A 72089-nucleotide genomic window follows, 5' to 3' on the forward strand; every position below is an offset into this window, starting at 1 on the left:
TGTTGTGTTTTGTGCTTAGTTGTGTGAAGACTTTTCAGTTCTGTGCGTTACGGAGTATAGCACAGAACGTATGTCTAAACATAACGCACCGCACAAAACAGGTATATGTGCGGTTCGTTCATGCGTGTGGTTGTCACGTGAGTGATGGTCACTCAGGTGGACATAGGCGGGAATTTGCACGGGGTGTTCATTGTTTGGTCAGTTCTACGCTAGACTTCGATCAGTAAACTTTTACTTTTTTAAATTCGAACCGCATTAGAAGTAAATTGGCTCAAATGACATGTTATGTTTGTGTTACATAATGTTTAGTTACATGTTAATATTGGTTGTTTTCAGGTACAGTTTTCCAGAGTTATTTTACATTGAGCTTCTGATGAATTTTTATCTCTGGTTTTTACCCTGGCCATGAAAACGCCAATTAAGGACACAATACTAGAAGTGATGTATACACATTATAGTTATAATTTGTTATATAATTTATAGTTCGAAAATTGTCCTGTCAAGGTTGTATTACGATTGTACTTGATTGCTTTATGATAAGAACATGTAATATTCGTGGATGTGTGTTGTCAATAAACTGATCGCAAGCCTTGCCCAATGCATTTCGATGTGTTTTGTGCTTAGTTGTGTGAAGACTAGACGTTTGTGTAAGTGAAACACTTTGGCCTGCCTTTTAAATGCTATTTATAATACGCAAACAAATAATGTCCAATTATTTGACTAAAATTTTAACGTAACATATTTCGAAGACAAGACCATCGTACGTAATGATATATGCTACTATGACAACGACTTCTCATTAATCATCAAATATTTGTAATTAAAGGTACTTGTTCACTTAATTTCGTGATTAATAAATACAACATTATGTCATTAAATCTATAAACTCCAGGCTTTTAATGTTTGGGGTAGTCAAAAATAGCAATTTTATAAAGGGTAAAAAGTTGATTATAAAAATGCAATTTTTGATGGATTTTTCACCCGAATTCTTTGTGTGCAAAATCTATTGTATTAACCATTTAAAAGTCAATTTCTAAGTTCAGTTCATTACGTTATATGAGATATGACCGCGTTTTTCAAAAGAACTCTTATAACACGTTTGCCAATGGTCATTATTTAATTCTTTTATTTGTATTCGTTATTCATTTATTTCAATTGTTTTGTATATCGTTGGAATTGTTATGATTTGTGGTACCCGAAATCGAAAACTAAAACAAAAAATTGTCATTTCAGAGGATCTTCTTTTTTTTTGTTAAATTTAAATTATTCATGAAAAAGTTAATTAATAACGACCAGACAGGTTTCATTAAAGAGATATATTCATAGGGGGGAAATACAAGGGTAATTTACGACATTATGCACTATACTGAAACAAATGCGATTCCGAGATCACATCTCCTAATTGACGTTGAAAAAGCGATCCATTCTTTGTCATTGTCCCTTGTTCAAACATGGTACAGATTTTATATAAAGATTTAAATCAGCTATTTTTCAGTGTGATTACTCATTGGAAGAGGCTGAAGAAAAGGAGATCCATTCTAATGTTATATTTTCATCTTCTGAGCTGAAGTTTTGTCGCTTGTATTGAGAGATAACAAGAATATAAAAGGTGTAACCATTAATGGAACTAAATATAAACTGCCCCAGATTGCAGACGACACTACACTTTTATAAGATGGTACTGAACAATCCTAAAATGAAACTCTTATTGTTAAACAGGATTTTACAAATATTTCAGGTCGTTATGTAAATTTTGATACAACCTACGTTGTATGGAATGTAAAGCACAAATATAGTTGTTATACCATAAAAACGAATGGAAACTTAATTCGTATCAACAAAGCTAATTCAATTTAATTATCATAAAAACTTTGTCAAAATGGAAAATATTCTGAAAAATTGGAAAGATTGTAATTGTAAAACACGTATAATGTCATTATTCAATAATTTGTTCATAGTATTGCCTTACAAACCTGCTACCATTTTAAACACAATCAAGTCCTATATTCTTAGTTTTATTTGGTGCGTGCATAGTAAAATAAAGATTTCGACAATAGTAAATTAGTTTAGTGAAGGAGGTTAAACAATGATCAATCTGGATGCATTTATTCCAGCATTGAAACTAACAGGGTTACCAAAAATTCAATCTGTTAGAGTTTTAATAAATCTTAAATATTTTCATACCCTTTTTGGGAGGATGTTTTAAACAGCTTTTTACTTTATTGTGGTAATTTTGAAGTAATTTAGAAGTAAACACAGAATTGAATATCGTTAATTATCCACTTTAATGATAATCAATATATATTGATAGGAAATAAAAGGTTTTTCTTTATGGAATGGTTCCTTACTGGAAATCATAGAATAGGTGATCAATGAAAAAATGGAAGATTTATCTCTTTTGATGAATTAAATAGAATTTTTTAAGAAACATTTCATTCATTATACAGGGGCGAAGAGCAAGATATTAATTTGTGAAACAATATTGTACATTTTGCCCTACCCAACAAAAAATCAGACCCTTTCCTACCCAATTATTACAGAACCTTGAAAAAAGAACCTGGTGCGAAACGAATGTACATCATAAAAAATAAAAATAATGAACAACCAGTAGTAAAAGCAAAATGTTGTACTCAACTCGATACTATAATTAATGCAAAAGAATTGAATCGCTTATTGGAGCTACCATTTTTAATAAACAATGATGTAACGGTTCAGTGGTTTCAATGAAGTTTAATTCACAGGATACGTGGAAAACATAGTGTTTTGAATAAAATGTTAATTACTGATGATCCATCATGTTCATTTAGCAAACGAAATGAAAAAAGTTAGAACATTTATTCTGGGAATGTAAAATATCTAAAGAAATTATTAATGAAATATTACCCGAACAATCTTTTCCTTTCATTAACATGTCAAAACATCTCCTGGGAAATTCAATTAAGTCTGCTTAATTTAAGCCATAAAAACAGTTATTTTGTTTATTAAGCTATACGTATCTTATATACGTGTGAAATGAATATATGAATTCCAAGAATAACAGAAGCAAAGAAATATATGAAGTATGAATATGATAACTTTAGAAAAATATCAATTAAAAAAAATCTAGAATCCTTTGACAGTAAATGGGAATTGTTTGTCTCACAAACTTAACATTAAAATTTGATGATTGATTTAGTTTTAATTCTTTTTTCAAATACTATTTAAAGCGTACTGTTACTCAAATTCATTTACTATGAGATACATGTGTTATAAATTATAACTAAACGCACCTATTTTTGTTTCTCTAAGCCTTTTTGATATGTTATTACAATATAAACATATTTGTTGTATATTCATACTAGAAGGTGTCTTTTTGTATTTTTCTTTTTGTATTTCATATAGTTTTTTTCAACACAATACTACACGTATTTGTAAAGTTTACGAGAAACTTCACTAACGTATATGCTTTGTCTGTGTAGATATGTTGGATGCATTACATGTTTTGTTTTGTCTTTTATTTTCGTCTGATTGCAAAACATTGTTGTTGTAATTCTTGTTGTATGTATAGTTGTCTGCAATCATGACATACATGACAAAATGAAGATCTTCAAACAAGTTTTTGACCAAATTCTTGATGACAAAACTCAATCTTGGGTATTCTAACTTTATTTGATTATTTGAAACAGAACAAATCGATTGATAACCAATTCACAAGTGATAACCGTATGTTACTTGTGTCCGGGATACATATGAGCATTCATCACACTTCCGATCAAAAGTTTTATACAGAGGAAAACGAGTGTTGGAGAAAGTTGTGATGTTTATTGTTATAAAAAACACTGACGGCGCGGAAAATATGTTTGTATTAGAGGTAACAATTCCGAAAACGCTGATGTGTAAAGATAACTTTGGTATCCCCAGTTTATGTCATGACCTAACCTTGCTGTTATTTCTTCCAAAGAGTCAAACGAATCGATATGTAATCTTCATCTTAGCTATTAATTCAAGTATTACCAACGTGGATCTTGATCATAATAAGTTATTTATAAATTGTCATTATAGTTTAACACTAATAAAATCAAACAATTTAAAAATACGTTGCAAACAGTGAAATTCTATATTCAATACCGGAATAATGACACTTTGTTTTGAGATAAATCAATTAAATCAAATACAAATTTAAAACGGTTGATGCACTTCCAGGCAAAACTACGTGAATTCGTATGCAGTAAGAAATGAAAATATCTATTTCGTCGATTTAAATTCGTTTTCATGATAAAGACATTTTCGTTAAAGATCTCAGTACACACTCACGTTCACTTTGAACTAGTAAATTATCGATATGTGTACGTAAACATATACTAAGGGGAAACAAAAACAAGTTGTTAGTTTCCTCTATTATTGCCCACAAATATGTGCGCATTTCGACCAAACTCTTCTGTTCGTTTTTGTTTTTATCAGCACCTCTTACCCAAATTTTCGAAAATGATATTAATTAACTTTTGATTTGTTTAAAATAAATATAATATGTAGTAAATTCAATTCTTCGGAAAGGTTCAATAAATATCTATGAACAAATCTTATACATTTTAAAATGATATATTTTATATCACCTTCATTGTCAGATAACGATACATTCATATTAAAATCCGTAAATAAACAGAGCAAAATGTTTGTTGACAAATGAAATTGTATAAATGATGCGAACTGATGCGAATGATATTTGCCTATACGAAGATCAGCGATAAGTGTATTAGAACACCGCTCATAGACAAACTGACGCATGCTTGACCAATCATAACGGCTACTTGGCTGTGCTATTAAATTGTATCCAATAGATGAACCACTATTGGTAGGGATCATGCTGCATATTTGAAAGTGTTTTTTTTTTGCTTGTGACATAGTGTCGGAAGCTTATAGTGTACGTTTCTTTACCAACTAGTATAGTATACTTCGTATATTTATTTGGTGCTTATTTATTTGAGCATACAAAATTGGACAGCGCAGTCAGCTATTGTAGCAAAGCGAAATAATTTGACTACCGGAATCGGAATGGAATCGTTAAATTGGACAAGCATGACAAACGATACAAACCAAATTGCTCAGGACAAGATTCCAGAGGCGCCGTTGCGGACGTTGACCCCAGATGGGTTTGTACATGGTCTAATAGCTTTCATCGCCCTAGCTATGCTTCTCGGACTGCCGGGAAATGTCCTAGTCGTTCTTGTGCATAGGCGAATTAAAACGCCGACAGCGACTGACTGGGTGGTTTTCTACCTAGCATCCTGTGACATCTGCTCGTTGGTAGTGTGCGGGCCGTCGTATATTCTTCAAATGACAAAACTATGGAATAATTTCATGCCATCATTTCTCTGCAGTTTTCACTTCACGATTCTACACACATGCTTTATAGCCTCGACTTGTCTGATCACTGTTGTCGCCGTCGTCCGTCGATCCGTAATGAACACCAACCGGGAACCAATATCAGCAAGGACATCTAAATTAATCGGAACCATTGTGATTTTTGTTTCAATCGGCCTCGGGTCGCCTTCATTTATTCTTACAAAGAACACACCGTCTGGATTTTGTTACTATGACAATCAAAAAGCTCAGTTACAAACAATTGTCTATGGTGTGTACCTGCTAATTATACTGATATCCAACGCGATAACGTGCGCATGTTATGTAAGCATCATCCCGAAACTCCGGAATGCGGCTCGTGTTGCCCCAACGGACTCGGACATCATAAACACCGCTTTCGTTAGAATTCGACGGGCTGCAATCAAAGCTACAATATGTTTGGCACTGGTGTCCGTGGTGTTTTTCTTCTCTACAGCGGCTCCTCTGACAGTGGTTACAGTTTTAAACGCTTCAAACCACAACGTCGGCGTCGTTGTGAACACCTTGACTTTTTTCTTCTCTCGCCTGTATTTCATGAACACCTTTGCCAATCCTCTTATTTATTTCTGGATTAACAATGGCTTTAGGCAGCGTGTCCGCAGTATGTTCCACAGAAACAGAGTAACATAACTACAATCATTGCAAATGAGCGCATTTTCTATTTAGGATTGACAATAATCAAGAGGATTAACACACATTCGCTTCGAATGTAGGTAAAAAAAACATTTATGTACTCGAATTATATAAATATATTTTATGTTATTGATCACAAGCATTTAAGCATAAAACACATGAGCGTCGTTCTGTGAAAAAGTGGTTTAATGCATGTGCGTAAAGTGTCGTCTCAGTTTATCATCTGCAGTCCACACAGGCTAATCAAGGACGACACTTTCCGCTTTTATTGAATTTGCGTTCAAAAGAAAACTTTTTTGACGGAAACCCCTTTTAGGCGGAAAATGTCGTCACTAAATTATATGACTGCCAAAATCCTGCAATCAAAATTAAAAGCTATCTAAGTAAGATAGTAGCTGAATCGTTTAGCTGATCTCACTTTTCGTAGTGGAGTGCTGATACAGAACCACAGTCACAGATTTATAGCAACTCTGAATTCTTTGTAAATACGTGGATAGTTATATGCTGGTGTAAAATGCACATTCACATTCTTGCAACGGATAGGGTTCACATTATCGAATGTTTAATCTCCAAACGTGTTAGAAACTTATCCCATTTATGTAATTAACTTACTAAAATATGTAAAACAAAATGTAGTACAAACGGAACTTCATACTTGGTATTAATATCTATACGAACGATAGGTTCGTTCTTGTCATTTATTGGTAAGTTCTATCAGTGATCGGAACATATGTGAACCTTTGTTATAATAATAATAGGATAAGTTCAGACCTAATTTATTCGTTGATAAATGATTATCATGATCTCTGATTAGCTGTTCACACAATCTCATAGAGCATACATTCCATTTTCCTGTAGACGATTGATGACAGCGAGGTGCAGTTGGAAAAAAAGCTCTTTTATAAGTTGTTAACCTGTTGAAGTATGCGTTAGTAAAGTTGTTGTTGGTTCCCAGTCGTTTTTATAATTCCCTTCCTAATATACTTATCTCTTCATTTTTAACTAGGTTATAATGTCTGTGCCATCACGCCATAAATGGAACCGTATAATTTGGTAAAGTTAAGACATACTTTTTTATCTGATAATATATTTGAAATAATCGCTATTTCGACATTCTCTAACTTAAAAAAAAACCGTAAATGTTCAATGTCCATAACATGTTATATTTAAATACCCTCTAAAATTAACACAAGCCACAGAAGTCAATTTCGACTAAGATCCAAATTACACAGTTTTTGATACAGCATTGTCAGTCTGCACTCCATAAATTTACGGATAAAAACGGGAATAATCCACTCATTATCATAGAAGTAAGCCATGAAGCAGTTGTAAAGCTTTACTAAAATATGCTCATCAATTTAATTATTTACGAACACGTTTTTTGCTTGTGTAATTTTTTTTTCCATTTTGGTTGGCTATAATTGCGGCTAAAATGTCTTCAAAACGATGTACGTTTCCCTTTTTGCGATTCTGTTTTTCAGTGCGAACGGTGCGATGAAAACTTGGTCGTTGGGATTCCATGCTTTATGCAGATAAAAGAATAACCTGTTCTTTGATTTCATGATTTTCTTTGAAGATTGCTTTATGCCTGTTTAATAAAATAGGCGCTTCTTTAGATGGAGATAAATATTGAAATGATTTATTTAAAAAAAAACGAACAAACGATCACAAAAACGCAAAATAACGTACTTGAACGCTCATCACTTAGCATTTTTAGTTTAAAATGGTTGCAGAAAATACCGAACTAAATACATATCATTGAAATAATAACAAAGCTAACAAGAGCGAATATAAAATTAACTCGTCTCATTGTAATCTCAAATAATATACCATAAAAGAGTTTATTTTATGCTGTGCTATATAGAGAAATATCAGTGAAATAAAACTGGTATTTCTCTGTTTAAAACAGTGAAAAATAACAGTGAAAAATATTGATATTTTTCACTGTTTTTCTGTGAAATGACGTCATTTTTCGACGAAATGACGTCATAAATCCAGCGATATTATCCAGTTAAACTCTTTTACAATATGAATAAGCGGTGAAAAAAGCATAACATAAAAAGAAAATGTGTTGGATTCGATGGAATATCGATTTTAATTCACTTGTGATCATAAAAAATATCTTCAAATTAGTAAAATGTTCCTAGCTTTAGAATATGGCATCTTATAATTTTGTGTGTTTTCTAGCCGCAGGAATTTCTGCTGGTTCGATGGCTGCGGTAGTGGATATTAGTCACTGGGAGGTCTCTGTATTGATCCCTTAAGTGGGAGCGTTCTTTAGATCACCCTTAAGAAACTTAGTACTGGTCCTACCCAGGAAACAGTTCGTTTCAGCAAATGTCTCAATTCAACTTAAGGTTGATTTTAGCATACACAGATTTGAAATAATCAAAATAATGTGATATGTCAAATCAATTTTGATTGACAGGATTAAAAAAAAATTATCAATGTATAATTATGTGCAACAGAAAGACAGCATACTTGTTTTGCAATTTAAAATAGTTCATAAATACAGGTATTTTGCAGGGTTCTATTTTTTTTCGCAAACTATTGTCGAATAGTTTAAATTTTGTCGCCACTAAAAAACTAGCCATTTTGTAGCAATTCATAAATCACAGTCTAAACTGCATACACTTAGTTTGTAGCTGTATAGTTACAATTTGAATGCAAATAAACATAATGTTATATCATCCATATTTTTTATTTAAACATTCATATCACAGAAACAATAAAACATAGATTATCAGTAATCATATGAGCTTATTTATATGTCAGTCATCGTCTTTCTTGGCTAAGACTCTAGCAGAAGCATATACATGATGTTAGTATATATATATATTCAGTACATATATAGAACGGTATGTGTTATTGTGTGGAGATACAAAAAAAAGCGCATAAAACATTTATCATGGAACAAGTAACAACCAATTTTTTTAATTTTTTTTTGCTTTTTTTTTTATTCAATATAATAAATACAATGTATACATGTATATGATCTTACAACAAAGTGATTGTACAAAGCAATACTGTTCAGACATGTTATACAAGATACGCTAATATATATACTTTTTTTAGTTTCCTTAAGATTAAAAAAATAATAATAATAAAACTGGGTTAATATGTTTTTTCTTTGGTTGTTTGTGATAGGTGTTGTTTTTTTTTAAAGGAGAAAAGAAAAAAACAATAGAAGAATAGTTATGAAAAATGATGAGTTGTAAAAAGTGGGAAGAAAGCATAATGGACTTGTGTGTTTTGTTGTATATTCACAATGATCTTATAAGATTGAAAAAAAAAATACAAAATATTTTAGAAAGATAAACTTACATTAGAGTCAAAATGTATATAGGTGGACAAACATGATGAGAATTTAATCCGATTCCATTTTTGTTCAAAGATTTGTAATGTGTCAATACTGAGGGCTATTTCTTTCTCAATCTGGATTTTTAATTTAAGACTATGGACAAAACAATTAAAATTTGGTACTTGTTTTTTGTATTTCATGTTAAAGATAAAATATTTCATCAATATAAGAATAAAATTCACAATATTATTACAGTCTATTGATTTCAATGAGTAAATTCCGAAACTTACATTTAAGAAAGATAGTTTAACGTTTATTTGCTGTTGTTCAATAAAAGATACTAATTGATTCCAAATAGGCTGGATGTGTTTGCACTCCCAACAAAGATGTTCTATAGTTTCGATGTTTTCACCGCATAAGTCACACAGATTTGAGTTAGATAATTTGCATTTAAAGAAATATTTATTTGTAGCTATAATTCTATGGATGTATTTATATTGAAAATTTCTCAGTGTGCTTTCAATAGTTGCTTTATATGGCATGGTAAATATGTGTTTCCAATTAAGTTCATGTTCTTCGAAAAGGACTTGCCATTTATTTTGGGTTCTGGGGTTTTCTGTAGGGTTTTTAATTTGTAGTGTGTAAAATATTTTATTTGTTTTGTTTTTTCTTCCAAGTATGTTTTCTACGAATGTTGTTTGAGTACATGGTGTATTATTTGTATTGATTTCAGATTTAATATGTATGGGTATGCTTTTGATAAGTGTGTAGTACTTCAGAAAATTATTTGACGGTATTCCGTATATGTAGCATATATCATCAAAAGAGTAGAAATCCTTAATTCTTTAGTCATATAATTGGTCGACATATTTAATGCTTCGTTCAAACCAATCTTTATAGAAAAAACGTCTTATTGTTTGAAGTTATGTCTTTATTGTTCCATAAAATAGTTTTACTGCTGGTTTTGGTTTCTAGGATATGAGTGACATCACTCCATGCTGATAGAACATCACACAGAAATATGTTTTCGTTTGCAATTTCATGTAAGATATTATTGCTGATGTTACATTCAAAGAGTAAGGAGTCACCATATTTTTTTAGGATTTTCTGATAGAATAATTTCCATTTACTCGTATTGTTATTATCTAGGTATCTTTTTACCCAGCTTCATTTGATTGCATTCAAGAATGAGTCAATGTTCGTAAATTGGATACCTCCATTTTCTACAGATTGAATTAACTGAGTCCGTTGTATTTTATCAGGCTTACCGTCCAATATGAAATTAAATATTGCTGATTTTATATCGTTAATAACATCATTTGGTGGATTTGGGAGAACTGTTAATACAAAAATTAATTTAGGAAGTGCAAATGTTTTCAATACTGTGTTTTTTCCGATTAGTGTAAGTTTACGGTGATGCCATGATTTTAAGCAGTTTTTAAAATTCTGTAATTTAGGTAATATGTTTTTAAGAACTTTATCCTTTTCATTATTTGTGAAAGTAATTCCTAACGTTGTGGCTTCATCGGATGTCCAATAAAATTTCATTTCTTTTTTTTATTGGACTTTACTTTGTTTTAAATTACCTACTCGTAGCACAGTACATTTACTTTTGTTTAGTTTAAGACCCGATGTCATTCCGTAAAGGGTTAGCGCCTCTATTAGGTTATGGAAAGAATCGTAATTGTCGTTTAAAAAATAAGTTGCATCGTCAGCAAATAGGGACTGTTTGATTTCTTCGTCAGGTTCTAATGATATGCCTTTTATGTGTTTATTTGATTTGATGTGATGTGATAGCTACTCAATGCAAATAATAAATAGCGATGATGAGAGTAGACATCCTTGTCGAACCCCTCGTTCGATGTTAAAACTGCTTGAAAAGAAGCCATTGTTAATGATTATACTGTTAATATCGGTATAGAAGAGTTTGACCCATTGAATGAGACTTTCTCCAAAGTTCATATTTTCTAAGCAAGAGAACATAAATGAATGATCAAGCGAATCGAATGCCTTTTCAAAGTCTGCAAAGACTATTAGACCAGGATTATTTGAATTGTTGAAATAGTTTATGCATTCTTGGATAAGACGAACGTTTTCATCAATGTAACGTCCTTTTATGAAACCAGATTGAGATTTTGAAATGATTGATGATAATTTTTTTATATTCTGTTTGCTATACTTTTAGTTGCAATTTTATAATCATTGTTTAGTAAACTAATTGGGCGCCAGTTCGATAAGGATTCTAAGTTTTTTCCAGGTTTTGGAATGAGTGATATTATACCTTGTTTTTGAAGCGTAGTTAAGTTTTCATTATTTTATGAATAATTAAGTGAATTAATTGTGTTTTGATATCATTCCATAATATTTTATAAAACTCAATGGTGATGCCATCAGATCCTGGACTTTTGTTATTTTGCATTTCTTTTAGTGCTTATCCACATTCATATTCATTTAGTAATCCGTCACACAATAGTTTTTCTTCTTGATTTAAAGCGTGATGTGTATTTTTAAAAAGGGTGTTATTTTCAACCTTTTTTCGTTTATAGAGGGTTTCGAAAAATAAACGTTGTTCTTCTAGTATTTGAGTTCTGTTTGTAATATCTTTGCCATTGAGTACTAATTTGTGTACAGTTTTTTGTTCACTTCTACGTTTCTCAATGTTTGCGAAGTATTTTGTATTTTTTTCATTGTGTTCAACATGCTGTGCACGCGCTCTTAGTATTATTCCATTGAGATGTGTATGATAGATTCCATCTAATATTTGTTTTTTTAATGTTATTTCATTTTCAATTTCGGTGGTATTATTTGTGTTTGTTTGATGCAATTGTTTTTCAAGTGTTTCAATGGTTTTGATGGTGTCAGTTTCAAGTTTGTGTGTTTCTTTTTGTTTAAATGATGTGTATCTAATTGTTGCGTTACGTATATTTCCTTTAATTACTTCCCATAAGGTGTTTGGGTTTGCATCTTTATTATTTTGAACTGTATTTAATATTTCCTGTTTTATTTGTGCTTGATATTGTGTATCTAATAAGATGCTGTTATTAATTTTAAAGTATCCTGGGCCTCTTTCAGGTTGTATTTTGTGTAGTTTAAGTTCAACTAGAGAGTGGTCAGTCATAAATCCTGGTTTTATGTTACATGTGTCAATAATTTTGCAAAGTGACTCGGATATTAAAAAATAGTCTAATCTACAGAAAATTGTTGGTTTTGTGTTTGAGTGCCAGGTATACTTGCTCTCGTTTGGATATACTGTACGCCAGATGTCTATCATATTGTAGTTTTCAATTATGTTATTTAACATGTTTCTATTTTTAGGATGAGTATTAAGGTTTCCATTCTTTTTATCTAATACTGGGTTAAGAACCGTATTTAAATCGCCACCGACTATAATGTTTTTATCTTGGTTATTAATTATAAAGGATTGTAATGTTTCGTAAAATGTGGAATCATCTATGTTGGGGCCGTAAACGTTGATAAATGTTAATTGTGTTTCGTGTATTTTGATATCTATACTCGCTTGTCTGCCAATTATTATTTCGTTAAAATTATCGACTGTGATCCCAATATTATTTTTTATCAGAAAGGCAACGCCTTGTTTATTAGTATGTTGACCACTAAGATAGATGTCTCCGTCCCATTCATCTTTTAAGGTTTGTGTTAAAGTATTTGTCAAGTGACTTTCTTGTAATAGGATTATACTTTTTTTTTCGTCTAACCATTTGAAGATTTTTATGCGTTTGTCTTTATTGTTTAGCCCTTTTACATTTAAAGTACATATCTTAATCATTTAAAGAGGTGGAGGGTGATGTAAATAATAATTTGTGTATGCTTGTCCAGTTGGCCCCTATTTAAAAAAATGTCCAGTTGGTTTCTATTATAGGACATAAGATATCCATACATACAAAAAAAGAAAATAAAAATTATGGATACAAACAGCTGAATATTCCATAGAAAGAAGAAGCAAACAGAAATAATCACAAAAGTGAGAAAAAACAACAATAAACGATTTGTCTCCAATAGAGAAATACAAAAGCGCACTTCCGTAAACTGGAAATGCACAAAATAATTGAAATAGTGATCTGAGTATAAAAGTATATATAAAACACCGTAGATTGTATGGTAACTTATAATAATAATAATAACATACCAATACAAAAACTACTTAATTGTGTGTGGAGGGTGGTTCGGTGCGTGTGGGTGTTTGTTTGTGTGTGCGTGTGTGTGCGCGCGTGTTGCGCGCGTGTGTTGTGCATGTTCGTGTAAAGGAATGTGCGCGCCGGTTCAGGTATGTGTGTGCGAGCGTGTGTGCGTGTTTGTGTATGGTTTGTGTGTGCGCGGGTGCGTGTGTGTGCGTGCACGTATGCGTGTGTGCGTGTGTGTGTGTGTGCGCGCGCACGAGCGCGCGCGTATGTGTACGTGTGCCTGTGCTGGTTGTGTAAAACGCGTGTGCGCGGGTGCGCGTGTGTATGTGTGTGTGTGTGTCTGCGGTTGAGTGCGCGCGTATGTTCATGTGTGTTTGATAGCGTGTATGTGAGTGCATGTGTGTATACATGCATGTGTTTTAAACGTCTCACTGTCTTATTATTTTGCACTGTGTGTACCTGTATCTCGTAAAAAAACGTTGTAATAATTAATAAGCTTAGGTTACAATAATGACTATAACATGACTATTACAATGACAAAATATGTATCCTTATACAAACATTGTTGTGCTATTATTTGTCAAGAGGTTCACGACAGTTAAAAAGAACCTATGCACCTACTGTATTTGAGAATCATCTATTGAGTATATATGTATATCTTCATTTATTGTTAAACACAATTAATGCAGTCAGTACACGTTTTAATAAACTGTTGTCTACGAAAAGTTTAGCAAATATCAACATTACACGATATGTGCTAAGATCAAAAGACATATACACGAGTACATTCGTATGTCCGTCGCATTGTCGATCTGAAATATACGAAAACGAAACCTACTTAGATCGACTGACGGATATTCACACGTTTTTGTTTGATAAGCAAACGTTTTTTAAGCATTTTGTATCTATGGAATGTAACTCTAGTATTCTGATTTTTACTGTATCTGGCCTGCAGTTAATCTAGTTCCGAAAACAAAATGAACTAGAAATACCACCCGATGTGTTTTTACTCATATAACAAAGTTATGAGCGTCTTACTCTCAATAAATATTTTATTTTTTATTAACAAAAATGATAACAAAAATGTGTTGCCCTGTTTGGAAAGAAGTTAATTGACAGCATAAGTGAAGTGGAGTTGTAGAGCAAATACAATATACTGACAATTACACAAATTATATAATACACATTTGTTCTGTATTTTCTATAACACATATATTCTACGCACCGCATGCTACATACATAAATATAGATATAGATAAATATCCTTAACCCTATCACATTTCATGAGCGACATAAAAAAGCGCACTTCCATACACTGGAAATACACAAAATAATTGAAATAGTGATCTGAGAAACAAAAGTGTATATACAACTCCGTAGATTGTATAATAACTTATAATAGTAATAATATAACAATAAGAACTACAAAATTGTAATTGAAATAGTGATCTGAGAAACAAAAAGTGTATATAAAACTCCGTAGATTGTATGGTAACTTATAATAGTAATAATATAACAATAAGAACTACAAAATTGTGTGGGGGTGGTTCGGCGCGCGTGTGTTTGTGCGTGCGTGTGTGTGCGCGCGTGTTGCGCGCGCATGTAATGTGCGTGTGTTGTGCATGTACGTGTAAGGGGGTGTGTGCGCGGGTTCGTGCATGTGTGTGTATGCGCGTGTGTGTGAATGTATGTGCGTGTGTGTGTGCGCGTGTTTGTGTATGTGTGCGTGTGTACGTGCGTGCGTGTGCGCGAGCGTGCATGCGTGTGCGTGCGTGTTAGTATGCGTGTGTGTGCGAGTGTACGAGCGCGCGCGTAACTGTGCGTGTGCGTGCGCCGGTTGTGTAAACGCGTGCGTGCGTGTGTGTGTGTGCGTGCGCGTGTGTTTGTGTGTCTGCGGTTGAGTGCGATTTTCTGTAACACATATATTCTAAGCAACGCCCGCTACATATATAAATATAGATATAGATAAATATCCTTAAATATGTCACTGTTCATGAAAACATAAATACAAGTAAACCATACAGACAATAATTATGAACATAATAAGAAAAAGTTATTTTTTCTAGATATAGATAAATACCATTAAATCTTTTCATAATAGGAAAAAGTTATTTTTTATAGATATAGATAAATACCCTTAAATATTTCACAATACAGGAGAACATAAATACAAGTAAAACCGTACAGACAATAATTATGTACATAATAAGAAAATGTTACTTTTTAGCACTTTAACAGTAGTGAATGTTCAGTTTCATATTAAATACTGATTTTTCCGAAAGACTACCAAAAAAACATTACACAACGTTTATTCATAGATTTTGCCTCTGCTTATTCCATCATATAAAAGACAAATATTTATAAATCATAATATTTATCTAGAGTCTGTGTATGAATGAGTGTGTGTTGCGAATTACATTTAAGTAATACAAACATAGTTACATGCACATTACATTTAGGTAACAAAAACATGGTTACATGCAGTATCAAAAACATATTTTCGAAGGGGAACTACACGGTGGTATTTTCAAAGGTGATGGTTGACATTTCCGGGACCAGAGTTTTGTCACTGTTCTATTGTGAATTTATATTTGACGATTTGAGGCGCTGCCATTTGACACTTTTCGGGCGTACGTTGTTTTGTTTGTTGCATAGGTTTTGGTTGGCCATGACTTTGCCATCCAGAGTTTGTACTTATCGAATGTCACTTGTTCGTTGCGCTCTTGACCCCTAAAACGAACGAATAGTTTCCAGTCGCGGGACCAGGCCTTCTCCACCAACTCCGGCTCTTTAAGACGCAATGAAGCAAGAACTTCTGTATTGATTTTAGTCAGGTCTTCATTGATAAAAATGCCAGTACCTTTCAGAAGCTTGGCGCGTTTCATGATTTCAATTTTTGTTTGGCGCCTGACGAATTTAACAATGACTGGCCTGCATTTATGTTGAGCATATTTTCCATGGCAAAGAGCAACGTCGATATCCCAGGTCTCGATATGTGTGCCAAGCTTTTGATTCAACATTAAGACTGTTTCGTCGGCCACGGCCATTGATGCCTCTTGGTCTGTATCGTTGGAGAGGCCTGTGATACGTATGCTATTCCTCCGGCTGTATTGTTCTAGTTCGTTTATTAATTTATTAATTACACAATAGAAAGGAAATCATATTAATGGCATTATGCATTAACTAAACAAGCTATTTCCTGCTGTTTAGAATTACACTTATTAAAAATGATCACAACAGGTATTTAGTGCCTTTACATACTTGTGGAAAGTTTTGTATTAATAGTTTGATATTTATTGGCAGACACTTGTCTATATACAGACTAAACGTGCATGGGAACCTTCAAATTTCTTCAGCATAATTGCCTTCAAATTGTTAATTTAACAACCCTTTGACAATGTTTGCAAATCGGATCGTATAATGCCATTGCTGATTTTTGTTTATAGATAAGCAGATAAAGACTTTTCAAAGTTCTATAAAAGTTCACACATGTTCCATCCAAGTAGCCTAACAGAACCAATAAATAAGATCACCACAGCTAATAACTGTGTGTATAGCTTGGAAACTTTGATAGTTCAGGAATCCCTCCTTTGTTGATTTCTGGAAACCAAAACTGTCAGTGTTGCTCGATAGAATGGCTCGTGTGATGCCCAGCTTTTGCCTTGGCAGAACAACTTCTAAAAACGGAAAACCAACAAATATCTTAAAATTTGATAAATGATGCAGACAATTTATAAATGTCTTGGTTTTGCTTTTGATTTCGAATCTGGGAGAATTGTTACGAAAGATTTTGGTACGAAAATCCAGCGGTATAAGATTTTGTGTTTTAAGGCCTCAACTTTATATAGTGATAAGTAACCTTTTGGGATATCGGCGAATTGCAAGCAGACGCGTTGTAAATACGTTTAAATAAGCTAAAAGATTAAAAAGTTAAATCGGAATATCGTTAAATTTTGTGAATAAATGTGTTTTTGATGGATAACAATCACAACTCACCAGAATATTGCCCATGATCACACGTAAAAACTGCTGTCTGAGAGCGAATGGAAAATGCCTCACGAATTCTGACAAGTAAACACCGAACGCTGTATGCGCAGTGGTTAGCTCCCCTTAAAAATTTGAGAGCTCCAAATCAACGCAGATGTTCATAAATTTAGCGAATCAATTTTTTTTAAACAGTTTTATTTATTGGTTTGTGAGGATAATAATAACTCTAAGATATTGAATTAATCAGATCAAATAAATTCGCAACTAAACAAACGGAGGCAGAACATGTACAAGATAAGTATACAAGGGAGATAATTGCATCGCGAAAATATATGTGGCGTGACAATTTTTTTTCAGATGCATCCCTATGTATATTTTTATGTCTGAATTTCCATATGTATGAACGATCAACGCCCGCTACGCGGGCTTTTGCCCGTATTTTTGTTATATGATCACTCGTGAAATAAAATCGATATTCCATCGAATCAAACAAATATCCTCTATTTATCCAATTAAGTTACAATATATTGAAGATCTACCAGAGTACTTAAATTGCATCTTTCTGACTCCTGATGGACTGAAGTAAATACAAGAATGAACTAAATCTATTTGTGTTGAATTTGTTTCAGAACCCTGCTTGCATTAATTACCAGTTCTAGACCATCGTAATTGATCTCAGATAGATCATTAATTTGTAGTATACGTTATCAGTCAGAGAGTCACTACATTGTTATGGCCACGCCATTCTTTGATTAAGCTATACACTTAAAATGTTTACGACGCATGTCATTCGCATGAGATTGTTTTATCTAGGAAACAAATGAGACAGCGCCTTACTCTAATAGAAAATCGAGAACGTCGTTTGCACGACGACAACAGCTCTGTGTTGTTGATGTTAATAAAGAATCGGCATGTTAAAGGGATGTCAACCATGCCGACGAAGAAAAGAAAAGTTATAAAATACCGTATTTTGTTTACAATTATTAGTTTATATTGATTAAAATATCACGACTGGTATATAACATTACTTGAAAAAAGTTGTTAAGTTTTCATTTTTTTCAGTATATTGTGTTACAAATTTAACTGGGTATGTCTACCAGGTAACTACCAGTTAACTATAAAAAACGCCAGTAGATTGATCATCATCGTCACATGGTAAAACCAGGAATGCAAATTGTGCATGCGTAGTGAATTGTATATTATATATATATATATATAATGCTTAATCTACTTGCGTTATTTATAGTGTGTACATCGTTATGTCATCTATTTTCGCGATGTACTTTCGATTTCGCATCGCGAAATTTTATTGCCGAATATATTGACAATATGAACTTTTTTCAAGTAATGTAATATACCAGTCGTGATATTTTAATCAATATAAACTAACAATCGTAAAAAAGTACAGTATTGTGGAACTTTTATTTGTTCGTCATTCTTGGTTGACAGTCCCTTTAAGATGTTCATCATGACCTTTAATCATTCTTGTAGAAAAGGAAAATACTTCAAATAGTGAAAGAAATTAAAGCTCCGCTTTCATAAGTAGCAAACAGAGATTGTCTATGCCTTTGTTCGTCAACGACAGACACACATTTGATGATTCATAATTTGTTATATTGATAATTTCAAACAAGATCGTTACCAAGTATAGTTATTTATATAACTTATTCCACAAAACTAAAGTTTTCAGAGCTGATTCTGACTTTACACTTATTATAAAACTCTCGTTGGTTTTTTTGACATTTATACCCAACTGTTTTTTTTAATTCAAATAAACAGCTTAATGGCTTCCAACACATGTTGCATTTATAGTAAATGATTTCATTTTTATCAATTGTTGATTAATTGGGACCAATGTTTTTCGTTATTTTTTCTGAAACAATATACAACCACTGTTGCTTCAACATTGCCATAAATATATACAAAAGACAAATATATCCGTTATCCTGAAATCACTTCATGTTTCAACTATATATATATATGTTTGCACCGTTCTCTACCGTGTTTTTGGATATTTTAGCATAACTAATTATATGAACACGTTCAAAGTCATAAAGACTTGAGACTTCCAACCCGATCGATATACTGAATCATTCTATATCAGGTTGCTAAACTCTTTGCAATTAAATAAAATAAATGACATACGCAATTGTTTTTATTCATGGAACATTCAATAAAGGTTAGTACAGACGCAGCTTATATAGGTGTCCGTTGATCGACCCAAAAATAATAATGTATTTATTACATTTCAGCGTGGCCTAGGCAGTTGTCATTCTATTGCTCTCGTAGAAATTAACCATTATCAAATTTAACTTAAATGTTATTTGATGTCTTGACAACTTAACTCTAATTTGACGTTTGGACGCGTCACTCAAGCGGTGTAACCCCGAATGCAATTCATTGACTGTTCCGAGGCGCTTTTATGTCGTGTTGTTTGTATTTGCTAGTAGTGTATAGGCAAGTTAACACGTTCCTTAAATAAACTACTACCGGTTGTTAATAAGGATTTCTCTCTTGATACTTTTTCTGAAGTTTCATTATTCCTGTAGAGTCAATACCTATTGAGTTGTCATCATTTTTTTTACCGCGTACAACAATAGACAATCAAGACAACGATAACACTATTTCAGGAGCAATTATGATACTGTTGTAATTACATACATCAAAATTCTTTATAACAACGTTCTGTTTGTCGCTCTCAAACAATATATATATATGTAACAAATGCTACGTGCGAGCGTTTAACCTATATTCGGTTACATTGGGCGTGTTTTTTTCTGTGAATATAGGGATTTAATAACACGCATTCAATACAATTTGGTTTTGCAGTTGTTGTATATAGACGCACTGTGTTAGGTTGTGTCATGATGCCCATCGTCCGTCAGAATTGGTATGCGCGACGTGCATGGGTGAACCATATCTTCCAATGATTTCTCCTCCTTAAATCCGTGACAGTTACATCTAACACAACATTACAGGAAGAATATTTGTTAATCGTTAGAAGTTATTAAAATCGTTCCAGTGTAGCCATCGAAGCTAAATAAGATGTATACAAATACAACGTCCACATATTCTTCTCGAAAACCACGAGGGTTATGACTTTACGATTTTAGTTGAAGCATCCTCTGGTTGTCATCTAATTAACTCTTTCAAATCTTACCTTTGGGATTAAAGACACGTGCTAGAGATGACATAATGTATATAGAGTGATAAAAATTAAAGTGACTCAGTTTAAGAGTTTAATGAAACATTTTTGTCCCCATGAAGTAGTAAAGACTGAATTCAGATGATTAAACTTCAACAATCTAATTGTTTATTAAAATGTATGTATAATATTATGTTTACTATTTAATTTAATTTACTGCTGTTATCAATTTTGTTGGCAGGTTGGCAGTATTGTAGGTCACAAAGATATACGGCAATATACAATAATACTAAACTCGCATATTGCTAAATCCTCTTCTAAAAAATATCTAAATTTCTTGAAATCAATATTGTCTGTACATTATTCATGTTAAAAGCCAATGCGATTGAGGATAGACTGTGTATTTAAGTTCAGAATCGAGGCATATATTCAATGTACTTCGTAGTTCAGTCTCGATTTGAACTAAAAGGAAACACAATTCAAGGCTGTTTGTTCTATTTGAATTTTTATTTTAAATGAAACATAATAATTCATAAACAAAATCATAAACACAATGATCATATAATATACTTCCATGAAGGAGGACTTACAAAGAACATGACATGTTATTACAATTCTTGCGTTATATATCTCAAAGATGCCTTATATCCTTCGAATACAATTCATTTTCGAGTGCATCCTACTCGTTTTCATTAAAACCAACAACAGACATATTAGACTACTATCCTTTCATTGATCAGTATTTTTAAAACACATAGTTACATCATACTTTGAATAAATATTATAAAGTGTTTGCACAAAACTAATTTAATATAATTATAAAAAATAAAAAGTTCTATCGCAAATTCCAGATACTGCTTAATAATTAGTATGCTTGTGGATTTAATTTTCGTTGTTTCGTGATTAGAAAGACTCACGAATTTCAGATCCCAACCAATAAGTATTTCCAATCTTTGAATCTTTGAATCGAACAGACTGTATTAACGTTGTTACAAACGACATTTATATTCTATGTAATTAACACTTGTCAATGAAAGATCACATCATGTTTTTGTTTCACAGTCCATAAAAATTCAGTGGGGCTATATTACACTTTTTCCTTAGCTGACTCTTTACATTTCTCTTAAAACAGTGTTCAACTAATTATAAGGTGACATTTCTGATCAAAAATTGTATAATTAGCTGATATTTAATATGCAAAATATTTGAAGTTTCATTAAAAAAAAACACTACGCAATACAATTTTCTTACATTACTTATTAATATAACTAGTAAGCCCTTTATTTATTTCTTTAATCTCCCTCATCCGTTTACTATTAATTTGTACCACTATACTAGTTAATTGGAATTAATTATGAGACCACAATATATGCAAATATGTTCGGCAATTGGTTTCTGTGTGTTTACTAGGACACGCACAGCTGTCGAGGCTTCCGTTGTTTCACGAGGTGTTCTCGCCGCGGTCCAGATGCGTGCGGCCCTGATGTGACGGTGAACGACACTAACACGCGCTAATTTTGGATACCCTGTGAAGCGCACTGTCCATTGCTCCGTGTGCTATTAGTCAATCGCATTGTTTGTCCACGTCAGTTTAGGAGGGATAATAAGGAAATCAAAATAAACTGTAAGATGGTTCAAAAGGTTATACTTTTCCATTGCTGAATATATGTATTGTTTAAACCCTTTTTGTGATGATATATCTCGGATAGCGCATGTCGGTACTCAAATAGTTGTCTTGTGAGATATTTAGTGTTCTTACATCAGAGTTTACGAAACATCATTTTTCGTATGTCAAGTGTCCAGCAGTGCCACGTGCGAAAGAAATATGTATTGCATATTTGAAAATATACCTTCCTGCAAGTTGATCGACACGGTAATCGAGCCCGATTCGTTTTTGGTATGAATTATGTTTAAGGGGGGGGGGGGGTTAGGGCATATTTTCTCATGGTCAATCCACCACTTGCTTATTATTGAGTGGCTAAGTTTTTAGAAGAGTTTGTATAAAACCGAAGGAAGTCTGATTTGGAGATAGCTGCAACATTCAGGTTTTCGGTTTCCGGTCCTTGAGAATTGGGATGATTATTCCAATCTTGCATTCAGATTGATCATACGTCGCTTGTAAAATAAGAGTGAACAGAGTATTGAAGAAATGGAGCGACAATCTCTTCCATGTTGAAGGTGTTCGCTTCAGCAATTTCATTGATTGATACGCCCTTGGCTAGGCACTTATTTTACCAATTCAGCATCAAGATTAGTATTGTGCATGTTTGAGTATTTCGGAGTAAACATGTCTTCATAATATGAACTGAATGTACATGAAATGTCACTTGGGATTTGTACGGTACCATTGTCGCTTTCTATTTCATTTATAGTCTCTTTTGTTTTATTTTGTTTCATGCGAACCTTTCTCCAGAGAGTATGCATGTCCATGCTATCGGCATGTTATCTTGCTCGGCGTTGTTTATTGCGAGCTTCCTAACATAGCTATTCCAATACAGCTTGCGCTTTTTGTTGAATTTGCTTTTTTGCAAAACTTGATATGCACTTTCAAAACATTTGACTATATGATCGTACAGATTTTCTATTTCTGTCGCATGTGGTTGGAGCTGACATGATTATGTATTGAGGAACGATATGCTTTTAATAGTTTTATTATAGTTGTTTAAATGCAAAGTGGTACATTTATTCCATGTCAAAGTTTGTGACAGGTATTTTCAGCACAGTCTTTTCATAGGGAAGTGGTCCGACACTGAGCGTCTTCAGTTACTATACTATTAAAGCTTATGATATCGGTTTGCCAATCGCAAAATTCTCACATAGTCTAGCGTTTTCTGCGTTTTATCGGATAAATCATTTTAACTAATCCTTGTAAAGAAGCAATGCAGTAAAAATACACACCAATTGTGTTATTGACAGTCGGAATATTAACAACACGAAGATTGGTAATGACTTTTCGGTACATATGTCAACTCCGCATATATTTTCATGTTCAATTAAGATGGTGGTTTTGGTGGAGAAGACAATGTCTTGTTTAATTATATTTCGACTTCCCCTTTGCCGCATCTAGATAGTGGCATCACGTCCGGCCGCATCTAGATAGTGGCATCACGTCCGTTTTGCAGGTGGAATGTGCCGTGTAGTTTGTTTGTAACGTTTCAAGTAAACGTTGTAATTATTTCATCAGATTGTGTTCAGTCACGATTGAAATATCTACCCTGTGTTTGTTAAGGTGGTATCTGTCGCTGCCTGCCGATGGCATGATGCCTCGGACGTTCCATGTGATAACATTGCACGAATGAGTTGTCGATTGCATCGATATCGGTGTAGGCAACATAATGTTTGCGTCATATGCATTATTCTTCATTTCAGTTTCCGTATAGAGTATGTTTCGGCCAGAAGTCTCTTTTCTCTGTACGATGCAAATCGTTCTGATAGAATGATATTTTGCAGCTAATGGTTCGCGATTAGTGTTTATTAATGTGATTTGCTCGGGTTTGACTCATTTTAATCAGGAATACTTTGAGGCTGGCAAAGTTAGAGTTTCTGATATGACACCTATGTAATGACGGCCTGCTCGGCTTGGTCGAACACTTTGTAATATCGATGTTTCCAGATTTGCTTTATGGGCGTCGGTGTGTATGTTTTTGCGCAATATGTCCGCTATGCACATTGTTATTTTCCACTACAACTGGAAAATTATTCAAAACGTTTGGTTTTGACATCTTTTCGTTTGATAGGGAAAACATTTTCAGTTGTTGTATGTTGTATACATGCTGTAGTGTCTTGGTTATATTGTGTTGCCATTTCAGTTTCTTTAACATTTGTATTATGTTCACGTGAAAAGTGGTTGTACGGTTGGATGCCTCGGCGAGATCTCGACAGTACTGCTTCATTTAATCAATTATAATTATAATTGATCTATGAGCTCAAGTCGTATGTTTTTCATTTCCACGATTGTTTGTTGCATAATAGTGTGCTAAGATTGTAGCAACGCTATTTTCGTAAGCAACTGTGGTTGAGCCGAGTCTGTCGTACATGTACGTATTTTACATTTTTTCAATGTATCATACATAATTTGTGGGTCATTGTTTTCGATGAATTGTTGGAGAGCATGGCAGTCATTTGCATATTTTGTATATTACTTTTCTCTTGATCCGTTGTTTGTCTTTGACTTAGTGATCTGGCAGGACATAGTGGCAATGTTTTTTGCACGTTTTTGCTACATCATGCTTTTTAACAATTCACCTATATGTTCTCATTGACCGTCACGTTTCTTTCGAAAAAAGATAGATAGAAATATGGGTCGTACTTAACAATCGCGGTCATAAAAATATTTCTCGTAACTCGCATTCATAGAAATACTCTTTGTTTAATATGGCGACTGTCTGCATTGACTGTACCAAGGCGTGGAACCCCTGCTTAGTGTAGAGTATTATCTTATTCGTCGCGTACTGATGCTTCTTTTTAAAGGGACCGTCAACCACGAACGACGAAAAAAGAAAAGTTCTAAAATACCGTATTTGTTTTTACAATTATTAGTTTATATTGATTAAAATATCACGACTGGAATATTACATTACTTGAAAAAAGTTGTTAAGTTTCATATTTTCAGTATATTCGGTAATAAATTTTACTGGGTAGATGTACCAGGTAACTATCAGTTAACTATAAATAAAGCAAGTAGATTAATCATCATCGTCACGTGGTAAACCCAGGAATGCAAATTGTGCATGAGTAGTGAATTGAATATATTTTATATATAAAATGATCAATCTACTTGCGTTTAATTAGAAACAAACTTGACTATATTAAAAACTTGTGTGATTTCGACATTCTATGTTTTACCGAAACTCATCTTACCGATATCGTATCTGATAATGACTTAACAATTGAAGGCTTTAATATAGCGTTCCACCGGAAGGACTATACAGCGCATTCAAGCGGTTTACTTATATACGTGAATCAGTCTATTTTATCGCGCCGCATGGTTGAGTTAGAATGCCACGCCTTGCACTCGATCTGGATAGGAATTCAAGCCGTCAATTTCACTGCATTGTTGTGCTGTTTTTATCGTCCCCCAAGCGCTAATGTATCGTTTTGGGATGAGTTTGAAGTAAGTATCGATAAAGCTCTAGACGTGAATTCAAACTGAATTATGGTCGGAGACATTAACGAGGACCAACTTATTGACTTCACGCGTCTAAAACAATCACTGGCACTATTTAATTTACGTAATAAGATTACAAATGCAACCAGAGTCACGGCTAACACTTCTACCTTACTTGATCCAATAGTTGTATCTAATACTCTTAATGTGCTCGATAGCGAGATTATGCCCGTCTGTTCTTCCATTAGTGATCACCATGCAACGGCCGTACATTTTAAAGTTGAATCAGTTATCAGCAAACCGACCATGAGACATGTTTGGCTATATAAACGTGCAGACTTCAATCGTTTAAATGCTTTAATTGATAGCGAAAACTGGAACTTCATTAACCATACGAACATATACGAAGCAACTTTATTGTTTACGAACAAATTACTTGAAACAATGAAATTGAGTATCCCATTTAAACATGTCACAGTGCGTCCTAACGATAAACCCTGGTATGATTCCATGATACGTTATTTTACGCGGAAACGCGATCTTCTCAAATCCCAAGCGATAAAACACCCGTCTGCAAACAATTGGTCTAAATTCAAGCATGTTCGCAATAGAGTCAACAATATGATTAAACATGCTAAAGAACAATTTTTCTCAAATATTGAAACTACTATAAACGACTTACAGGCGTCTAACTCTAAGCAATACTGGAAGCTCTTAAAACAACTCATTCGCTCACATTCTCATTCTGATATGATACCGCCCTTAAAAACCATTGATCCTGATGGAAATGTAAATAATTATATGTCTAACGAAGAAAAGACAAATTGTCTTAATAATTATTTCGTTTCAATATCAAAGCTTGACACGTCGTCATGAGTTCTACCTGACTCTAGTGTTTTTGCGTTTAATTGCTTAGACGAAGTTTCAATTAATGAATCTGAAATAAAAGATATAATTAAGATTTTATTTACTCATAAAGCGGTTGGTGAAGATTTAATCAGTCATTTAGTTCTTAAGCGTACGTGTTCGTCAATAGCAAAACCACATTTCTTGCTCTTTAACAAATCACTACAAGAATGCACATTTCCTGCACTGTGGAAGAAAGCAATGGTCATGCCCTTTTTTAAGAAAGGAGAGGCAAATACACCCTCGAATTATCGTCCCATCTCACTTTAAAGCTGCCTTAGTAAATTAATGGAGAGTGTTGTTTACAAGCATCTGTATAACCACTTTGTTTCGCATAACCTTATACATTGTAAGCAGTCGGTATTTCTTAGAGGTCACTCTACTCTCTTCCAGCTTATTGATATTTTCGATCAAATAGCTCGTTCTCTTGACGATAAAACAGTTACTTGTATGGTTTTTTGTGATATTTCCAAGGCATTTGATCGCGTATGGCATCAAGGCCTCTTATTCAAACTTAAAGAAAATGGGATCAGAGGTAATTTGTTAAAATGGATTGAGAGTTATTTATCTAACCGAACTCAAAAAGTATTTGTCAGATCCTCTATGCCCAATGTGTTGCAAGTAAAAGCTGGCGTTCCTCAAGGCTCAGTCTTTGGTCCGTTATTTTTTCTAATTTACGTTAACGACATCCAATTTAAGTGATCTTGAGGGTAAAGTGAATCATGATTTACATCAGATAAACGTGTGGGCCAAAAGATGGCTAGTCGACTTCAATCCACAGATAACGGAAGCAATTTTATTTACAACCCAATTTTTTTTCGATTACCTCAACTTTTTTTGGATAACATTCCGGTTAATTTTGTTGAAAGTCATAAACATATTGGTCTAACTTTTGGACATGACGGCAAATGGCATGATCATATTAATAACATTCTGAAATCGGCATCGAAAGTACAGTAGAGTTAGCGCTTGTGTTCCGCAAGGTTGCGATTAATAGCGATTGTGTTTTTAACCGTTTTAAACCGTTTTTAAGCGTTTGTTTTGCGTTTGTTTGCGCTTATTCCATTGCGCATGCGTAGCGATGAAAATGCGGGGCTTATGTGCACTATAGACGAGTTAATTGTTATTGTTTACATTCGGGATTTTTCGCGCATGCGCACTGCCCGGTTGGCAAAAAGATCAACATCCTGCATGGAAAAGCATGGCGCGCATTGATAGTAGCTGTTATTATGAGCATTATTTGACGTTAATAGAGGCAGATAGACAACGTTATCAACAAAAATTGACGGTAGATGGCCATCTTATCAAAGATCCATACACGATTTCATCCGATTGTTGGCAAGAAAACTGTTGTCAGTGGCCAAATGTCCAGTACGGTGATGTGTGGAACTACCTCGTACATACACCAGGGCAATATACACAAGAAGCCATGAAATCATACAAATCTCTGGACGGCTACAATTATTTTGTATCGGGACACGTGCAGAAAATACTGTACCACGACGTTCCCGAGACCTCTGTGTGTATTCTGACTGCCAAAGTTGTACCCTCTCAGAAAGTACGACAAGAAGCAGTGGCACCATCCCTGGCTTCTTGTGAAGAAGCAAACTGGCAACATAGTTGCTGCTCATTGCACATGCAAAGCAGGGTAAATTGTGTTTCTGTAATCTTATGATGCATTGTTTTATCACATCAAAATGTATTTCTTTGACATTTATATGTCAATGTAAAATTACACATTAGTGAATTAATAAGTAAATGTAGTAAACTTACATTTAGTAGAGAAAATGCTAAATAAACATTTACATGTTTCAGAGCTGGTGAGACATGCAGCCATATTGCTGCTGTCCTGTTCAATGTGGAAGCTGCCATTAAACTGGGGTACACTTATCCAGCAAAGACGAGCCAGGCTAACCAGTGGAATCGATGCTTTCGTGAGAAGGTTGGTGTCAAATATTATATTATCGAAATCTCCTTGTACAGCAGACTAATCGTTTATTCTTTGTTTATTTGAAGAATGAACATGATTTTGGGTTATGAATGAATAATATGATATTTAATTTCAGTAACTTACTAAATATATGGACATAAATTGATAAAATAACAACAGGGTATTATCATAGCCTATTGTGAGTATAGTCATAAATTGATAATAATGAAACAACAACCAACACATAAATTTGAAATGTTAATATTTGCTGAATTTCAGGTGACAGGTCAACCACTTTCAGAAATAAGCTTCCACAAGTCAAAGCATGGCAAAACTCGCAAAACGAGACCACGACAACAACCAGCTGTGGTTGTGACGATTGACGAGGAAGAGGCATTAGTGCGGCTGAAAAAAGTATGCCCAGATGCTTGCGTATTCTTAAAGGATTACTCGGATACGGACACAGCATCAGATGACGAGGACATGCCACCAGTATGATATACAACTTATTTGTTGTAAACAAAAAATTATGTCAATATCTGCTAATTTCACACATAAAAGTAGGAAATGATAAAAAAAATTAACATGAATATAATATAGTTGCACTAGTGCTTTCCTTTGAATCATAGTTTTTTTATACATTTATTTGAATTCTGACACTTACGTTTAAATGTATTACTTAAACGTGGATTAAACACGGAAGACAAACAAACCCTAATATCTGACTTACTTTCCGAAATGTTTATACAAAATTAAATGTGAATCAAAGAGTAAACTGATCCGAGGTATAAATAGTAAATATAACAAGGTTTATTATGTTTTGTTGAACGCTAGTTATTTTTTTTTTCAGATCCTTGTTAGGGAACACAAGCTCAGTAAGGAGAAACTGTCGGCAGAAGAAGTAACGCGGGAATGCCAGTACATCATGGCTGACTTCAAAGTAACGCCAATGCAGGCCAGTAACCTTGAAAACATGACTAGAGGCCAGGCTCAAAGCATTTTGTGGCAGAGGCAACGTGTGGGGCGCATTACATCATCTGTGTGCCATGACGTTAAGACCCTGAAAGAGTCGACAAACCCTACCAGGTTACTGGATAAGCTGATGAAAAGGGAACAGTACAACCTTAGCATTATGGACAATATCCAGTATGGGGTACACAACGAGAAAAAGGCCAGAGACATGTACGAGAAGTTGGCATCGAGGGAACATGACAACTTGGTTGTGAAAGACAGTGGTCTCGTCATTGATGTAACATTCCCACTGTTTGCTGCTTCCCCAGACGGTGTAAGAACTTGCTCATGCCATGGAGACGGTTTGATAGAAATCAAATGCTGTGCTTCCCACAGAGATATGGAAGTGTCTGAAATTCCAAATGTGGACAAGAACTTCTACCTCGAGCCCGTAACCTTGAAGTTGAGGGAATCGCACAGGTACTACACGCAAATACAATTCCAGATGTTTGTCTGCAATAAAGAGTTCTGTGACTTTGTTGTGTACACTGACAAAGGTATTTTTTACCAGACCATATATTATAGCCCTGAATTTGTCAAGCCATTAATTGACAAGTGCCTAATCTTTGCATTTGAACATCTTCTTCCAGAGATCATATTTAAGAAAGTGGATGACGAGTGTGCTCTGGAGAGTAGAAATGCAACATAGACTGTCGAAAAGGGGAACTTTGAATACTTGTGTTATCTGTTTATATGCAGTTTTTACACTAGTATTCTGTTGGTTAATATAAAAAATGTATAATAGTGGCAGGTATCCCTGCATGTAAATCTTTTATAGCGTTGTAAACTTAAAAAAATTAATTACCTTGGTTAAAATATAATGCTGTTTCGTTATATAGAAAATTAAGTAACTTGACAATTGTTCAATTATTCTGTCTGCAGATATAAAGCATTTATTTCTGTACTGTTATATCTAATTACTAAGTTCAGTAGCCTGCTTTAACTTTGTAAAAATAAACATGTAAAAGGATTAAAAAGTAAATAATAAAATCATTTATTGCATAGAAACATTGTTTTATTTCACAATACACATTGCAACTGGTAACAGGACTGTAATTAAACATTCAAACAGGTAAAACTGGTATTAAGAAACATCAATAAATACCCAAGAACTACTAACCTTGAAATAATAATTGCATTTTTGAGCTAGGAAAGTAGAAATCATGTCAGAACAATCCAATAAAACAAAACCACATTCAATAAATACACATGTAATGAAGATATCATTTGATTATATCAACATATAAAATTAAACAGTGAAATAAATAGTTGATAAATAAATGGTAATACATAGTATATGCTCAAGCATTGAGATCATTCTTTTAACTTCTTTCTGCAATGTCCACGCAGAAATATATCGCATAATAATTTCAAACAATATCGCTTTCTCTTTTGCTTTAAATAAGAAGTCATTCTTAAGAGTTGGTCAGTATTGTACATATATACATTTAAGCAGCATTTTATCAGCCTAGGTACATTAAGCAGCATTTTATCAGCCTAAATAACAAAGTACCTCACTTCACAAGCTTTGGCTTGATATTGGTCAGAGCACCACATATAACCAAAATGCCATTCGCGTGTTAGACCAGAGTGATTGGTAATGTTTGTTGTAAAATTCTGAAGTTCTTTATCCTTCCTATGGCCCGTTCTACATGTATTCTTGCTCTGGACAGTTGTCGCGCAGTTTCAACTTCTTTCTGGGAAAACTGTTTCTTTCCTCTTGCAAAGGGTGGGATAGCAAGTTTGGCACCACGAATCGCCAGCTCTTCTTCTATCAGAAAGCCTCTGTCCGCAAGGACAAGATCACCAGGTTCCAACAGCTCATGGAAACCAGTCTTTTCTGTGATTTCCTTGTCCGACACTCTTCCACCCCAATATGGTGACAGAAAACTAATGGCACCATATGGCGTAATGCCAACTAAGAATTTCAGAGTATTACGGTGTTTATAGTTGGACCATGTCTTGGCTCGAGCATCTAGGTTGGAAGGTCTTTGAATGAAAACCTCGCTACAGTCTATAATCACTCGACACTTGTTGTAGTTTTTCCGAAATGATTTTGGCATGTTCTTCAAAATTTTCTCCTTGGAAGGCCATTTGATCAGGAACCGAACACTCTGTGCTAGAACTGGTATACACTGAGAAAAAATGATGGATATCTGTGTCGGATAAATGTTGAATCTGTACCCAAGGTCACTGTTTGATAAGCATAGACGGAGTTTCATCAGTACAAGAAGTAGCTGGTCTCCAGCTGATAACCGTCCAATTTGCTTGTAGAATTCACTAACCAAACTCAAAACCCAAAGAAACGCACCCATTGATGGTAGTCCTGTGTATGCTCTTATCTCACTACTCTTCAAGTTTGTGTATGTGAACTTGCTGTCCCTTATTTCCTGTTTAAGCCTGGCATTTTCATCTAATAGATGTTGGTACTCCTGCTGTAGTCTGTTGTAATCCTGTTGCAATTCTTCAAAGCTCTGTAGAAGAGGATCTGGCTCTGTGTTCATTCCTGAAAACAACAAATATGGCAAAAATGTATGATTTCAGTCATAGCTTTTAGTTAGTACTATAATAATTGCTTGTTGAGCTATTATGTTACAACATGGGCATTTATAGGTGAGCTGTCAAACTTCAATTTGTACAGACTAAAAGACTGTTCATTAGACATGCTAAATATTTGTCTGACAATTATGATATATGCCAATATTTGTAATAAATAGCAATACATATGGCTTTGAATTACATGATAGCGATAGACTGAAGCGACTTGTATACCTTTTTCGCTGAAACTTGGCAAGTCGCTGCCCAAGTCGAGTAGAGCATTAGCTGCCTCATGATTATCTCTGGCTGTCGCTTGGGTAGATTCATTCACCAACTCCTCAGTTAGCGACCGCCTTGAGCAACATCTCCTCTGCATCCGCTCAAATATTTGTAAGGGGTGTGGTGTGATCTTTCTTTCGGGTGTGAAATAGAACAGAGATGGGACATAATCTGGATGATGAGGTAGTGGGGATGGCCTGCCTTAAAACAACAACAGGAGACATTTAAAATATGCAGTTTTAGTGATAACAATACACAAATACTAAATACACAAATGCTATAACTTCTTATATCAAAAGCACATTTATATGAATGTCTACCCTGTCACCACACTGACACAACAGCTAGTGTCATGCTTTAAAAAACACATCATACCATATGTTTCTGTATATGATACATAATGATATGAGTAGAGTTCTGAGAAAACTGAGCATAATGCATGTGCGTAAAGTGTCGTCCCTAATTAGCCTGTGCAGTCCGCACAGGCTAATCAGGGACGACACTTTACGCCTAAATTGGATTTTTGCTAAAAAGAGAATTCATTTAGACGAAAAATGCCATGAAAGCGGAAAATGTCGTCCCTGGTTAGCCTATGCGGACTGCACAGGCTAATCTGGGACGACACTTTACGCACATGCATTATGCCCAGTTTTCTCAGAACGAGACTCGTATATTTATCTGTAAAAAATGGTTACACAAAAAAAGGAACAAATTAATACTAATTGACAATTCACTACATCCAACAAAACGGTCGTGAACTCCGGGCATCCATAATTTCTTGCTGTCGGTCACTTTGGTTCGCTTCATCGAAATTAGCCACTGCTGCAGTCTTTCTGGCTCTTTAGGAAACCTAAAAAAGGACACATTTGTTCCTTTCTCAAATCTTTTTGCACACCCTGGTGCACTACAACTAACCAGCATGGCTTTGTTTGTTTACCTATGCTCATGTTTTCGCTCTATTAAAGCAACTGTTATAAGTATATTTTTTGGCTTCAAAATTAAGCTGACATAACTACTCAATATGCCAAGATATGACATGGATTGGAGGTGTCATAAATGTTGTTTAATGACCAGACACTGGTCTACCACATGTGGTTTATGCAGGGACCCTAGACTAGTATAGGTCCCTGAGTTTATGACACCATGCTGGACAGTATCCGATCATAACGAGATAATTGGTTTGGGGTGAACAAATGTGTAATTAAACATCGGATTATACAAAGAGTGTAAAAATTGCTGTGAATAATTAAATACAAACGATTACATTTATCAAGAGAATTTGTTCAATGTGTAACAAGGTAAGTTTTTACAGGCAAAAATGTTCAAATCAGTTACTATATGTTGCGTACATAAAGTCGATCTAATTGCTGTTTGTGTTCGTTTATTAAAAATTTGATTTATTCTGAAAGAATTTAATTATCTAGTAATTTTTTATCTAATCAATGGTCGCGAAGATGTGCCAAGTAGAGATTTTTGTGGTATCAAATATACCGAGCTCGTATATTGTGTTCCACTCCCGAGTTCTTTTTTAGTAAAAACAAATAATAAAAACAATATAATCGTGCCAAAAATGCATTTCCTTGCATGCTTATGTTTTATTCAGACATTGTTAGTATAATTATATTTGATATAGCGCATGATTATCAATAAAAACGATGATTATGTCAACCTTCTCTATATGCGCTTATATGAATTCCACCTCTTTTTGCCAACCAGTGGGCGGAGTCTAATATTTGCAGGTGCGCGTGACGTCACGCGTTAAGTCGTCTATATTTAGATACGTCCTATTTTTTAGATTTAAAGCACGTCGTATAGACAATCCCAGAATTCGATAACTCCCGGATAACCGCCCATGAATGCTCGCGCACGACGACTGAAGAACAATACAGGGACCTATGGTCCCTGAACAATAACACGGATTCTAGACTACACGGATAAGAAACGGGACCGTTACGCCAAATATCTTGTTGTGTCTATGTCACATGACCGTGTCGTATCTATCGATCTTTTATCGATGCGCCGAGGTTATACATTTGATGTACCCACTCACGTATTTTGTTAAATTATAGTTTCATTTCTAGGCCGATTTTAACAAATTATATATCATTAGAAAGCTTACGTAACGTAGTTTTCAGATATATCAATATATATTAAGTTTTTCTTCTGATTTCGGCAGCCCGGCGAGTTATAACTTTAACTTTTGCAAATAACATACCGTTTTGGAGTTTTAGAATCTAGATTTACGGTTGACATGTTCGTACTTTATACCGATTTGTAGCGTTTATATTTGGAGTTCAGTTTTAAAAATAACATCTTGCTTAGGAGAATAGAATTCTGTATACGATAGAAAAAAAAATTGTTTAAAAACGAAAGTAATTAAGGAATTAAGGCGGGAAAATGTAGCGCGCGTTCCTAACGCACTGAACTGATGCTAAGGTCTTGGCGATTATGCTTTTGTTTAGATACCGGCCATTGATTTTCCTTTGCCATGATTATTATATTTTTTATGAAATATATTGAAATATTTTGTTCTAGAGACATATCCATAAAGCTAAGTATTAATGAAGCTTAATAAATTTACGATTTCAGCTCTTGATTATAACACAGAAAGGGTGTTAATTTTATGATGAAACAGCGTATACAAATGTATAGCGGACCCTCTTGATATTTTTCGGCTTTGCATAATTCAAATATAATGGGTGTCAAAACATTCATCGTTTGTTGTTTATTATCAAAAAGGTAATTATGTAAAATTATATTAAAGGTTATTAACCATAAATTATCAATTAATTAAAATTATTTCAAGATTCTTGAAAATCACAGTCAACTGTCTATGCATGTATATTGAAATATCTTTATAAGTTAACAGAGTTATAAATATATAGAATTCTAAATTAAAACTCTGTATTATTTGTATTTTTCGGAAAGATTATTTAACCCCGTTGTGGTCAAATGAGAATGCTGTTTTTAATTATGTTGTTCCGTACACTACCATACACTCTTTATAGGACTACGAAATGACGGAGTTTTTTTACCGGTACCCGCTAAATACGTTAAATGTTAAGTATTAGATTTTTTAAATGTTTAAAATGTACATGTATAGGTATTAAGCACTTATAATTATTGTGATTTAGCTGGCTGACATCTATACAGTATTTAGTTTATGGCAATCTGTATGGGCAGATGACTATAAATGTTTTCAATACGCTACATATCTTATAAACGCAAAATTGAGTATTTGGCGTTAAATTACTCTAAGAAATGACCACTAATACCACGAGAAGACATGGAGGTATCATAAAAAGTGTAATCTGACCAGACATTGCCACCTGTGGTTAGGGACCAATATACAAGTATAGGTCCCTGCTGTGGCGTATGACACCATAGTGTTATTTAGTATTGGTCGGCACAGTATCTGATCATAACGAGATAATTGGTTTGTGCTGAACACAGGGGCAATAAAACCACAGATCTATCAATAAACAAGATTATTGAGATATCTTTTTTTGAACACCGCGATAAAAATGCTCAAACCATGGACTCTAGATTACACGGATAAGAAACATGGCAACATTCTCAGAATCATCACTGCTATATGTGTAATCACCTAACAATTCGTCTAAAAATAATTATATATTTGAGTTGAAGACGATGTACTGTTGTTTAAGTCTGAATAAACTATCTGTCTGCCTGTCTAAATCGAAGCCGTCATCGTCCCGGTGAAAAAAAATCTGATTTTCAATAGTTGGACATGATGCCCTGATGTCAAAATACGAAATGACCCGCGTAACACGGACCGTGATTTTCAAGAATCTTTAATAAATTGATAATTTAAGGTAAATAACATTTCAAATAATTATACATAATTACCTTGTTGATAATAAACAGCAAACGATGAATGTTTTTGACACCCATTTTATTTCAAGTATGCATGCAAAGCCGAATAATATCGAGAGGGTCCGCTATATGCGCTGTTTCATCATAAATTTTACACCCTTTCTGTGTTATAAACAAGAGCTGAAATCGTTAATTTATTAAGATTCATTTATAATAAGCTTTATTGATATGTTTCGTGAACAAAATACTACAATATATTCCATAAAAAATATAATAAGATGGCAAAAGAAATTCAATGGCCGGTTTCTAAACAAAAGCATAATCGCCAAGACCGTAGCATCAGTTCAGTGCGTTAGGAACGCGCGCTACATTTTCCCGCCTTCATTCCTTAATTACTTTCGTTTTTAAACAAATTTTTTTTCTATCGCATACAGAATTCTATTCTCCTAAGCAAGATGTAATTTTTAAAACTGAACTCCAAATATAAACGCTACAAATTGGTATTAAGTACGAACATGTCAACCGTAAATCTAGATTCTAAAACTCCAAAACGGTATGATATTTGCAAAAGTTAAAGTTATAACTCGCCGGGCTGTCGAAATCAGAAGAAAAACTTATATTGATATATCTGTTTACTACGTAACGTAAGCTTTCTAATGATATATAATTTGTCAAAATCGGCCGAGAAATGAAACTATAATTTAACAAAAGACGTGAGTGGGTACATCAAAATGTATAACCTCGGCGCTTCGCTGTACGCTAATCGTAAAAGATCGATAGCCACAACACGTTAAAACGCGCGATGGTAAAACATAACATGTGTATTTCTTGTTTTTAACTCGCTATAAATCCATTAATAACAACGGGAATATACTAAAAGTTAAATTTTTTTGAAAGAGGAATTAATAAGCAACAAGATAACGTATAAACCAATAAAATCGGATGAATAGTTTTTGCATAAGATTGAATTTACTACAGTAAGGGTCAAATACTCGATTCATCTCCTGTCAATATACACTCCGTGACAATAAAAGGAAGCGAAGCAATGTTATCTAATATATTTGAAGGTTTAAATAGTTTCTGTTGTCTATAATATCATCACATAATAGTTCGTGTTATTTTATAAATATTTGAATCGTATAATTTATTTGGTAATTCAAAGAAACAAGGTTCGTATGCATGCAAAAATAACGCTGATAAAGAAGACCTGACATGCCTATACATGCGCAATCAGTATTAAAGGCAGCTGTATAAATAATACATGGGTATTTGTTTACACGGACCTTTCCAGAACATTATGCCACCTTAAAACTACGAGAAATAAGAGATCCAATATTGTTTTCTGGTATCACAAAACTATGGAGAATCTTTTTCAAAACGATACAAGCTTAATATGAGGAGGAAATGATAAAACCAATCACTCAATTTGTTCGCGAATACATGCATAACTAAGACAATAAAAAAATAAGAACCTCCGATTCGCAATTATAGCAACTTTATTAAATACATTAAATTAATTTCTTTACAGTGTTTACGTTTTGACAGAGGCCGTGAGACCCCTTATATAAGATTAATTTATGAAATAATCGATTGATCAATAATGTCTTAATGTTTAGATAAGTAATGATAACCTCCTTTACAATTATTTTCAAAATTTCATTTCTGTACATACTTATGTTTTCATCTCTTAAAATGAAATATAATTCATGCCTTCGGCATTCAGCTTTAACTAATCGTCATTTATTTCATTGGTGGGCGCACCGTACTGAAATGTCCGATTGAGACATTTGTGTTTTTTAATTGGTCAATTGTATTTTCTGGGCGGATCTTTTGTTATGCCAGAATTAGAACTTCATTTTTTTTGATTGGGTCGCCGTTTTTTTGGGGCGTAGCAGTTTGTCAAATCTCGTCAAATACACATGATTACTGCCGAGTCGGTATATGTCATATCGAGGAAAGCGTTTTTCACGAAGAGTTAGGGTATCAGTACACGTGTGAATTAAGTCGCGGTGCTTAACGACCCTAGAAGCGCAAATGATAACAGGTTGTAAAACATTACAGTAGACAATAAACAGCTAAATAGATTTATTTTTATTAATGATTGTGTGCAAGTTGTTAAATCAGGATATTTTTATACAACGAATATTTATATTAATTACAACCGATATTTTTTTAGCTTGATTGCATAGAAAGCCTGGGGCTTATTGAGCCACTCCCGAGTCCGTTTCCTGCGAAGAATCCCTATTATAACTGTTTCAACTCGATATTGACGCTTCCTTATATTCATGTATTTTAGTTTGTGCGCTACATGTGTTTATCTGTTTTAGCAAAATCAATGTTCATATGCTTATATGCGAATAAATGTTGTTGCTTTACTTTAGGTACAAGAAAGTTTCTTGTAAAAAACGAAAATTAAGAGCGAATATCGTATTATTCAGTTTTAAATTGCAAAAAGTATTTTTCTATTATGAAGGTACCTTTTACGGGTAAAAAAAGAATATGAAAATAAAGATCAAAAGCACATGCTATTTGCAGACAGACTCCGCCCACTGGTTTGCAAAAGGTGGTTGACATAACGCTGATCTATACAAATTATGTTGAACATTACTGTAATTTCCACAATCATTGAAATCTTCAAAACATTTAACTCAATTGTATTATTTATAATAAATATTATTTAAAAACAACAACATAAGATTGTTATTCTTTTTGCTTATAAAGCATTTGAAGTTATGAAATCAATGTGTCAAACATGAATATACACAAACAATATTTAGGTGAATTACTACTTGTAAAAACAAGTTAACACCGTTTGATTATCATTGGTTGTGTCATAAACATAAGTGACCCAAAGTGCCCCCCCCCCCCTCCCCCCAAGTTCCAAACATGTGGCGGATGTTTGTCCAGTAATTAAAAGCAAGAATAATGATGCTTTCACTTGTATATTGAACCTTGAACCTTGAAAAATGCATGCAGTCGTGTGTGTTTTTTTTTATCACTTTCTTCGCCTAAATAAATACATTTTATAATATAGACGGAACAACAGACTAGTTTTTGCATATATATGATACTAATCAAATCAAATAACAAAAATGTTTGACTGCAATCAGCGAATACTCTCACTTTTAATCATCATCAACTGCATCATCATCATCGTCGTCGTCGTCGTCGTTGTAGTCGCCGCCGTCGTCGTTGTAGTCGCCGCCGTCGTCATCATCATCATCATCATCATCATCATCATCATCATCATCATCATCATCATCATCATCATCATCATCATCATCATCATCATCATCATCATCATCATCGTTTTCGTCATCGTCATCGTCATCGTCGTCGTCATCGTCATCATCATCATCATCATCATCATCATCATCATCATCATCATCATCATCATCATCATCATCATCATCATCATCATCATCATCATCATCATCATCATCATCATCATCATCATCATCATCATCACTCGTATAGTATAGATAACCTGAATCTTTCTATATTTTTTTTAAAAGGCTGACCTTGTAAACATGTTATATTACGATGATTTTAGTAACGGGACGGTTAACTTAAATGTATTTGACAGTAACATGATTTTGAACCGCTCGTGCGCCTGTAAACCGTACCGGGCGATTTATTTAGTGGATAAAAAACCGTCCGATACAGTTTGGGAAACCGTCCGTGTCGGTTTCCTGGCGTGAATTATAGTACGGCATAGCGTTCTTTAACTAATTCAGAACATTTTCGATATAAAATGGCACGTTTGTGGAATCTTAAATATATACGCTTTAACGAAATATTCATTATGTTGCGTTTACAACAAATGGGCTTAATTTAATTAGCGAATATTCATAAGTGAATCGTTTGTCTGTTCATTTGCAAATAAATATTTTCATTTGCTGTGTTACAACTAAAACACGTTAAACAAACAAAACAATATTTTCTTAACGTGAGTTATTATTTCGCTTGCTAATTTCACGGCGCGGTGTAATTCTTTGCGTTTCATTAGATGCATTTAAATCATTAATTTAACACTAATCAGTTGCCGCACATGTGTAAATCTTATATTTTAGTAAAAATATGAGCATGTATAATCGATCCTATCGAGAGTTTTGAATTTTTTATATAAAACGGGCACACGTTTACAATTGTGGTTTAATCTTATAGGGGTGTATTGATTCGTGTTTGTGTGGAAATTGCGTGTATTTCTTAGTGTTTATATAAAATTGCACGTTTGCCAAATCTTAAATATGTATTCTTTACAAAATATACATTAGTTTGCGTTTAAAACATATGGGCCTTATTTAATTAGCAAATATTCATGAATGAATCATAAGTATGTTAGTTTGCAAATAAATGGCATATAAATTATTATTTTCGTTGTTTAACAAATAATACATGTAAAAGAGACAAAAACTATTTTCTACAGTTGATATGAGCACGGACTCTAGATTACACGGATATGAAACGGGACCGTTACGCCAAATATCTTGTTGTGTCTAAGTCACGTGACCGTGACGTATCTGTCGATCTTTTATCGAAGCGCCGATGTTATACATTTGATGTACCCACTCACGTATTTTGTTAAATTATAGTTTCATTTCTAGGCCGATTTTGACAAATTATATATCATTAGAAAGCTTACGTAATGTAGTTTTCAGATATATAAATATATATTAAGTTTTTCTTCTGATTTCGGCAGCTCGGCGAGTTATAACTTTAACTTTTGCAAATATCATACCGTTTTGGAGTTTTAGAATCTAGATTTACGGTTGACATGTTCGTACTTTATACCGATTTGTAGCGTTTATATTTGGAGTTCAGTTTTAAAAATAACATCTTGCTTAGGAGAATAGAATTCTGTATATGATAGAAAAAAAAAATGGTTTAAAAATAAAAGCAAGTAAGGAATGAAGGCGGAAATAAGTAGCGCGCGGTCCTAACGAACCGAACTGATGGCGATTATGCTTTTGTTTAGATACCGGCCATTGAATTTCCTTTGCCACGATTATTATATTTTTTTATGGAATATATTGAAATATTTTGTTCTAGAGACATATCCATAAAGCTAAGTATTAATGAAGCTTAATAAATTTACCATTTCAGCTCTTGATTATAACACGGAAAGGGTGTTAATTTTATGATGAAACAGCGTATACAAATGTATAGCGGACCCTCTTGATATTTTTCGGCTTTGCATACTTCAAATATAATGGGTGTCAAAACATTCATCGTTTGTTGTTTATTATCAAAAAGGTAATTATGTAAAATTATATGAAAGGTTATTAACCATAAATTATCAATTAATTAAAATTATTTAAAGATTCTTGAAAACCACGGTCAACTGTCTATGCATGTATATTGAAATATCTTTATAAGTTAACAGAGTTATAAATATATAGAATTCTAAATTAAAACTCTGTATTATTTGTATTTTTCGGAAAGATTATTTAACCCCGTTGTGGTCAAATGAGAATGCTGTTTTTAATTATGTTGTTCCGTACACTACCATACACTCTTTATAGGGCTACGAAATGACGGAGTTTTTTTTACCGGTACCCGCTAAATACGTTAAATGTTAAGTATTAGATTTTTTAAATGTTTAAAATGTACATGTATAGGTATTAAGCACTTATAATTATTGTGACTTAGCTGGCTGACATCTATACAGTATTTAGTTTATGGCAATCTGTATGGGCAGATGACTATAAATGTTTTCAATACGCTACATATCTTATAAACGCAAAATTGAGTATTTGGCGTTACATTACTCCAAGAAATGACCACTAATACCACGAGAAGACATGGAGGTATCATAAAAAGTGTAATCTGACCAGACATTGCCACCTGTGGTTAGGGACCAATATACAAGTATAGGTCCCTGCTGTGGCGTATGACACCATAGTGTTATTTAGTATTGGTCGGCACAGTTTCTGATCATAACGAGATAATTGGTTTGTGCTGAACACAGGGGCAATAAAACCACAGATCTATCAATAAACAAGATTATTGAGATATCTTTTTTTGAACACCGCGATAAAAATGCTCAAACCATGGACTCTAGATTACACGGATAAGAAACATGGCAACATTCTCAGAATCATCACTGCTATATGTGTAATCACCTAACAATTCGTCTAAAAATAATTCATATATTTGAGTTGAAGACGATGTACTGTTGTTTAAGTCTGAATAAACTATCTGTCTGCCTGTCTAAATCGAAGCCGTCATCGTCCCGGTGAAAAAAAATCTGATTTTCAATAGTTGGACATGATGCCCTGATGTCAAAATACGAAATGACCCGCGTAACACGGACCGTGATTTTCAAGAATCTTTAATAAATTGATAATTTAAGGTAAATAACATTTCAAATAATTATACATAATTACCTTGTTGATAATAAACAGCAAACGATGAATGTTTTTGACACCCATTTTATTTCAAGTATGCATGCAAAGCCGAATAATATCGAGAGGGTCCGCTATATACGCTGTTTCATCATAAATTTTACACCCTTTCTGTGTTATAAACAAGAGCTGAAATCGTTAATTTATTAAGATTCATTTATAATAAGCTTTATTGATATGTTTCGTGAACAAAATACTACAATATATTCCATAAAAAATATAATAAGATGGCAAAAGAAATTCAATGGCCGTTTTCTGAACAAAAGCATAATCGCCAAGACCGTAGCATCAGTTCAGTGCGTTAGGAACGCGCGCTACATTTTCCCGCCTTCATTCCTTAATTACTTTCGTTTTTAAACAATTTTTTTTCTATCGTATACAGAATTCTATTCTCCTAAGCAAGATGTAATTTTTAAAACTGAACTCCAAATATAAACGCTACAAATTGGTATTAAGTACGAACATGTCAACCGTAAATCTAGATTCTAAAACTCCAAAACGGTATGATATTTGCAAAAGTTCAAGTTATAACTCGCCGGGCTGTCGAAATCAGAAGAAAAACTTAATATATATTGATACATCTGTTTACTACGTAACGTAAGCTTTCTAATGATATATAATTTGTCAAAATCGGCCGAGAAATGAAACTATAATTTAACAAAAGACGTGAGAGGGTTCATCAAAATGTATAACCTCGGCGCTTCGCTGTACGCTAATCGTAAAAGATCGATAGCCACAACACGTTAAAACGCGCGGTGGTCAAACATAAAATGTGTATTTCTTGTGTTTAACTCGCTATAAATCCATTAATAACAACGGGAATATACTAAAAGTTATATTTTTTTGAAAGAGGAATTAATAAGCAACAAGATAACGTATAAACCAATAAAATCGGATGAATAGTTTTTTGCATAAGATTGAATTTACTACAGTAAGGGTCAAATACTCGATTCATCTCCTGTCAATATACACTCCGTGATATGAGGTATTATTTTCGTGCTTATTTCACAACGCTGTGATTTCTTTGCGTTTGAGTTTTTCTTCTATGAATATATCGTATACATGCGAGAACGCAGACCATATAGAGAACTTTAGAAAATAAACACAATATGGCCAAAGAAGGAAAACGAAGAGTTAAATCAGAATATAGCTGTATAAACAATTCCTGAAGATTGAGTTACATATTTTACAAATGCATTTATTGTTCGTATACATATATTATATATGAATTAATGTATGGTCACCATCCTCTTCCGTAAATTACAGCAAAAGTATTAATTTATTAAGTGCATCTTAAGTTTTTAATGATCACTCCTGATATTGATCGCTGCACTGTGACCACCGCAGGGTGTCAATAAACATGGGTATAGCACACGCGTTGGGTCCGCAAATGAAGTAAAGTAGGCCTTTACAGAGGCCTTCACAGTATTATATTATATCTCTGTTTATTGACACCCTGCTGTGGTCACAGTGCAGCGACCATTATCAGGGTTAATCAATAAAAACAGATGTACTGGATAAAGGCCCTTTAGTTAATGAATTGCCATCAATTATCGCAGTATTTGTAATATTTAGTATTTAATAAATTAATACTCTTGAGGCAAAGAAATCACAGTGCGTCGTGAAAAACACTAAGAAATACATATATATTTTCTATTTTTAAATATATACCTCATTTCCACACAAGCATAGACACAAACAACGAATTATACACCCGTATAATATTACGCACGGACGTGTAAACTTTTACCCGTTTAAATATCTTTTTTTTTCAAAACTATCGGTAAGGTCGAAAATATATGCTACTATTGTGAATATAATCCGATCTACAAGTGTAAGGGAACTGATCAATGTTATTTTATGCTTTCTGGTGGTTTATCGAAAAATATCAGTGAATTAAAACTGATAATTCACCGTTTAAAACCGTACAATTAACAGTGAAAATAAATGATAATTTTAATTGTTTTACCGGAAATATATTTTGGGGAAAAATACCAAAATAATCATTTGTAAGCATAAAATAAAGATAACATTTGTTGGATTCGGTGAAATATCGATTTTAATTTACTCGTGATCATATAAAAATTATATATTATGATCACTCGTGAACTAAAATCGATATTCCACCAAATCCACCAAATATCTTCTATTTAATTAATGATTTAAATACATTTAGTGAAAAGCAAAAACATAACGACGCGCCGTGAAATTAGCAAGACAAAATATCTCTCATTTATGTTAAACTTTGAACTTTAGCAAATAATTGTGTTGGTTTATCGTGTATTATTTGTAACACAGCAATCTATATAATTATTTATTTGCAAATGAACACATTAATGATTCATTTTTGAATGTTCGCTTATTAAACAAGGCCCAGATGTTGTACACGCGAATATTTCGTTAAAGAAGCTATATTCAATAAAATAAGATTTGAGAAACGTGCCATTGTAAATAAAGACAGAGAGAGAGAGACACATATATTTTCAGATTTTTTCTAAATTTAATACTTATTTTCTACAAAAAAGAAGCATTATTAAAACGCGTACTTGTAAACAGCGTTCAATATTTTTCCTCAAAACTATCAAGATCGATACAATATGCTTACATTGTTTATAAAATATAAGATTTACAAGTTTAGGGCAACTGATCAATGTTTAATGATTTAATTCAATTTAATAAAACGCAAAGAAATCACACTGTGCCAAGGAAATATTAGCTCACTTTAATATTAGCAACAAATGTGTTTGTTTTACGTGTATTATTTGTTACACAACACACATTTAATCATTGATTTGCAAATTAACAGACTATTGATTCATTTATGAACATTTGGTAACTAAATTACGCCCATATGTTTTAAACGCAAAACATAATAAATATGTCGTTAAAAAAGATAAAGTTAAGATCTGGCAAACGTGCCATTTTATAAAAAGTGAAAATACAAATTATATTTTTCTATCTTTATATACACAACATTATTTATACGGTCGGCGTTTTATCGTCTGCCTTTTAACGAGCGCGCTATAATTTTATTGAAGTCAGTCGCAATTGCCGCAGAAACATGATTTTATTTACTTGATCTCATACCATTAAGACTCCTACATAGTGTATAATGTAAAGTTTATCATTTCGTATTCTTAGTGTATTCAAAGTACTCGAGTTATTAAATCATTATATAGATTTTAATATTAGACTATATTTTTAATGAAACAACGGTAATGATAGCAAGAAATTTTTTTTTTTAAATGATGTTCTTCATATATCCTGATTTCGATATCCAGTACATGTACGCGTATATTCAAACTGCATGTGTACGTAGATTTAACTGATACTGCTTTGGATCTAATCACACGTTTATACGTTTGTTTTCAGCGCGTTTTCTAAATGAAAAATTAAACCACATTGACGGTGTAACACGTCCCGTTAATTTTAATGTACTCAACAATTTAGCAATAAATGACATCATTTATGAATGTAAATCCAATTGACATGACGCCTTATCTATGATCGCTCCGCCCACTAGAATTGATCCACCATTCAGCGATCGATTAATCGGGCGCACTCGTTAGCAACGACCTGCCCGCCATTTTCTAGACAAGCTACATGTTTAGGTTCACTTTTATTCTAACGAGTTTCTTTTGTTTTCCTCTTTAAAAAAACAATTAAAAATGGTTAAACGGTGTCAATGGGGATTATGTAACTCGGACAATCGATATCCTAAAAGATTAGTTGGTGACATTTAATTTATATCGTTTCCAAAGCCGAAAAGAGATCTTGAGAAGTGTAAGAGATGTATAAATACATGCGGTCGTCACCACGAACAACTGAACGTCAAAACTGTCAAAGATAATTATAATATATTTTTTTATCGGATAAACTAGCAGATTTAAATAGTTTATGTTATCGATCTGATTATCACATAATATTTCACTTTTTTATAAATAGTTTTATCAGTTACTAGGTCAGAAGCGAGGTTCATCTGCATTACTTAAAGAGAAATAAAACCCAGCATGAAGCCTAATTCATGCTGTGTTTTATTACTCTGATAGTAATGCACTTAATTGACATCATACATGTTATTTGAAGGTGACATGTGATATATTATCTTATTAACGGTACCTACACATTTGCACTCATGTGATGTCACCAATAAACGCTTTTAATCCACACTAGGAGCTCGAATGCATAGATTTCATTTTTTAAACGAGTTTCGTTTATTTTGTTCGGATTAAAAAACGGAAATGAAATATGGCAAAAACGGTGTAAAAAGGGTTAATGCAACTCTGACATTTGGTATCCAGAAAGATAAGTTAGATGAATTAAATTTATACCATTTCCAACGCGGCAATGCGGTCTTGACAAGAGCGAGTGGAAGCTTCAAGAATTACCGAGATCCCCTTTATAGAACATTAATTAATTTCACAAATTTGAAATGTCATATAAGCAATAACTAAGCATTATTAAGTATGTATTATGTCACGTGTGCATGTAAAATAATTGAGAATTTTGGTACCCAATTCGTGTAACTTTACGAAATCCCCGTTAAAAATCGCGTTTCTGTGTGTGTCAGAAACAAGTGAAAACCATTTTGTTATTATTTTAATAAAGACGTATCGATAAATGCTATTGTAAAGGAGTTATTATTACTGATATTAGTTTATCAATAAACGCGGTAACTTCTGGGAAGTTGGTACCTGCGCGAGCGTCTGATATTAGTAGCCTTATTAATTTATAATAGCCTGACCTTATTCCATTTCGTACAACGCTAATTATATATATAAATTTAAATTATAGTGATTGATAACTGTCCCATAATCAATGTTTAATATGCTTAAAATCACTTTTATACGCAATAACATGTGGGATTGAGGTACCCATCCGGCTTCAGAAAGCGCGTAAAACTTCACCGAATTCCCAGTTATAAAGCGCTATTTCGTGTCAAATACACGGGTAGGGGGAATGTTTCGGTTAATATTTTGTTAATAACACGGGTAGATACCGGTGAAGTGTTAATTTATTGCAAATATCACCATTTCACGTAATAACGGGTACGATTTCGGTAAGCGCGCAAGCGTTTGAGAGCGTGTTTAATGTACCGATTTACCCGTTATAAATAGCTGATGTTCTCTTTAATCGTATATTTTTTGCATTTGCAGAATAACGAAATGGCATCAACCCCTTTACAAGTGTAATATGCTGTTAAACAAGTCCATAAAAACTTCCGGAATATCGCGTAAATCTATATGCAGTCTATAGGCAAAGAAGCCATTTTGGTGTCAGCTTGTCTAGGTTTTCTTCCCGCTGAGCCACGTGATTAAGTGGGCTGAGAGATCACTGATAAGGCGTCATGTCAATTGACATCTCGTAAGCCTTGGTTCAATGACAAGTGCAAAGCCGCGCGTAAAACATATCATAATTGCAAACGAAATTATCATTTCCCTAAAAATCAGACAAACAAATCTGATCTAAACAAAGCAAGCAGGCATTATTAAAGAACATTACGCAACGAATTGTTAGTTTTTAAAAAAGAGTTTCGTAAAAAATTGAAAAGTATGAAATCTTCTAAACCGAAAGATTATTGGAATTATATAAATGGCATTAATAAGAAACAACGAATACCGGATGTTGATATAAACGTGTTTTATGATTTCTATAAGAACCTCAATGCTGATGAAACTGATAACAGTGCCGAACCTAATGTGGAATATCCCAGTATCAATTTCTAAAATAATCTTAATGCCGAAATATCAGTAGAAGAAATCCATAAAGCCGTCCGGTCCCGTAAAAATGGAAAGGCATCGGGACTCGATCTCATCATTAATGAATATATTAAAAACAGTATAGATAAATTATCAGATTTATATTACAAATTATTTAACATGATTCTGTCAACAGGTTATCTGCCAGAATCCTGGACAATTGGGTGTATACTACCAATATATAAAAATAAAGGTGACGTGCATCTGCCAGAAAATTATCGCCCAATAACACTGCTTAGCTGTTTAGGTAAACTGTTCACCTGTATTTTAAATAACAGACTTACTGAATATATTGAAACTGTTAATGCTTTAAACGTTAATTAAGCGGGCTTTCGAAAAAATACAGCACCATCGACAATATTTTTGTATTAGACATGATTGCCGAGTATTTAAAAGTTAAAAAGAATAAATTGTTCTGCGCATTCGTGGACTTTAAAAAGGCCTTTGACTCTGTATGGAGGGCAGGTTTGTGGTCAAAATTAATAAGATATAATATATGTGGTAACTTTCTTAATATTATTAAAAATATGTATAGCTCCATAAAATCATGTGTTAAAATATCTGGTAAGTGTTCTGAATTCTTTGTGTGTAGCAGAGGCCTCCGTCAAGGGGGAAATTTATCCCCTCTACTGTTTTCCTTAAACCTAAATGACCTTGAACATTTTATTACTACACGTAATGATAAAATTATAGAGATATACGATGCAGATTTAGATATACTCGTCAAAATGCTTGTACTACTTTACGCCGATGATACAGTTATATTTGCAACTTCGCAAGAAAACCTCGTGTCTGTTTTGAACACTTTTTACTCGTATTGTTGCCAATGGAAATTAGATATCAATTATGATAAAATTAAAGTTATTGTTTTTGGTGATAAAATGAAACGAAAAAGGAAAAAACATACATGAATACTCATTAGAGATAGTTGATTATTTTAAAAATTTAGGTGTGATGTTTTCTAAAAACAGACAATTTTCCTTAGCAAAAAAGCATTGAGTAGAACAGGCAAGAAAAGCAATGTTTAGTCTATATAAAAAAGTAAGAAACCTCGATTTATCTATTGAATGTCAATTGAAACTGTTCGGCAATACTATTGTTCCAATTTTAACATACGGGTGCGAAGTATGGGGTTACGGAGACTTATCAATTATTGAAAAGGTTCACACAGAATTTTTAAAACATATTCTTGGTGTTAAAAAAGGTACACCACATGTCATGATTTATGGGGATCTTGGTCGTCATCCGCTATCAATTGTTATTAAAAAGCGAATGGTCGGGTTTTGGTATGACCTTGTTACATATGATCAAAATAAGCTCAGCGCGATCATGTATAAGCTAATATTTTCTCATGCAAGTATAAACGATGTTAAGTTCAAATGGATCGATAACATGAAATGTATCTTTGATCAGTGTGGATTGAGCTACGTCTGGAATAATCAATATTTTACTGGCACCAAGCATTTATTATTGGCAAAATTGAATAAAGTTCTCTGTGATCAATATATACAGCAATGGTCATCTGATATAAATTCAATGCCTAAATCTCTCAACTTTCGAATTTTCAAAGATACGTTTGGACTAGAGAATTATTTTGAGTTTGTACCTGATTATTATTTACCTTATTTTATAAAGTTCCGTATGTGTAACCACCATCTGCCAATTGAAAAGGGCCGTTGGCAAAATATTGAACGTAACCTAAGAAAGTGTCAACTGTGTAATTTATGACATTGGTGATGAATTCCATTACATTTTGAACTGTCCTTTCTTTGTAAACCAACGACAGCAACTACTCCCATACATTAGACATAATACCAAAAATGCAATACTTTTTAAAAGAATCAAAGAATGAAACAGATAGATCAAAATTTTGTAATTTAGTAAAATTTATAAAGACTATTTTAGATTATTTTAAAAATACACCTGGCTGATATTGTTTATAAATAATTTTGCTGCTAGCTTTATGTGATGCTAATAACATGTATGTATGTGTATACAGACATATATGTATATATAATATATATATATATATATATATATATATATATATATATATATATATATATATATATATATGTATGTGTATGTTGTGTGTGTATGATTTCATGGTGTTATGTATGTAATATATATATCTCTCTATATTCTGTATGTGTATGTTTGTGTGTGTCTGTCCTTATTGTGTATCTGTTGTCCCTCTTTCTATCTATCTCTCTCTCTCCTCTATCTCTCTATGTGTGTGTGTTATCTCCTATCTATCCTATTCCTATATCTCTCTCTATATTATTCTCTCTCACCTATATATCTATTCTCTTATGTGTATGTGTGTATGTATGTCTGTCATGTCTGTGTGTAGTATGGCTTTGATCCGTACTATCTCTTTGTTTCTACTTTCCTAGTACCTGTGTTGTACAATAATTGTATCTGTTCCCTTACCCTACAGCTTGCCTATACTTGAATTATTTTGTAACTCACCTTTATACCTCTTGTTTACATTGTAACAAATGTGCTGAGCGTATTAATAAACGAAACGAAACGATCTCGCCTAGACACTTAATCACGTGGCTAATGCCTAAGTCACAGATAGACAACAATCACCGTCCAATCAGCGGCCGACGTATTATTCCGCTTATCCGGCTGGCGACCGGCCGATGATCGCACGGAAACCGACCCAATTTGTAGCATCTGGCGGCGTCCGGATAATTTTAGGTCTCACTTAAAATTTTACCCGACGTCGGGCCCGGGAAGGAATCGTGTTGAGATCGAAGCAAGATCGGACGATCAACGCACGGGTATCGCCCGGCGATCGCCCGACATCGGATTCATTGAACGTGTATCGGCAAAAGTAAAGGTATTTCCCAGAGGCATATACATCGGCCGGCGACCGCTTGATTGCCGGAGGACCTCCGCACGATGCCCGATATACGCCGGACGATGCTCGTGATGATGCACGTACAATGAATCCGATGTCAGGCGCACGCCGGGCGATAACCGTTCGTTGATCGTCCGATCTTTTTTCGATCTCAACTCGATTCCTTCCCGGGTCCGATGTCGAGTAAAACAAACTATGATATAAAAAAATATTCCGGACGCCGCCCGGTGCTACAAAATGACCCGATGTGCGTGCGATCATCGGCCGGCGCCAGCACGATGAGCGGAAAAAAACGTCGGCCGCTGATCGGACGGTGATCGGTGTCTATTTGTGACTGAGGTTTTAAACTTTGTCAATCATCGGACGGCGGACGGCTCCGACGTGTCCAGTCTTCCCGATGCCTGTAGATCGGACACATCGGCCGGCGACCGGATTATCTGTAAGTGAGGCATAAGCTGTTAGAAAATATCAAAGTGGCTTCTTTGCCGACAGATTACGCGATATTGCGGGTGATTTTTATGGACTTTTTAATCCCCTATAACACTGGTTAAAGGGGATAGTGTCATTAAGGTATAATGGAAATGCAGAAATTATTAGTGATTTTTTTTTAGCTATCTATAACGGGTATTTCGGTACGTTAAACAAGCGCTCTCAAACGCGTGCGCGTTTACCGAAATCTAGCATGCAACTACGCGTAAATTAACACGTCTACACTGGTATGTACACATGTTATGTACTAAAATATTAACGACTCATTTTTCCCCACATTTTTTGTACACGAAAAAGCGCTGTATACTTGGCATTTCGGTTAGATTTTACACTCTCTCGACGCCGAGTGGGTACCGAAATCCCCATGTTCTAACGTATAAAAGAGGATTTCGTTAATTTGCGCAAAGTGGGTACCATTCCATATTGTTGTTCATATACACTCGAAATAATTCACACTTAATAATGCTTATATGTCATTAAAAGTTCTGAAATAAATTTATGTTCTTTAAGGGGGATTTCGGTAATTCTAAACATTGAAGCTTACACTCGCACTTGTCAAGACCACATTTCCGCGTTGGAAATGGTATACATTCAATTCCGCTAACTTATCTTTTGATCTCCAAGTGTACATTAAATTTAAGCGCTAATTGATGTCACCATATGTCTGTACATGTGTAGATACCGTCATTAAGATAATACATCACTCGTCAAATTCTAAGGACAGGTATAATTGAAATCAAGACCTAAGTCGTACTGAGTTTTTATTACTCTTAAAATAATGCAGATTAACTTTGCTTCTATTAATAACCTTATAACTGATAAAAATATAATAAAACAATGAACACGAACTCTTATGTGATGATCAGATCGATAACATTTAATATAATTCGATCATTTACGCTAATTATTACAAAAAAATAATTAACAATACAATCTATTCCAATGCCGATGTTGGTGTTGTGTGATATAGTTCTTAATTCATGTATCGTTGTTTAATTTCCATTTTAGAAGTTCTGGCGAAAAATACCGATTGTTAACAATAACAATCATCTTGTCTTAAAATCACATCCTCAGTGAAGCACAATTGTGTCGGGATATGTTTTTTGTGAAATTTATATACAAAAACATACAGTACAACCAATCCTGTCCGAAATTTAAGCTTACTGAGTCAGAAATGCAGTCATGAAGATGTTTAATTTAAAAAAGTAAACTTTTCAACTTATATATTAATCCGTCATAACCAATCAATTAATAATCAATTATTTTAAATGATTCAAATAGACACAGAAGGAAACAGTTATAGTAACACTTATAACTAACGCGTTTTAAATAAACGACGATCGCCCCACAATGCGCGAAAATAGGTTGCCGTTTTAAAACAATATTTGTGTGGTTAGAATTATCACTGACTAACATTTTAATGAATTCTCATGTCATTATAATGTACATACATACTATATAAACGAACATTACGGCTCTAATAGAATAAAAAACATCAAAACAAAAAACACGACACTTCTGCTTTTTCTCTCAATCTGCACGCTCACTGTAAAGGTATTCTTAAAATATTTTATTTGAAAAATACTGTTTCCATCGATAATTAATTACGACACGTTTCTTCGTTATCAAACACGAGAATTAAGTCGGACAATAAAATTGTGATCGTGTTTCACGTCAATCCCTTCATCTAATATTGAATTATGTTTATCCCACAAACAGTATCCTACAGATATTTTTTTCAGTATTTGTGTTAGGATTTGCAATAAGAGATGATATTTCTTACATAACATATACTTTAGTTTGATACACAATACAAGTAAAAAATAATTATAACGTTCAAACTGAAAATGGATAACACACGGATAAGCAAAGATCTATAAATAAATATTGTATGACACACCTACCTCTGTTAGGCTCCGCCCAGTCAGCGCTTTTCAGCGGTATGAACAAATGCGCATGCGTAGCGATTAATCGCGTAAAATCGCTTAACAAAAGTGGTTGCGCAATTCAACGGATGAAAACGCTTAAAAACCGATGAAATCTGTTTAAAACGCTTAATAACCGCTGAAAATCTATTAAGCGGTTAAATCGGCTAAAATCGCTTATTTTTTAGCGTTTGTTAAGCGATTAATCGCGGTACACAATCGCTAACTCTACTGTACTGGGAATAATGAGGTCTCTTAAATTTAAATTTTCAAGAAAAATCTTAAACACTATATACGTCACTCATTTGCGCCCAATACTTGAATACGCATGTGTTGTCTGGGACGGGTGCACTTTATACGAAAAGGAATTATTAGATAAAATTCAAAACGAAGCTGTGCGAATTGTCTCCGGTCTAACCAGATCTGTTTCACTCATTAATTTGTACAACGAAGTAAAATGGCCGTCTCTTGATAAAAGACGACAGTATATAAAACTAATTAATATGTACAAAATACATAATGGTCATAGTCCCACTTATTTGGCAAATCTTCTCCCACCCACAGTTAAACAACAATCATCACGCTCTCTACGCAACGGAGACGACTACGTCATTGTATCACGGCGGACACAATTATATTCCCTTTCCTTTTTACCCTCTGCCATAGATCTATTGAATTCCTTAGACATAAATATTCGTAACAGCAGTACTATTTCACATTTTAAATCAAACTTGAAACGCGTATTTTTCGCTAGCGAAAAGATTCCCCAATATTTTTTTTACTGGGAATAGGAAATCCTCCATATTACATGCAAGATTGAGAAATAATTGCAGTGACCTTAACTCCGACTTGTTTCAAAACCATTTGACTGCTTCGCCTGTTTGCTCCTGTGGCAGCGAGATAGAAAATGCCTCACATTATTTCTTTGAATGCACTAAGTACCACAGACAGCGATTTCTTCTATTTAATGCATTGCGTTCATTTCACCCTTTAAATTCTGATATTCCTCTCCATGGAAAACAATCATTGAACGACGAAGAAAATGTCATTATTTTTACTGAAGTGCAAAGATTTATATCAGAGACGAAGCGTTTTGCATAGACGCACCAGGACAGGACTCATTATTGTGCATTATTGTGTATTACCTTGTATCATTATACTTATATTATTTGTACACCAAAGTGTTTTTTTATTATTGATGCTTATTATTATTACTATACTTATATTATCATTATTATTTTCTGAGTATTACTATTTTAATTATTACTGGTATTACCATTACTAATATTACCGTTATTATTACTGGTATTATTATTATTATTACTATCATTATAGTCAGAGTAGTAGTTGTATCTATCTTTTTTAGTAGTTTTCGTAAAATTTCCAAAACGACGACTAAAATTTACATCTTAAACAGTCACCTTTATCTATGTAACTTTATACTCAAGGAAAAGACCCCCGATAATGTTGTAGAACTTTAGGTCCAACCCTTTTTCCATATTATACTTTGTGAATTGTAATTCATTTGTAATTGTCATTTGGAAATAAAATATGTTTAAACTAAACTACTTGCGTTATTTATAGTGTGTATATCGTCACCTATTTTCGCGGTATACTTTCGATTTCACATCGCGAAAATACCGAATATACTGAAAATATGAACTTTTTGCAAGTAATGTAATATACCAGTTGTGATATTTTAATCAATTTAAACTAATAATTGTAAAAAATAGGGTATTTTAAAACTTTTCTTTGTTTGTCATTCGTGGTTGACGGTCCCTTTAAGATCTTTACCTTACTATTAGTAACAATGACGTGTACACTCGCCTTTACGAAACGCGTGATGCTCTTGAATTTGACAATGCTTATTTTCCCGATAACGATCGTAATACTCGGAAGACCTCGTCATATGGTTTAGCTATTTCCCAATTAGTTCGATATGTGAGGGTCTGTTCATAAACAAAAATGAGTTTAACAGACGCGTGTTTATTTCTTAAAAAAACTATATCAATAATATTAAGTTCAGGAATGGGGTAAATGCTTAACAATGATAATGTAAAGCAAAATCAGTTTTTTGGTTTATAAATATAATGTTTCCATGAAATGTTTATTTATAAATCGTATGAGGCATCACTTAATATTTTATGACGTATCATAACGGTAGCCTAGATGTAAATATTTACAAATTGATGTTTACACCAGTTGATAAACTGCTTCAGTGTCATCCTTTACAAGGATGTTACTACGCTTTACTTAATAATGTGTGTCTATTTATATCGACAATTCCTATCCTTAATCGAGAATGTATTTAATCATATTTGGTACACTTCTTATCTATTTGGAGTGCCAGCTATAATATATTTCCTCACTGATTCTCGTGTTAAATGCTACGACACGCGGGCAACAAAACATACCTACAGGTCACAATATACTAAATATTTTCCCCTTTATGATTCGAAATATGTAAAACCGACAATTTAAAGCGAACATAAATGCAACATTTTGCACATAGAGACACATATAATCGTACCTTGTTTAAAGGGCATTCTAAGCCGAATCCATCTAAGCAAAAAAAGATATGTCATGTACAAACCAAGAAAGAACTTGAATTTGAATTCGACTGTTTTTTTTCATCATCTTTTTTCCGGCCGTTTTCTAGTTGAAGTTTTTACTATAGTCTCTTACTTTATTATATTTCAGGGATTAAGTAGTGAACGCCTTATCATGCCCTATCACTATCTCAATAAGAACAATAGTCTAAATTGAAAAACATGACTTCTTGAAATTATGTTTTTATATTGAGAACAACCCTTCATGACTCAATTATTTAGTATATCGTACTGTACAACGTGAATGTTAGCCGACGCTGAACCTTGTTTTCGTATTCGTTGATATGAACGACACATACAGTGCTTTTGTCGTATTATCTGATCCAAAAGGATATTGAAAGTTGTTCGGTAGTTTGGTCGTTGATTTTTGCCGCTTCATGAAGACCTGTTGACTATATAAACTTACGTAATATTTCCATAGTATTGAATTATTCAATTATTGACATTTACTTCATGACTTTTTTTCGTAAGCATATTGTGTAGGTTTATAGAGAGGAACAAGATATAAGAATTATTTTACACAATGCGGTGCTAAATTTTGAATTCGTAATTACAAATTTGCACTGGTCACTTTTGTTTTCTTACTGTCAGTTAATTTAATTTATGTTTATCAATGGTCACCTTATAATCTTAACTTAGCATTTATTTATTCAAATTACATGCGCTGTACCCTCATCGACGAGAGCCAAGCTTCAGGGCCAGACATCAGAGACGTGCCTCTTAACACAGTCCGCGCAGGTAAAACGCTAACCTGACACACTATTACATAAGTATTATATTGTACATAATTTTTCCCGAAACAATTTCATAAAAGTAAAGCAAATAGATACTTGCTTTATGATAAATTACGATTTGCAATTTGTTTTGACTATAAAATTGGAAATAATACATGCTATAAGATTCAAACTTGTAAATAACTTATTGCAATATCGCCTTTTCGTAGATTTGCATCACCGCGAACTGTCTCTGCATGTGTACTTAAAAGTAGGAAATTCTTAGAATTAAAACAATATAGTGGTTGTAATACGCAAGTAACAACATTTTTTTTAAATATGTGTGCTTTTCAAACATATTTTAGACTTTCCAAATATTCTTTTGTTTTTAAAAATAAGTTAAATGTATTTTCCAAGTCAAAATAAAAAACACGATTTCTATAGTTTACACTATATAAAAGTATTTTTTTAAATCAAAGGAAAAAGTGATACATTTTTTCCTGATATATGTTGGTACCTTATGAACATATTGTTCGTAACGATATGAGTTGTATGCGAATATCCATGCTTTTTATATATTTAAACAAATGGTTGCAGAACTGAGCTATTCTATAATGTATCTATGTAATTCTAGTTAATTTATACTGATGGTATTTGTTTCGGAGGGGAAACACTTGTGTGCTTATACTTTCTATATTCACTAGTTCACTATTTTCTATCTTTATTCATATCTATAGCATACATGTATAATTATATACAACATAAGTATATATTTATCATGCCTTGAAGTGAATGAGAGTGAATTCTGTAGTTAAATGATCATGAAAAATGGGGGGAAAATGATGTTTAGAAACTTAGAATTTCTCAGAAAACTCAATTTTTTGTATTTTGTCTTGAACTTTAATATTTGATGCAGAATACATAAAAAACAATAGAAAATCAAAGACGATAAAAAACAGAAAACGTGTTTTCATCAAAATGCGCGTCATCAGCTTTTGCTCTAAGTCTTTAAATTTGAATAGAAAATATGTATCACAAGCACATGTGTTTGATTAATTAATATTAATATTCAACACTAATTTTCATGATGACAAAACAATAAGTATGCATACAATTACAAGATATGTTTGTCGCATATACGAGTTAGTCGCTGGTTTATACAATTCTACATGTTTTCCCTCCCTCCCACTTATTTACTTATTGTAACGCGATGCTTGCCAGATTTGCGTCATATTTCAGTGTTGTTGTAAAGACTTAGTAAGTAATAAGGCGTTGTGTTCAGGCTCGTTCTTTTATTTTAACTGACAATCACAAACTAATATGATATGACGTTTAAACAACGTTACATAAAGTGGCGCGGCGTTACTGCGGCGCCAAAACCGCGACATTCTGGGGGCCTCAAAATCATTAGCAACATGTATCTATGAGTCTGATCAAAATGTTAATCCAACAAAAATACATGAAGAACAAATTATTAGTCAAAAGCAGCTCTTCAACAACTGCGAGTTTCCTACGTATCCTCGGGTAGTCATCTTGGATTTGAACCACGTCGCCTACTCGAATGCTCTGTGTGTTGTTGCCGGTCGCCCTATGGTATTCACGAAGACCCGTCAGGTACTCGAACTTCCACCTCTTTTGGAACTGACTTATGATGTGAGCTTGTAACTTAGCTCTTTTGTTGATCTGGGAATGGTCTAGGGTTGGAATCATCGTAGAATCGTCAGGGTTGTCGGGAAATGGAAGGGTCGTCACTGGTCACGGCACCTGAATGTAAAGACTTTGTTAGTAATAAGGCGTTGTGTTCAGGTTCGTTCCTTTATTTCAACTGACAATAACAAACTAATAGGATATGACGTTAAAACAACGTTACATAAAGTGGCGCGGCGTTACTGCGGCGTTACGTTAACGCGCCAAAGCCGCGACATTTGTCGTGTTCTATGAGCTTCGTTAAAAACCTACATCGTCATGGCTGGGACTTTGCAGCTTTCGGAACACCGCAAGTCTGTCAAGTGGTCTACATAGTTCGGCATTTCAGACAGGATCCTGTGTAATTTACTGTACAAGTGTTGGGTATCGAATTCCTATGTTTATCGGAATATATTCGATGAACAAACTTCCCATTTGTCAGAAGGGATATATATTGTGTTCTTTAATTTCCCGCCGTCCTCGGGGGAACCTGTGTAATACAAGTGATTCCTGCCTTGACATTTAAATGCCACATCTTCAAAATAATAAATTGTGTAGTTAAACTTTTTGGCGTTTGTCGTTGAATAATTAGTAGATCAATTTAGTGCATATATTCATCTTAAAGTATCATACTTTCACATTATGTAAGTTGAGACGATTGTTTAATTAGTGATATGTTGAAAACTGACATACTGTGAACTGGATTGAGCTGTCAAATCTTTTTGCTAGCCCACAATAACATGAAAGCAATTTTAATTTTATTCATTAACAAAGAACTTAACAATGTTGAGTTATGTAATTATACATGTTGCTATTATTGTAAAAATTTCTAGTTGTTGATGTTCTTTTAAATGGTTTTGTTAATGATCAAGTTGAAAATGAAAACAAGTATTATAACAGATTAAATTCAACAAATATTGAAAGTAGACATACAACATATAAAAAGTCGTTATCGACATGCACTAGCAACCTCAAAACTACGTGTTTATAATGTTGAATCTTAAAGGTTTGAGCATTTGTTTTTTAGACATGAAAATTTAAATATTTTCTAACCATTTGTTTCTGGCATATCAGAATGATTTGAAAGATATTCATTACTCTGGAAGACAAATTAGGTTTCTTTGTCGTATATTATATACAATGTGCTATATTTGTTATTCACATGCAATCCTTTTCTCAATGGTGCACTTCTTGTAATTCTTCTTTTATGCTACTAACAACATGTTACACTACTTTGTGCTACTCTTTATCATTTTACCTCGTGCACCACCTTGCTATAGGCGACTAAATCTCGCGACTCGCTTTATTCTATTCGATTCTACTTTGAAGTCCATTTTGTTTTATGCAACTAACACGTACTTGTATTGTACACAAACCATATGCTATTCCCTCTCGTTCGGTACCTTACTATAGACGACTCTACCAGTTTCATCTTGCTTCATTCGAATTTTTCGTACAATGCGCCATATTTCTGGCTTAGAATTATCTTGTTGTGCCTTACCATATGCTATTCTACAACATGGTGCGAGTAATTTTAGGCGACTGCATTTCGGGCTGCGCCTAATGTAAACGACCTTCCTCCGTGCTGCGCCTTATGCAATGTTACTTTACCAAGTGCTGCACATTTCTATATGAGACCCAACGCCATTCTTAGCCGTCTTCTACACATTGTGTGGCATCTTCAATAGGCGTCTCAATATTGTACTTATTACGGAGGCTCCTCCGGCTCTATTAAACATTTTTTCGAATAAATTAGATAGTTTTAGATGCACTACGTTTGAGCAATTGAAGTGCTAAAAACGAAAAAAAGTTGGAGACTTTTCTAACGCAAGCATTATTTAATAAGTAATGCATTAGAACAAGAATCCAAGTATATTCTATGTCGAGACAGAGTTATCTAAATATACACCTGAATGCGTAATACTTATATTTCGAGGGCTGAACGGCAAACTGTCGTATCTCCTTTTTTATTTAATATGAGTTACAACAGTCTTCCGTTCACCCCTCGATTTGTTTACTCGCCTTTGCAGTTTGGATAAAGTATCGTGCAGAAACTGGAATTTTTGTTATCCTTGTTAACATAAAATATTGAAATAAGTTTGCATGATAACACATTGTGCTTCATCGCAATTAAAATGGCATACATTTTCCCGAGCATTGATATGTTTTCATACGACGACATATCACATGTTTAGTGTTCTAGAATTTGCCATCGGTCGGTTGAGATACAGATGTGACGAATAGTCAAAAGTTTACCAACCGTGCTACGTTAATGCATCATAGAATCATTGGATAGTTTCAAACTTGGGCATATCAAGCAACTATTGTAGATAGACATAAATTCTAGTCATAAATTAAAAAATTGCCTTCGAGCAAGATTTATTTCACAATAATTGCATAATCGCTTACGTAGTTACGTGATTCAATTGTATGCAGCCAAAGTAGTTCCTTAATTCTTAATCAAATGTGAATAGTTTTCAGGATATATCGGAATAACTAAATCTTTTTTGACGTCACATGATCCACAAAATACTGATTCGATTAATGTATGAATGTTTATGAACACACTTAATTGTACTGCGTCCAATCGTTTTGTATTTATATAACATGTGTTAGCTTTTTAGAGTTGGTTATTGTCTTGTGGTTGTGTACTTATTGCAATTTATACATTATTTGATATAAATGCTTATTTTATGAACTGTTTATGTAGCTAGGAACCATATTTTGTCCCATCTGGTAAAGCCCAATACTTTTTCTTCACAGCTCATATTATGAAAGTGAACCATCTGAAAATCGAAATCTGACATTTTAGAGTTGAATCCACAAAATTGAAGGAATTATTACCTGTTTATGTTATAGGCCTTAACACCGAAGTCGGCAAATTGTCGAAACAAGAATCATCATGATTTATGATTTTCAGTTCATGTACATGCGTATTTTTTAATGAAATCCTTACCACAGAAAATTTTTATAAATTGTAAAACACATTAAGAATAATTCAGGTAAAACACGTCAATCAGAAATAACACCCGTTAAAATGATTGTATCGTGACGTGAACCCTGCGTATTTCACATATTTTTAAAGGCCATTGAATTAAAAGGCACCTTACGTAAACATGTGTGCGACAAAGCTTTTTAACACATGTGTTTTTGTGGTAGCAAGAACATATACAATTTACCAATGTTAAATGTGCGTTCAAAGCACAAACATATCTTCTCACTCGGAGGTGAGAAGATGTACAATAATCTTCACCATGTCGAACCAAATTTAAACCAACTTAGTCATTACACCACAAGCCGTTTTCAAACTGCCAGTGTTTGTTTATCCTTCCGTTTGGAATCATGTACGTGTCATTCACTGGACGGTCGTAAGGTTTATTTGCGAAATCAAAGTTTGATGAAATTCTGTAATTATGATATCGTGTATGTATATGACCCCACCTATGGACGATGTGTGATAATTTGCAGTATTGTTTAAGTCGTAAACAGTGAACATGGGCTATGTGGGGAGTGGGGAATTTATTTGCGGTTATTCATTCATTTACCCCGGGATAAAAATCAATAGTTTATGACTTTTGTCTGCTTATATGTCAGTCACAAATGGAAACCGATCACCGTCCGATCAGCGGCCGACTTTTTTGCGCTCATCGGGCTGGCGACCGGCCGATGATCGCACGGAAACCGGGCCAATTTGTAGCATCGGGCGGCGTCCGGATTTATTTTATGTCTGACTTAAAATTTTACCCGACGTCGGGCCCGGGAAGGAATCGAGTTGATATCGAAACAAGATCGGACAATCAACGCACGGGTATCGCCCGGCGATCGCCCGACATCGGTTTCATTGAACGTGTGTAGGCAAAAGAAAAGGTATTTCCCAGAGGCATATACATCGGCCGGCGACCGTCTGATTGCCGGAGGGCCTCCGCTCGATGCCCGACGGACGCCAGACGATGCTCGTTATGAAACACGTACAATGAATCCGATGTCGGGCGCACGCCAGGCGATAACCGTTCGTTGATTCTGATCTTTTTTCGATCTCAACTCGATTCCTTCCCGGGCCCGATGTCGGGTAAAACAAACTGTGATATAACAAATTAATCCGGACGCAGCCCCATGCTACAAAATGACCCGATGTGCGTGCGATCATCGGCCGGCGCCAGCCCGATGAGCGGAAAAAAAACGTCGGCCGCTGATCGGACGGTGATCGGTGTCTATTTGTGATTGAGGTTTTCAACTTTGTTACTCATCGGACGGCGGACGGCTCCGACGTGTCCAGTCTTTCCGATGCCTGGAGATCGGACACATCGCCGGCGACCGGATAATTTGTGACTGAGGCATTATTTAATGTTTGGTTTTCCAATTTAAAAAACTGATTGCTCGCCATATTTCAGTGTTACGAACTATCAAATGTATCAAGATTTGCAAGATGTATTGAAATATTTTCCAGTTTACGAAATGTTTGTTATATCATAATTTTATATTTGTATTACTAGTATGAGTTTTCGTCATCATTGATGCTACCACTACTGTTTAACCCCAGTTTTTATAAATTAAGATAACGAATTATAAAACTAGTTCGAGTTTAATTGATCACCTTACATAAAGCTGAAATAACAAATTAATAATGCAACCTAATGTGAACAAAACAAGAACGATATAACAGAATGAACAACGAAACATAAGTATAACACAAATGCTAGAACCGATATTCAGTTTTGTTGTATTTAGAAAAGCACTGATATTATAATTTGAATACGAACGAAAGTAAACATGCATTATATATGTCTTCTTAGCGTGCGTGTGAAGAATAATTGTATCCACAGGCAACAAATACTTCGTGTACATATTATTGTCACAACGTTATTTGACCTTTGCGATGTTTTGCAAAACAAGTTACCAGCATATATAAAAATAAGTTATCCAGTCAGGGAAAATCACGTAAATCATTGGGCGTAATTTATTTTCTGTATTCAAAAGGCCGTCTAACAACATCGCTGCGGTTACTGTTTTGTTTACAGGGAAGAAGGACACATTCCCTACCGAACATATGTCCTACCGATATTTTTTCTTCACATACATATGCCATCCATAACAAACGCCAAGCTGGATAAATGCCCTCTCTTACATAAGCCACTCTGGACATATGCCCACACTATCATACGCCTCGTTGTATATATGCCCTTCCTACAATACGCAACGTTTGACATATTCCCGTCCATTGGCAAAAGCAAACAAATGTCCTAACGGATATTAAATCATAACTTCGTTGTGTTTTCATAGTTGGAAATGTGACATATAGAGGACATTAGGAGAATCTAATATAATCGCTAGTTTATTAATACGCAATATTCCAGAAATGGGCAGATGTAATTAACGATATTAAAGGGTCAGCATTCTAGCAGCGTGCTAGCTGTTATGAGTTCATTTCAAGAAACCTAAGAAGTCCTAAGTCCTTGAAACACTCTTGCTCGAGTCTTTTGGCCTCTGAACAATTGTAAATGTACATCAAAATAATAATACAAACGCTAAATTCGATAATGGTCACGTTCTCTTTACGACTTAAGATGGCGGGTGACTATTTCAGCGCATTATGGGTATGTGTCCATTCTAAAATCACGTGTTCGTCCATAGTGAGAGAAACTCTTGTTTGGGAATGTTTAATACTAAAATTGGTCGCTGTAATTTAAAAGAGCTGCTAGATATTGAATAAATTTGTGCACAATACGATTTAGATGGCACATGACCATACCAGAGTTAAAGCCGTCTGTTAAGTCAAAGAAAACGTATTAAACAACAGTCCGGACAATCTCTTAATGGGGTCTTTCGGTCACTGTAACAGGGCAAATGCACGTCAAAACGCTCAGTAGGATGAATACCTATGTGTAAGTTACGAATAAAGACGGATCATGTATATATACAGTGAGGGTTGCTTGTGTCTATTGTTTGGGAAATATTGATACTCAAACATTGCAGTACGCAATAATAAAAAAAAAACACTCTGTGCAAGCCACTTGGATGAACGTTCACTGGATAGAAGTGAGCGTGTACGCTTAAACTCCATAGTATCAATATCAGTTTGTTAGTTGCTTGTGTACTCAGCGAACACGTATTTGTCCACTTTCCGGGAAAACTCATTTTTGGGACCTTCACGAAATAAAACATTGGCAATATGCATTTACTAATCAACGAAACACTCGAAATACGTGCAACAGTTAAATCGTATGAATGATCAAGCGCATGTGATTCATTAAGCTGCACGTGACATCACCTTTTAGGTTGGTTGTTGCGTGCTCGTTTGTGTGCAGCTGCCCGCGCCGACAACAAATAGGGAAATGATCCGTGTGAATAGGACGTTTCTATTTATTTTTAAAGATCATACCTTCCAACGATTTGACCTTAAGATTCCAACATGACCTTCTTATAGTCAAGATATACACTATGGTATTGTTTGATCAAGCTTGAGTTGCACATTTTACCTCTTGCATTGTACTCATGCGTGTTTTTCTTTGATTATATGATAAGTTTTTAGACGCATGTAATCCAGATTTAAACTAGCCTATGATTACCCGATCATAAGGATTGAGATATAAATGTGGCTTCACAACTGGAAACAAAGTTTTCTAATATTTGACGTGGTGATCTATTGTAAGGACTCGCATGACACTGATTTGAATGCAGCCTTTCTATTGTAAAGAGAGACATGCTTTCCTAAAGACTGAGTCATACCCCGTTTATGTAGCATCAACATTTTTACTTGTGGCGTTATGACCGAGTATTTCGATGCACATGACCAATATTCAATTTTGGCCCAAATATTGCTGAATTTAAATTCTGAACAAATTAAGATTGAGACATAAATGCGGTCGCTAGAGATGAAACAATTAATAAGAATGCACAGAGACTTTTTTTATCTGACATACGCAGAGTAAAACTGAACATATTTATTGTGAATATATACAATCCGGCTAAGTTTTATCAAGATTGAGTCAAAAATGACAAACATGCTTGTAGTGAAAATTTGTGTTTAATACTTTTAGGATTGCATAATAAGTTGTATAATCGCAAAATTAAAAATTTGTTCTGCAAGTTATACATAGACCTTTCGAAATAGGTAAGCACCGCAGCCGAAATACAACATCGCAGATTTATGACATAGCGTGGTAGCCTTATGCGTATAAGTGCGAAGATGAGGTGAGTGGTTAAATGCATTCGGGGATAGGCGGATGATTTCCTCCTGCATATACGTTTACCATAGGATGAATCCGTTTGCGCAGCTGGAATATACTTTGGATAATGACAAATTCCCTGCGTTAGTATTCGTGACGTCTAAGTGTAAAATTAATAGATGTAATTGAGCCATTATGAACATAAAAAGTTATTGTTGCCGATCAATGAAAGGGTCATTTTGCCAGTACAAAATAAACCCCAAAACGCAAACAGAATAATGGTTCGCATTAGCCGTCGATGATAAAGGTTTTCAGAACTATTGTACTTACAGTATTCAGAATTATGTCATACTGGTAGTGGATAAAGGACAGTGTTCATCATGGAAGCCGTTATGGTGAAGGCTTTTAAGCAACTATGAAAAAGCGGTCGGTAGTCACTGGTAAGACGGGATTACCTGAATTGTACATGGTGTATTTTGTTGAATAGCGTTCCGATATGATGATAAGGTGAATGGTGTCGATTAATTAAGATTATTACAATAAAGATACTTGCTGCTCACAATTTTGAAATGTGTTCATAATATATTGTGTACCCAATGATGCTTCTATAGTGATAACACTTGTTGTCTATGAATTGACATCGTGACCTTGATTTTGGACACACGTGAGCTAGATTCAAACTTCGCGTTAATATTTTTAAGATAAAAATTATTGCCATGTTCTGGAAAGATTGAGTCATAAAGTTGGCTTCCAGAGTGATAACAAGGTTTTTTTGGTACGATTTGTCCTGGTGATAAAAGATGATGCATCTTATTAAAAATGTGCACTGTTTAATAGGAAGTTTATGTTTTATAATTTAAGATATTTAACGATAAGTTAAGTTACGATTCAATAATCTAAAGATTGGTTACCACTTTTCTCACAAATATTGGGAAGTGTAAACTGCACACTTCTAAACTGTATTTAATACTTGTATATATATCCTGCGTATTTGTATTTGACACTAGAGACACTGTTCGATACAGTTGATTTATTTGAAAATAACTCGCGAATTGGTAGAAAGACATTGCCCAGGATTCTGTTATATTACTTATTTTCTAATCGAACACAGACTGCAATCTTCAATAAAATTTATGTTTGTTTTGCTCCAACAATAGGTGAGAAGGTAAATGACAGACATTATGTTTGAGTGTAAGGTTCGGCATGTCTTTGATTAGCATCGACCGTTCAAAAGTGATGAAAACAGCCTTAATGATATTTATTTTAATCAGTTAATACAGTATTGAAGTTGTATATTTTGCATCGATAATTCGAAATAATGTTCCGCCGATGATTTTTATTTTTCGATATAAAATTGGTAATTTCCCTGTAATGAAAATGTGAATAGAGGAATAACGGAATAGTCAAGCTTTATGGAAACCCCACTAAACCTACGGCTATTAAAATGTAATTGATCCATGTGTAATCCTTCAAAATTCCCATATATCAACCATCATAAATTGAATGATTTTACCGTTGATGGATACAATACGATAGCGTTGTTTGTACCTTGAAATTAATGATTTTTCTAAAGTCTAAAGCAATTAAACATATGTCTATTTATGGTTCGAACGAAACTCACATTTACGTTATTCACTGAATGTTGTGTTTGTAGAATCTGTTTTTGTAAGATTATGTATAACGTTTTTATTTTAAAGCTAACTTGATATGTATTGAAGTTAATTTTGGATACACTTACATGTTTAATGAATAATTCTAAACCAAGGGTTTGCAGATTCTTAAGACCGCTGACCGTTCCATGGCGATCAAACGTTGCCACATCAGGTCATAGACATGTCCGAGCATCACACATGTCAACAAGAGTTTATCCTCATGCTTAAGGGATCTTATTTAAATAATTAACTCTGGAAAAAGCCGGCGTGTATCCAATTATTGTAAATTATATAACCCTATGGCTGTTATAAATTTTGTTATTAATTGTAATGTAAGCATGTGCACATACATTTGATAAATACTTGTGTGCTTTCGGAAACAATCAGAAACAAATAACGTCGTTTCATTATAACGTTTCATGTGTCAGGCTATATCTAAAGCTAAATTAAAATTAAACTTTGTTGACTTGATCATCGGGTGCTTTATCAAAGTTTTTATTTTTGTAAAATAATATTATTTTGATATATGTTCATGAAACTTTTCGAAAGCAATCGGCATAATACCGATTCGTGGTGTAAATATTAGCCAATATATTTAATAATAATAATAGCAATAGCTCAATATTGCATAATTAATAAAACAGTATTCCTCTTTCTTTCTTCCTTTCTTTCTTTTATCTTTAACCGAGTTTACTGCACAGTTTAATAATTGTTCATATTACGCACGGTGCACTGTACGTTGAAACATCTATACAAATATCACACGTCCGATTAGACGGCAAACTCAAGAAAATTTAAGGGGATTTATACAAACTTATCAGCTTTTCCGGAAAAGGCCAGACTCAACAACCACAAGACCTACAACACCATGCTCTACATGAGCCTCCTCAGTCAGAAAAAAGTGTAGAAACAATCGTGGTCAGCTTCTGTCGTTTTCAGCTGGCCTTGTGTTTTGCGAGAGAACATCGCGGGCTCATTGCGGATTGTGCCATTTGCCTCTTGCTGAATTCTATTGCAGCTTTCGTCAAATACTCGCCTGTCCTCATTAAAGGGTCTTTGAAGTATGAGATGCGGTCCGATTCCTTCGGGAGAACCAGGACGTACAATTACTTCATAGACGGCTCTATTGTTCCCTGAAGGCGCCGGTACTTGTTAAATTACGAAGCTATCTCGTGCGGGTTGAGCCCGCGATGCTACTGGGTAATGGTGTTCGTCGATGATAACAATCTTTTTGATTGTTTCCTATACTGTCATATAAGCTATAGTGATCTTAAGTAAGATTTTTAAGTTTCGGTTGTACGCTCATAGTAAGTGCTGTGAACCGTTTGATAAAAGAAATCTCAGATAATATGTCGTACAATTTTTAATGAACGCTACGATTTGGAAACACCAGGCTTAGCGTTCGTAAATATGGCGACCGAATTAGTTTTTGTCGTGATTTGACCAAGAAGGAGAATACTTCGGGTAAGAACGGATTGATGTGATTTGCGAGAGGCAGAAATATTGAGTCTCTTTCAACTTGATAGACACAGTATTGAGCGGCTTGTCGGATTGCTGAGAGATGTTCTCCAAACAACGACGAGATCACATGTTTTATTTTAAATCCATATAATCGCCTTGTTTTCAACACATTCCATTTAATCGAACTTACGTATTTTTGATAACGTCAAAGGATTTCGTCACATCAAACTGTGCAAGAAACGTTCAAAAAGCATAATTTAAATTGTTGTGAATTGAGACGGTTCAAATTTTTAGGTTGGCATAATAAACTGTTAAGCCGTCAAATGAATAAGTATTTTCACCTTTAAAGAAACAATAAAACTTGTGTTTTGATAAAAATGAAAAAACAATAAATACGTATATTTTCGCGGCTAAACATTTAAATGTAAAGGTTCACATACAAGTCGAACATAGCATGTTTCGGACTTCGCTACTCAAATAAGAAGTCAACACAATTTACTGGTTACCTTTTTGCATAGAGTTTTGAAGTGGGTGTCTATCTAAATACGCAATGTAAAGTGTCTTATCCTATAACCAGATGAAAATTGAGATCAACAGACAAATTCTGACGTAAAAATAATATTTTATAAAGGAATACCATATAATAACATTGAAGTTAACAACAACAAAAAAAATAGTTAGAACTAACAAACGATGATTTTCATGATCGGTGATTTCCGTAATGCGTTCGGCAATTTACGCTGCTATTTTCCCCCGATGGCGTAGTCGAACACCACTGCGCATGACACAGAGCGACCTCCTTGTTATTTACAGTAACGCAAATTTCGCGAAAAACGTCAATGTATACATGACTGTGTTCATCATTTACTCGCATTTTTTAAATTTTCAATCTACGTTGAGTTAATTACGAATCGAATTGTTTCGTCATGAAAATGTTAAGAAAGGATTCTTCTGCTTTCCAAAGATAGTTTCCTGCGCAAATGGATTCTAGCCGTGAATTTACGACGGATAATCAACGGGACGGTGGTGGACTTAACGCCCAGCAAATATTCAAAGCTTTGCATATAACATTTGACATAACACGACATGTGTCATTTACCAATTATTCCTCATGTAGTGTAAATGTATCTTGATGGTATAATATTCCATTATGTTTTCATAAATGAGGTAGCCATTGTTCAATATTAGTTATCAATTATACTGATTCTAGCAGTCAATTGCTTTTAAGGCAAAAAAAGCATAGGTGGGCCGGTCGGGGTACGGGCATTAGCCCTCTGGGACATAAGCCCCAAGGACATAAGCCCCTAGGAAATTAGCCCTTTCAAAAAAGTGCACGCTAGGACATTAACCCCCAGGTGTTTTAAAACGTTCATAACTTTTTTAAAAGTATTTATCTTTATTCCATTTATGGCATATGTAAATACATACAATTATTAAAATGTTGAAGTGTTATATATATATTTTTTCAATATATAGCTTGTAAAGGTGTAAATGCATAATGATGTTAAATTTATAATCATTTTTCAAAAAACAACCATTAATTAATTAATTAATTAATAAACTGTAATACCAATTAACCTATCAGAATCTACTTTAAATAGCTGAAGTTAAACATATAGTACGGAAGATGCAATACTCTTGTTGTTTATCCAGTTGTTAAAAACTTTAATAACTTTATATTAAGTTTTAATGACTCTAAAAATAAAGGAATACGGACAAAACCCCTCCCGGATAAAAACCCTCCCGTCATTTTCATAGGGGGCGGACAAAAACCCTCCCAAGAAAAAACGGGGCCGGACGAAAACCCTCCCATGTAATAACAGGGGCGGTCGAAAACCCTCCCGTGAAAAAACGGGGGCGGACAAAAACCCTCCCGTGAAAGCAAGCAAACACCGACAAATGTAATTGTTTCACATAGTAAATCCGAAAAGAAGAAAATGTGTATCGATTTACTGTAAATGAGGCCATTTATAGACAAGTGAATTTTAATTTAGATTGAATGCCATACGATACAGAGCAACGCTTAATCGCGTCATACGCGCATTCATGTCAAAACGTGCTTTTCGTGAACTTTCTGAAAATCTTGCGAAAATGAAAGTGAAATTCCGTTAACAACTAACAATGCGTTTGCATGTAACTAAATTGTCTGAATTGCTTATTAAAATTATCTTTGACTTTAACGTTTTCAATTGCATTTTTGCAGACAATATTTAAATGCATATTGTCAAATCTGTCAATGATTCAAAAGATCAATTGCACATACAGGATTACCAATAGTCGCTAACGGTTATTGAGGCCCACTAATCAGCTTATCATAACAATGAACTAGTTAATGGCATACAATAAATAAACACAATTTTAAAGTAAAACATGGTTATATATACATATACTAAGTGTTTGTGTGTTACTAACAATCTTCGTATGTCGTCTTGATATTTATATTATTTTCTACCTTTTAATTGCATTAAATTTTTAAAAAGATGAAATTAAATACCTAAAAAATGTATTTTAAAGAGGAAGGGGCTAATGTCCAAAGGGGCAAATGTCCTAGGGGGCTTATGTTCATAGGGGCTAATGTCCAAGGGGCTATTGTCCTAGGGGCTAATGTCCCAGAGGGCTAATGTCCTACACTCGGGCCGGTCACCTCATACGAAAGTCAACTCGCACGTGTTTTTTGGTCAACTCGCACGTGTTTTTTGGTCAACTCGCACTTTTTGAACTCAACTCGCCCCCCCCCCCAAAAAAAAGAAACAAATATATATATAAATAAATATTCAGAAAGAGATGTAGAATATAAATATGATCAGTAGTTTATAACTATCAATCATAGATATAATGTCTTGTTTAATTATATGAATACACGGTTGTCACAATTAACGTCTCTTTTACACCAGTCCTGTGGTCGGTGTTGTTCACGGGTTATATGTCTGTGTGTAAGAGGTGTGAAACGTTTTGTATAAAACGAACAATAATTAAAATTAATAAACATAAATCGATTAAAGTTATTTGGTATGATCATTAATCGGTTGTAATTTAATGTTTGTCACAACACGGATAATGGTGTAAAAGGTCTTGTGTACCGCGTGGATAAAAAACAACATGTTTTATTGCTATTATTACTACACAGTTATATTTATCATACAAGTTTGTGTTGCAAT

At 34.0% G+C, this 72089-nt stretch overlaps 1 protein-coding gene and 1 long non-coding RNA gene across 2 annotated transcripts in view; one reads left to right on the forward strand and one right to left on the reverse strand.

The window, feature by feature from the left end:
- LOC127877795 (uncharacterized) overlaps positions 1 to 592 on the forward strand; it is a 5042-nt gene extending 4450 nt beyond the window's left edge. The window contains exon 2 of the long non-coding RNA XR_008048613.1: positions 1 to 592. This exon is cut by the window's left edge and continues 2781 nt beyond it. This is a non-coding gene — a long non-coding RNA (uncharacterized LOC127877795).
- Positions 593 to 31121: 30529 nt separating this feature from the next.
- Positions 31122 to 58676, reverse strand: LOC127878512 (uncharacterized). Its single transcript, XM_052425044.1, has 4 exons — positions 58481 to 58676; positions 32314 to 32559; positions 31853 to 32047; positions 31122 to 31666 (listed from the first exon to the last, which is right to left on the reverse strand). The coding sequence occupies exons 1-4, from the start codon at positions 58674 to 58676 to the stop codon at positions 31122 to 31124; spliced, it is 1182 nt and encodes a 393-aa protein (XP_052281004.1).
- Between the last annotated feature and the right edge of the window lie 13413 nt (positions 58677 to 72089).

This window comes from Dreissena polymorpha, chromosome 4, assembly GCF_020536995.1.
Source record: "Dreissena polymorpha isolate Duluth1 chromosome 4, UMN_Dpol_1.0, whole genome shotgun sequence".
NCBI classification, from domain to species: domain Eukaryota; kingdom Metazoa; phylum Mollusca; class Bivalvia; order Myida; family Dreissenidae; genus Dreissena; species Dreissena polymorpha.

What these genes read in the sequence shown, in the direction of transcription:
- LOC127878512 (XM_052425044.1), bottom strand. Translation starts at nt 58,676, where the DNA reads ATGATTCCAACCCTAGACCATTCCCAGATCAACAAAAGAGCTAAGTTA. An exon ending in AGATGACTACCCGAGGATAC is followed by an intron (nt 32,560 to 58,480) that starts GTAGGAAACTCG and finishes TGTTGTTTTAAG; the next exon opens with GCAGGCCATCCCCACTACCT. An exon ending in CACAGGACTACCATCAATGG is followed by an intron (nt 31,667 to 31,852) that starts GTGCGTTTCTTT and finishes AGTGTATACCAG; the next exon opens with TTCTAGCACAGAGTGTTCGG.